Source organism: Arvicanthis niloticus, chromosome 1 (genome assembly GCF_011762505.2).
Source record: "Arvicanthis niloticus isolate mArvNil1 chromosome 1, mArvNil1.pat.X, whole genome shotgun sequence".
NCBI classification, from domain to species: domain Eukaryota; kingdom Metazoa; phylum Chordata; class Mammalia; order Rodentia; family Muridae; genus Arvicanthis; species Arvicanthis niloticus.
Window position 1 is genome coordinate 10703418 of NC_047658.1, and position 72089 is coordinate 10775506.

The following is a 72089-nucleotide window of genomic DNA, read 5'->3' on the forward strand; positions in this document are numbered from 1 at the left end:
TACTGCCAGATAGCCCCTCCCACACCCCAATTCCAGCACTGCTAAGAATGGTTCACTGTTTCTAAACTGTCTGCACAAACAATGTGGTTTGCTTGTGGTTACTGCTGGAAGTGTGGCGTTTGGGTGTAAGGCTGGCCGAGGGTGCTTCCATAGCCGGTCCTTCCCACCCCACCATGGAAGCCATGGGCACTGAGTCTTAAGCCTTGGCAGACAGCGTCCCTTCCACCGTTCCACTTCCTGATGGAGAATTGGGCACATCCTGAGGAACTCCACTTCCTAAGTCCCCTTCAACGGACACTCTGCTCCTGGGCCTCTGCCCTCTGCTTTGAATTCTTCCACAGGAACACACCATGGCCACAGGGATGATGATCTCGTGATGATCTCTTCCCAGCCAGAAGCCAAAGACAGCCCAAAGGCATCACAGAGCTCAGTGTGGTGGTGGTATACACCTGAACTCCGTACTTACAAGAGAAAGGCAAGCGGCTTAATTTCAATGCCAGCTTGAATCTGTCCCCAAAATAAAAATAAACACGTAATAAAAAATAAGGGAGGGGAGTGGAGGGAACTGGGTTTCACAAGAGGAGGGTGGTCATGGGTGGATATGACCCAAAGTGAAAAAGATCACGTCACACATCATCTTTTGAGATGGTCTTATTGTGTACCCCTGGGCTGTCCTGGAACTCATCATGTAGACCAGGCTGGCCTCAAACTCACAGAGATCTGCCTGCCTCTGTCTCCTGAGTGTTGGGATTAAAGGTGCATGTCACCATGCCTCTCCCAAAAGTTTTTGTTTGTACTTTGAAGCAGGAGACGACACAGGAATACCATACTATTTACTGAATGTGTTTCCAGGGCAAGACCTAGCTCACTGTTACCACCACAGGGAGAGATGACAGATGAAATGAATGACAGTATATGGAAGGTCAGACACAGAGTTAATCCTGAACCTGCACTCTCAGGGTGTTCTGGCTCTCTAGGGTTAGAAACCAGTGACTGAAGGAAGATAACTAACATGGAATACACACAGCTAGACTTCTCAAGTCCTCAAGTCTAAGTCAGGTTTCTCTTCCCATCTAGCCTTCTCTAGTTAAAGAATGGACTGCACTAGCAATATTTAATTACTAGAAGCTAGACATTACCCAGTGTGGCATTGTGTGTGTAATAGGTAGACTGGTCTGTTCACACATCTAGTCACTACAATGAGAATCAAGGGCCTGCAAGCCAGATGGTGATAATACAGGGGAGCCCCACACTTTGTAACCTCGGCACTCGAGAGAGGCAGATCGATCTGTGTAAGGTTTGAGGTCACTCTTGCTCGTCTACAGTGAGTTCTTGGCCAGCTAGGGCTACACAGCAAGAGGGAGACAGAGACACATACACACTGTCTGTGAGGGTGGCAAAATGGCTCAGTGGGTAAAGGTACTTGTTGCTCCCAAGCCTGATGACCCAAGTTTGACCCCTAGGACTGACATGGTGAAAGCAGGACAGTGAATCCATTCAGTTGTCCTCTGGCTCCATGTACAGGAAAACAAACAAACAAACAAACAAACAAACCACCCACTATGGCATATTCCTATTTATATGGATAGAAACAAGAAATCTGTGTTGGAAAGGATTAGGAATGAGCCTTAAAAAGGTAAGGTTCCTGGGAATGGGACAGATGGGCTGGAAACCTGCCAATACAGATTGTTGACTTCTGACATATGAAAGGACCAGTTCTGCTGATCCAAAGTTGCAGGATCTCCACAACATAGGGCAACAACAGGATAACTAGGAGACCTGGTAAGGATCCAGTATTGATGGTGTCACAGAAGCCAGAGATCTTGAATCAGACCACCGACTCATTGCAATGATCATTGGCAAATGAAGATGTGTGGACAGAGGGACACACTGTGACATACTACAGCTTCCATGATGTGTCCTATGCTTTGCGTGTGTTTTTTAGGGAGGCTGCAAGGGCACAAAGTGGATTTGAGGGGATAGGGAGATGAGCCAGGCTGGGGTGCAAGATGTGAAACTCACAGAGAGTAAAAAGTTTAAAAAAAAAAAAAAGTGAGCTTCACAGAGCTAACACACCTCTACGTGTTGATGTAGCATGCCATTTTCTCTTCTCCTCCTTTCTATAAGCTTGTCTTCTAGCTAGGTGTAGTGGAACATGCAGTACCAGCAACATGGGAAGCAGAGGCAGAGGAACTGCTGCAAGTTCAAAGTCAGCCTACAAGAGTTCCAGGCCAGCCAAGTTCACACAGTGACACCCTGTCTCAAAATACAAAAATCAGTACGGTTGGTGCATACCCACAATTGTAGGAGTTAGGAGGTAGAGGCAGGCTTTTTAAACTTCAAGGTCAGCTTTGGCTACACAGTACAGGTGCCTTCCAATATTTGGGATGCTAAGGCAGAAAGGCGGCATGTTTAAGGCTAGCCTGGACTTCATGAGGATTGTCTCCTAAACAAAATCCCCACAACTTATATAGCATGCACATCCTTTTTAACCTGTGATACCTTCAAGGAAAGGGAAATCTATTAATTCCATGTTATAAACCACCACCTGCAATGCTCCCTGTATTTAAGAGGGGACAAGGAAATATTATTAAATCCAGAGGAGTGGAGTGAGGGGAGCCATGGTCCAGCTAACCCATAGTTTGTACAATGCTTTTAGCATTTTTCCTGCTGGGATCTGCACTTTCAATGACAGGCCCTGGAGGCTGGCAGCAGAGGATTACCTGGATTAGGGGAGCACCAGGATTATAGAGGTGCCCTTCAGACACCTGGTAAACATGCTCTTCTTCTTCTTGGTTCTAGAACGGCTACAAAAGCCAGCAGCTGGAACTCATTATATCCTGCCTGGGCCCAGGCTCAACATAGCCTTGGCATTGTGCACTTCCAGACTGCCAGTCTTAGAAAAGTAACTTTCTGGGCTGAGTGGCTCTGGGCAGATTTATGCCCCTAAAGCACTAGTGACTGTGAGTCACTCTGAAAGCCTCCCTCCTGACTCAAAACATGCTCTTGCCTCCGACAGCCGTTCGGCTTCCCTGAAAGCCTAGGACTTAAAAGCGGTAACACAGCGTCAGCACATTTTAAGGCATTTCCTTAAAACCTCATCCTGCCCCAGAGTTAGATTTGGGTCTATTAGTGATAGGTTTATGACTTAATCTGAAAGTATCTTTTATCAGTAAGCCAAATTTATTAAATATGAACTGAGCTGAGATTTAGGAGACACTGGCTCAGGCTCACAGGTCTAGCCCTGAGCTGGTGAAACCTCAAAACCGAAAGGCCCTTTCCTAACTCTGGTCCTGGCAAACAGGACCACACCTCAAATCGGGCTGCTCCCACAGGAGCCTGTTTAGTGATCCAGTGAGTAGCACATCCACAGCTGGCCACATGGACACTCAGAACTGTAACTCCCTTTGTTGCCATCTATTCAGATATGTCCTCCAGGAAGTTGTCACCCTAAGGCTATGTGGCAAGATCCACTTACCACCCTGATTCAGGGGTATCAGTGTTAATTCCATGACTTTGATTCCTACCTCTTTGTGGTGCTGGGATCAAATCCACAGCTTTGTAGGTATTAGTCAAGTGTTCTGCCACTGAAGTACACACTGCCAGCTCTTTTCCAAGACAGGGTCTGTGTAGCCCTGGCTATCCTGGAACTCATTCTGTAGACCAGGCTGGCCTCTAACTCAGAGAGTCCACCTGCCTCTGCCTTCCAAACGCTGGGATTAAAGGTATTTGCCCCGACTCCTGGCTTTAAAGCTCACTGTAACCAGTAAACCAAGCAGTGCCACCTAGGCTACTGTAAGAGACACCTTGATTACCACATGCCATGACACACCCCAATGTCAGCAAACTTTTAAATATTAAGTATGGCCCAGGCACCCATAACACTAAAATGCAGACATGGCACCTGGAGGGACAACTAAAGAGCTTAAAATAATGCTTCTTAGAAAAAGAAGTTGTGCCAGACAGTGGTGGCGCACGCCTTTAATCCCAGCACTTGGGAGGCAGAGGCAGGCGGATTTCTGAGTTCGAGGCCAGCCTGGTCTACAGAGTGTGTTCCAGGATAGCCAGGACAACACAGAGAAACCCTGTCTCGAAAAACCAAAAAAAAAAAAAAAAAAAAAAAAAAAAAAAAAAAAGAAAAGAAAAGAAAAGAAAAAGAAGTTGCTTCTCCCTCACCATGTGCTGGAAATGCAGTGCCCCGCAGCAGCTTTTCTGATAAGATGACAAAATACGCTCACTTGCTATCTGCTAGAAACAAACTAAGTTTGCATCCAAAGCAGCGAACCCCAAAGGAAAGTAGAGCAAGGTTTGTTTTGCCAGGTGTGGTGGACAACATCTGTAATCCCAAGAAGGCAGAAGTACAATGGGCAGCAGAGACTCTAGTGAGAACCTGTTCTTTGTGCTTTGTTAAAGGTCAGTTTTGATGTGGATATATGGGATTTGGATTCAGAAGGGGCGTGTGTATGAGTGTGTGTGACACTTTTCTAGTGTGGCCTCTACCAAGGCTCTCAGAGGACCATCAGATGAGCCAATGTTGATGTAGGCTGATCAGTGTCCAGTGAGGCGTGTGATTCCTAGGCTGGACTAGAGAGCCTCTAAGGTGAACTACAGCACACTGGAGCCTGTCATAAAACTGATACTCAGCTGCGACAGGAAGTAGCTTGGTTGATGCAGACAGCTCACCTAGCATGCATGGGACCTTGGGTTCCATCCCTAGTGCTGCATTAACTGGGCGTAGTGGTGCAGGTCTTATGCTTCTGGGTGAGCTGCATCTGTAACCCACGTCTGGTATTTCCTACACCTATCTGCCCACAGTGGTGCACTCTGGATGGGGTGTTCCAGTGTAGTTTATGTGCGGCTAATCTTTTCTCCTCATGTCACAGATCTTAATTAGGGAGTGTCATATGCTCAGAGAGAAAGGGTCTTCTAGCTTTCTTTGATCATATACAAGAAGAAATAAATATTCCAAGTTGTTAGACAATGACTGAGCTGTGCCAGGGCAAACACTACCATCGCTGCATCTCACACTCAAGATGTTTTTCATTCTCTTCCCATGAAGAGAATGTCACTACCTATGAGAAAGAACTTTGAGAAGAGTTTTCATTGAACAGTTTTATTCTGTTTTAGGATAAAAGCCTTGCTATTGGAAGATGCACTGTGGGATCACCATGCTGCCAGTTATTATTGGGACAATGAATGCCCTAGTCAGTGACCCAGAGGACTGTGAAAAAATTGGAGGTCACTCTGCACGAGCTCGGAGAACTGGGTTGGGACATCTCAGCCTACAAGTATTACCACAGCACGTGCTCTGATGCTTAGCGTGCCTAGAAATGTGTTCAATCTTCTGATTTGTGGACCCTACAAAAGGGTTAGTTGTCCACATACAGGCGCACAGTAAACGACGCTTGTCAAGCTCTGGATCTCAACAATGAAACCAAATTACAAGACATTTTCTTGCTGATCTATACAAAAGATATAAAATTAAAAAATAATCAGCCATTCTTAAGTAGTCCAACTCTCCTAACAGTGCAGTTTTCCACGCCTTTATCACTACTAAATCTTTTAGTGAGAAAGTTAACAAAAACAATATAGTTAAAAATATTGAAATCTTTGGATCCCTTTATTCCATGGCCTTTATTAAAAACACAAAGTGGCCAGATCTTTTTTCACTATAGCTTAAATATCAAAAGATTTATTAGTAATTTACAGTTAGCAACAAACGTGTACAGAGAGTCATCGGTAGGCCACAGGCCCACATACTATGTTAGCGATGTTTTACAGGTGCCAGATGATTCTGAAACTCCATCTTTTTGACGTAAAACAGGAGTCAGTTTTACCACAACAGAATTCCAGGCATAGCAGGAGGAACAGGTCAAGTGATATATCAACGAGTTTTAATGTCTTAAAAAGGAGAAGGTTACTTATTTGAAAATACAGCGAGGTACATTCTCATTTATGATTATTTACATTCATACACTTAAAATATCTGTTATTTGAACAAATCCTGTGATTTGCTACAAAATGAAATCCATACACTATGCATGAATAATTTATGCTTTTTAGATAATGGAATAAAGTTATCAAATCTTCATTTGTGTTCCAAACATTACAAAGGAAATCAAAAACCTTAAGCCTGGAAAGCAAGGGGAAGAAAACCCACCCATATCCCTGCTCCTTAGCACACTGACTTCTGCAAGGACACGGATGTTTGCTGACTTTAAAACGTTTATTCTTTAAAAAATTAGTTGCTTTTTATACAGCTATACAAAGTTCTTAATGTTTCTTTGGCAATGGAATATAATGGAATTTTACAACTATATAAAAAAGTTACCTTTGCCTAAGAAACAGTATTTACCTGTGTGTACATAGTTGACTGACAAAATTCTCTACCATCCAGCACCCTAATTAAGTGTCGAAATAAGCTACCTCATATTATAGGATCTCCAAAAAAGAAAAGAAAAAGACTCACACACACACACATACGTACACGCACGCACGCACAAAACCTTCTGTGGCTCAAAACACAGTATCACGGCCTATCTGCAGGCAACTCGAAGTAATTGCCAAATACAATTAATTAGTGATAAGAAAAATCCTTTCAGTGATGAAAAAATACTTAGCAGTTCCATTTAGCGGGCTTTAGTTCAACTCTAAGCAAGGAAATCACAACCATCTCTACTCCACATATACTTATGCTTGTGTTTTAAGACGAACGAGCCTTCCTGCCCCAAAGCAACTGTAGTGTAGCTTTGAAATGAAGCAGAAAACAGACAAAACCCAGTGCTGGTGACAGATAGACAGCAACTTCACTTCTTCATTCTTCACAAAGACTGAAACCACCTTCCAGGACCATGAAGAGCTAGGAGTCACCTATTTTCAAAGACTTCTTTGTAGACTACGCGGCAACTTTGTTGTCTTTCTAAAAAAGAAAAAGAAGTATTAGTTCAGTTCCACGCCAAGGCTCTTTCTTAGTTTTCTCAAGTTTATTTAGGCTACCTTAATACACCCTTCCTATTATTTTCATGGAAAAAAGATCTGTTCCACTGGTTGTTGGTAAGCACTGCTCTAAGGTCCACGTCCAACTCTCTGCTTATTCACTGCATGTCCCAGTCATTGGAGGCTGCAGCAGTGGCTGGCCTGACATGCAAGCACGACACTCTGCAATATGGGGGGACCCCACTACATGTGGTTGCCCTAACAATTTAAACACAACAGTTACATGAACTTTCCCATGATCACTCATAAAACTCTTTTGAAACAAGTTTCATAAAATCTCTAAATTTTTGACATCTTTTACCAAGCAATACAATAATCCAGAAGGTAAAGTAGTATTTCTAAAATTGCATGCTAGGAGGAAGCAGTAATGGATTTGAAATATATTTTCAAAAAATAACTTTAAAATATATTTAATTTTTTTTTTTTTGCTTTTCTTATCTGTGTGTATGTCTGTGTTTTCATACAGAGGCCAGAAGAAGGTACTGGATCCCCTGAGCTGATCCAGGTGGGTATAAAAGTTCTGGAGTTGCAAGTGGGTATAAGAGTTCTGAGCAACCCAATATGGGTCCTGGAACCTACACTTGGGTCTTCTGAAAGAGCAGCAAGCACTCTGAATTGTTAAGCTATCTCTCTAGCTCCCCAAAATACTTCCTCCTAAAGAATTAAGATGTACGTTACACAGTAGCAGAGCCTTAGCCTAGCATGAAGAAGTCCTTGGCTTTATCTCCACCATCATATAAACAAGTTGTGGTGGCGCATGGCTCTAGTCACAGCACTATGGACATGAAGTCAAGAGAAAAATTCAGTCACTCTTAGTTACACAGCAGGCTCTAGGCCATTTTACGCCATATAAGATCAGATCTAAAAAAAAAAAGTCTTTGTAAGCTAATAAAAAAATAAAAACAAAACAAAACTTTTAAATTTGAAATAAGTTTAAAAAACAAATTTAACTGGGAAAATTAAACACTATAACCAGTAAGAAATGCAAACTCGCTCTGAAGGAGGTTCCAGTGAGATCAACCCTAAACTCAAGGATTACTTGTAGCCAGGGGCTTCTGTTTCCTCTCAGACAAGCAGTTACTACATAGTCCATTCCCTTTATCTTTTGTGTCTACATTTGTAGGAAACATGTAGAAATCTCTTTGTACTTATACTTTGTAGGGTCTAAGCAAGAGAGTATAGTAACTCTCTGCATGCTAGTCACATTGCATGAAGCCCAGCACACAGCACCTGTGTAGCATAGGTGAAGCTCCATGCTCAATCCCCAGCACCCACAAACAGGTAAGAGGATTATGATGGGTTCTATGTAAATACTTTTTTTTGTTTTTTTTTTTGGTTTTTGAGACAGGGTTTCTCTGTGTAGCCCTGACTGTCCTGGAACTCTGTAGACCAGGTTGGCCTTGAACTCAGAAATCCGCCCATCTCTGCCTCCCAAGTGCTGGGATTAAAGGCGAACGCCACCACTGCCCAGCTACAATGTTGTTTTTAAGGGACTTGAGCATGCATAGATTTTGGGATTCATGGGGATCTTGGAGCCACTCCCCTTATGGCGGCCATACCTATTTTTTCCCCCAAAGACAGGGTTTTTCTGTGTAACAGCCCTGGCTGACCTAGAATTCAGAGATTCTCCTGCCTCTGCTTCCCAAGTGTTGGGTCTAAAGGTGTGTACAACCATACCTAATTTTTACAGATGTATATCCCAGTTATGGTAGGTCAGCTACTTCCTGGTTAAAAGACTTCCTCTGAGGGCACAATACCAAATTACTATGTGTAGTATTACTTTAAACTGAAGCACACATGTCAAAGTACAAGCTGGTACACAAACAAGTAAACTAAGGATGACCCTCTGTCCCCACCAAACCAACCTTCATACCTCCCAAATTCTTTCTTTCTTTTCTTTTTTTACCTTTCAGAAAGCAGTATGACCAATCCAGACCTTTTAGGGTCCAAAAGCCGTGGTTTTCTGAAAGGTTAAAAAAAAGATAGGAGAAAGAGAGGGAGAGAAAGGGGTAAGGGAGGGAGGAGAAAATAAAAGGGGAAGGAAAGAGACTGAGTCATTTCAGATTCTTCCCCCACCTGCCCAAATTAAAAAAAAAAAAAAAAAAATATATATATCATTTGTCTCTCTGTGTGTGCACGCCTGTGAAAGCCAACTGCCTGGCGCTGGAGTTACAGGCAGTTATGACAACCAAACATGAGTCCTTAGCATTAAAAGTGTAGCAAGCACTTTTAATCACTGAGTCACCTCCAGTCCCCATTCCAAATTCTTCATTGTCTTAGAACCCTTTCTGACAGAATATAAGACTCAAATGTAGTCTCACCCACCACAGTCACTGAAACTACTTAACAGTAGCATATGAGAGAAGCTGACTACATTCTTATCCCAATCCAGACACCCCCTTTCTCACTAACACTCACAGAAGTCAGTGCTCAAACACTAAACCAGCTGATCTTTAGTAAGGCTGCCCAGAGCAGCAACTTTCACTCTGGGGGAGCAGCAGGACGTGATGCTTTAGAAATGAGTTCAGTGCTCAAGGGCAAAGCTTCTTGTTACAAAATGAGAATCACTGTAAATGTTTAAGGAGCTTAGTTGTGATGGCTAATCCTGACTGCCTATTTGACAGGATGGAGGCTGGGGTGGGATACCCACTTCAGCTGTACAGGCCCAGGGTCCTGGACTAAAAGGAGGAAAACGTGAGCAGCAGTGCCGGCTTTACTTCCCAGCTGCTGGTAGTGTGTGAGCAGCCTCCTCAAGCACCACTGCCATGTCTTCCCTCTCTGGGTGGGCTGTTCCCTGGAACCCTTCCTGCCAGGAATTTCATCCGTGGGCCGTCATATAGTTGGCAGGGACTTTCCAAATGAATGGATGTAGTGAGGTGGTCACATACTTCCACCGTATGTATGGTTTACCCAGAAAAGGGGCAAGGTCAGCCTAAGGACACAAAGTAGGTGGTACCCAAGAAATATATGGCAGAAGCAATGTTAAGACATAAAACAAGTTATAAAGCACAAGTAGACAAGCTCACAAAAGATGGAATGAAAGTATCTGAGCAAGAAAGCACATGTGGGTGACTGCGAGCATACTGGCATACACACAGCAGCTCTCTCTTACACTCTCTCTTGAGAAAACCGAGGACTGGGGTGTAGCTCAGTTGGAAGAGTGCTTGTCTAGCATTTGTGAGGCTCCAAGCTCTTTTCCTACCACACAAAATCTGGGTATGGTGGCCCACGGCTATAATTCTAGCACTTGAGAGGCAGAGGCAAAAGGATCCAGAAGTTCATGATCACCTTCAACTACACAGGAATTTGAGGCCAGCTCTGGCTACTGAGATTCTGACTCTGTGTAAGATAACCTCTACCAATCCCCTAAACATTCTAGGCAGCATTACGTTGAAGGAAAAAAAAAAAAAAAAAAAGGAAGAAGAAAGAAGTTGTAAGCAAAAAAAGAAATGAAAAAACAAAAACAAAAAAAACCCCACCAAAACCCCAAGATAGGAATATTCTGGGCACTAAAAAGGCACAAGGCTGCAGAGAGGGTGGACCCAATGGCGACAGGACTAGACACAACACTAGATTTCTGACTAGGAGAGAAAAACAGATAATAAAATGACATATAGGCTGTTTCAGACAAAAACCAAGAGTATTAAAGAAATTAAGGCTAGGCACAGTATCATACTGCTTTAGTTCCAGAGACAGGTCTGGTTTGAGGCCAGCCTGGTCTACATAATGAGTTTCAGGACATCCAGGGCTACACAGTAAGACCCTGTCTCGAAAGAAAGAAAGAAAGAAAGAAAGAAAGAAAGAAAGAGAGAGAGAGAGAGAGAGAGAGAGAGAGAGAGAGAGAGAGAGAGAGAGAGAAAGGAAGGAAGGAAGACAGGAAGACAGGAAGAAAGAAACGGGAAGGGAGGGAGGGAGGAAGACAGACGGACAGACAGACCTAAAGTCAGTGGCTAATCATCAGTGTCAAGCATTCCACAGAGGTTAACGCTTGAGGAGGAGCTACTGAGCTGTGATAGGGTCACTGGTAACTCTAAGACATCAGATAAGAAAAAGCAGTCCATGATGTGAGAAGCTCTGAGCTGAAGGGGTCTTGTAATTGCATGGCTGGGCACAATATCCCAGACATTAAAATCAACACAGCCGGTCCCAAAGCCGCAAATACCAATGTCCTTCTACACAGACCTTCAACAATGGTTGGTTATAAAAACCGGACAACAAAACTTCCATCAGCAAATTTTTGTAACGGTCTTTTGTTATTATCAGTAGATCTCTGTATAACAGGATTTTGCCATTTTCTATTTTCTTGACAATAAACTAGGATCCTTTAATAGGATAGCTCCAATGCCTGCCTTAACTGACTGGATAAACTATACACAAAAACACACTACATAGAGCCACAGAGTTCTCCACAGCTGTCGGTGAATGCTAATATACCAAATAGTTCTCCAGAGCATGCCTTACTAAGAAAACAGGAGCCAAGGAGTTCTCTGCAAACCTATATTAAGAGCAGTGAGTCAATAGCCAACCTGCTAGGCTCAACACTCAGTATTATCCCTCTCTGGTTCGGTGACCTTGGACAAGCTATTTAATATCTCTGTATCTGTTTCCTTTGTAAAAGTTAGATAATAATAGAACCCATCTCACAGAGTTGACACGAGGCTTAAAGGAGTTAGTGTGAAAAACATTCAGCAACAGGCTTGTTACTAACTACTATGCGAACACCAGTGCTTTCAGATGTACAGGTTTGTTTTTCTTCCTTTGGTGTTAAAGTGTAAAAATTCAGTAATACGAAATAAAGGCGATACTACAGTCATTTTTTTATTATACAGCTTTAGTGATCCTTAGTGTGCTTCCTATAAATTTTTTTTTTCTCTTTTAAAGAAAGACAGAAAAAAGGTAACACTAACTTAACTGCTAGCAGGTCATTCTTTTTTCTTGTGGAGAGGGGAGCACTTAAGAGACTTTACTGGTTCATGATATCTAAACTCATGGCTCTGATAAAAAGACAAAGCCCGACACCTTCAGGCAGCACTCCAGCTACTTCTTAGTCCAATATGATGACAAGTACTTAATATAGTATTCTTTTTCTTTGAGACAAGTCTTACTATGTAGCTCTGGCTATCTTGGAATTCACAGATCTTCCAGTGCTGGGATTAAACGCATGCATGCATCACCCACACTCAACTCTTTTCTATTCATTAGCCAAGAAATCACTGTTCTTTAAATTAAAATAAATAATCTAATCATGTATATTCTCCAAAAAGTTAAACTGAAAGTCATTCTAATGTTTTAAAAATAATCCTGCCAAAATAGATACAATTAAAATGTTCTGAATGTCATCCCCACAACATGCAGCTATACTTACCCTATATTCAAAATCTGCAAACTCCCTACCCCCACGAGCGCCTCTGAATCCAGCACGGAACCCTCGAGGGGCAGTGAAGGTTCCTCCTCGACCATTACCACGCCCTCTGCCACCACGGAAGCCAAGGCCTCCTCTGCCTCGGTAGCCCCCACGGCCACGGTTTGGACGAAGTGGGATTCCAAAAGTTTCAGCATTTAACCTCCTTTCTTCAGCCCAAGTTGGTCTCCTTTCTCTGTTATGTAAGAGCAGAGGAACGTTAGCATGCCAACTCAAAAAGTGCATCTTCCAGCAAATCTATGCAGCCCCAATTCCTGATAAATTTAATTGGTTTCTCAAGCTTAACTGAAGAAAAAAGAGCAGTCCATCTACTTTCCCAGCTCTCATGGCATGCAAACTCTGGACATTCCTGCAGTATGTTTTCACATGACACAGAGGCTAGTTTCTTAGAAATACAATTGATAAGTTGTATTGTACAATTGATAAAAAGATGCTAAAAGCTTTCATGAAGCTTTAATTGTGAAGATAATTAAGACTCAAAGGACTTGTGATTGATTTCATTCAACCCATAGAAAAGAGGGCAGAGCTGGTAGGGAAAGCCTTGGCTTAGAGAAGCTAGGAGATGGAAGTCCTACCTAGTGTCCTAGCTCAATCTCTGGACCTGATGAAATTAACCCAGCAAGTGCCTACACTGTCCCAGCAATCATGAAGCCTAGCAGTCAGGCCTCCCTATCCATGCTTACACTGAAGCCAGAAGTTGCCCCCAGGTGGCACTGAGTTACAGTCAAGACAAAGGTTATGTGATGTGGGCAGCAGACTTCTGCAGCTCTTAGCTTAATGTGCTAGGTCGTTTCTTTTTGACAATTAGAAATTTTCTGGATTTTCTTTTACTATGTCAGCGTTTTACTCTATGAGTCAATTCTGAAGAAGTATTTTCCATTTGTGTCTGGATTCATTGGAATTACAATGAAGACAGGTAACAGAAAGGTTTATGTTACACAAACGCTTGTTTAACTAATATCTAGGTGTGACTACATCTTTAAACAATAGTGTAAGTTTTTTTTTTCTTCAGGACAGGATCTCCCATAAGCCTAGGTTGGCCCTAGGTATAGCCAAAGGTGACCCTAAACACCTGATCCTCCTGACTCCACCTCCTACCCAAGTGCTGGGATTACAGGTAAAGTGTATGATTCTTTTTCTTTTTTGTGTTACTAAGGATAAAACCCAGGGCCTTGCATATGCTAGGCAAGTATTCCTCCATTGAACTACATCTCTAGGTTTTACTTTTTTAAAAAAGATCATAATTTACAACTTTTGGGCTGGTAAGACGATTCTGTGGATGAAGGCTCAAGCTTAATATCCGGGTTTCGTCCCTGGAAAACCACATGGTAGGAGGAGAGAATGAACTTTAAGTTGTCCTCTCACCTCCACACCTACTCCATACAGTGCTCGTGCTCGCACACGCTCGCGCACGCTCGCGCGCGCGCGCACACACACGCGCACACACACACACACACACACACACACACACACACACAAAGAATCAAAAACTGTTTTAGGAAATGAACTCTCTCTCTCCCTCTGCCCACCCCCTCCCCAACCTGTGAGAGCTGGAGAGATGGCTCAATAGTTAAGAGTACTGGCTGCTCTTTCAGAGGACCTAGGTTAAATCCTAAGCTCCTATATGGTAGCTCACAACCATCTCTGCCTCCAATTCCAAGGGGTCTGATGCCTTTTTCTGGCTTTGTGGGTACTACATACACATGGTATATATGGACATGCATGCAGACAAAACACCAAAACAATATACATAAAATAAAACTAAATAAATCTTATAAAACCCAGTACCTATTATCGTCACAAGAGATGTTGTCGAAGAAAGACTTGGTCTTGTCATAGTAGCAGTTGGGCCCGAGCGGGTCTTCCTCATCAGCATTCCCCTCGCTGTTTTGAGTGTCCACTCCAGAGTCTCCTTTGTCTTCACCATTTACAGGTTTCTCTTGTTTCTCAACTTTATCTTCTAAGGAAAAACATGCAAGTTAAGACTCTACACATCTAAGCTATAAACCATCTTTAACTCAAAGATCAAGTTAATCAATTTTGAGTAGAAAAATAAAAATTTACCTTTTAATTTAAGTTTATTATGAAACTCTCTGTCAATTTCCTCCTTGTTAAATTGTGCATTTGCACTTTCAAAGTCAAAGTCTTTCTCAAATTTCATTGGACCATCTCGACGAATACCAAATCTTCCCCTGCCACCTCGATGACCCCCACGTCCTCTTCTTGGAGCAGAAGGAACTCCAGGAACTGTGTTAATAAAAAATAGTTATAATAAACATTCAGTATGTATTACCAAGTTTAGAACAGTACTGTGGTCTTTGTATGAAACTATCTATAATATAAATGTTTAAAAGTCTCTATATGTACAGTATATATGTATTTTTATACAAATAAGAAATGGGGGTGGATTGGACAGAGGGTTTTATTAAGAACACTGGCTGTTCTTGCAGAGAACCTGGGTTTAATTCTCAGCATTCACATGGTGGCTCACACTCAAAACTCTAGTTCTACAGAGTGATTGATGCCTTCTTCCGACTCTGCTGAAACCAGGCACTCATGCTCTAAGCATTCAATCATGCAGGCAAAACATGTATTCACATAAAAAAAAAAAAAAAAAAAAAAAAAACCTTAAAAGGAGTTACAGTCAAGCCTGATGACCAAGTACAATATATATAGGTCTAGGACCTATATGGTGGAAAGAGAACTGACTCCCACAGTTGTCCTTTGACCTCTATAGCTATACTGTGTACACTGGCACATATACACAAATTAAAGCACTCCTACAAGTCATCTTCTGACCTCTACAGGAGCAATGTAGAACACACATGTGTACACACACACACACACACACACACAGAGAAAACAAAAAGAATTAAGTTGCTAAAAGTTAGTATATACATAAAAAAGCATAGAAGATTTTATGTAACTTCAATATAATTTTTATAGTTATATTTACGAAGAGCACAACAAATAGATGTATAACTGACAGATTTGGGGGCTTTTTCTATTGTATTAACCCAAGCTCTGTTTTTCTTTCTGCCCTGTTCCCTCTCACCCAAGTGCCAGTCCTCTGTGGAATAGGAAACAAGATGTACAATAATAATTTAAGTGAACACTAATTAGCACAGACAACAAGGTAGGAAATGCTTTTCTCACAATTCAGATAAGACAACAGAGACGCACCAGTCCTTACTGGCTCCAAGCACTTCCTGCTTTCACTGTTTCCCTCTACCTGGCTCCATGTATTCAAGTTTTTCTGAATCTATGCGTTATATCTAGCACATGTGTGACTAAGAATAAAACAACCCAGAATCTGGAGTAGTTCTTGGTGTGAGTTTAACTCAAAAACATGCAGAACACAAAGCAGGATTAATTTCACGAAGTCCAAATTGAATAGTTATATGAACTGTGTAACACACTGACAAAAATCAGAAGTGACTACAAGGTAAGAGGTTTGTGTTCACTGTTTGCTGAGGATGGCAAAGTTTGAGCATAAACTCGCACAGCAGTTTGTCCAGACATGCCTAAATAAGCAGGTCCTTAACACATTCAATTTTATTATTAAAAGTAGCTCAGTTACACGTCAGGAAACGGGGCCTGATCCACCTTAAAATTCCATAAAAAAAATACCTATGTGTGTAAAATCCAAGAAAATTCACTGTTCTGTTAGTGACCCTTAGTGGTGGAAGGGGGTAGTGAAGCTTTTAGTTTATCTTTTGTCTTAGTGATACTAGAGACCTAAGGCCTCCTTGATATTAGGCAAGCATTCTACCATTAAGTTTTATCTCTGACACAGGTGGTAAGCTTTGGAGGATACTGTTAAGATATGTTTGCTTATTATTTCACATATTATTAAACAATTTATTGTTTTTATTTATGTGTATGATGTGTATGTGCCTGCAGAGTCAGAAGAGGGTGCTAGATTCCCTTGATGTAGCTGGAGTTATGAAACGCACCAGGTGTGGTGCCAGGAACCAAACCCTGCTCCTCTGTAAGAGAAGCAAGAGCTTCTGACTGCGGAGGCATTTGTACAGCCCTTTAGATACCCTCTGCATGATAAAAATACAGCAATTACTGTGAGAAGAGGTTCACCTGTTTAAAATCTATCAAGTACTCCACAATACATACATACCTAAACCGTGGTGAAGGAAGAAGGCTCTTTTCAGCCCAGGCCACAAAGCACTCACAAACAAGTACAGAAAAAAGTAGACATTAAAAAAGCTCACCCCCCCCACACCTTTTTTTTTTTTAAATAAATAAACCTTTTAAAAAACTTTGTTTTATATATGTGAGGTTACTGTTGCTGTCTTCAGACATACCAGAAGAGGTGATTGGATTTTTTTATAGAAGGTTATGAGCCACCATGTGATTGCTGAAAATTAATCTCAGGAACTCTAGAAAAGCAGTCCATTGTTCTTAATTGTGTTTGCCTTTAATCCCAGCACTCAGGAGAAAGAGGCAGGGGGATTTCTGTGAGTTTGAGGCCAGCTTAGTCTACAAAGAGAGTTCTAGGACAGGCAGGGAGGGATACATAGAGTAACCCTGTTTCAAAACAAACAAACAAACCCCACCCCTAAAAGCATACTGAGATGTCTAACAATAAATACAGAGATTACTTTTTAATCATTATCTAAGTTATGTTTTTAACTTGGAAAACTTATAGATTTTGTTTTCCATTAGTAGGTTGGAAATTGACAAAAATACAATAAATATTGCCAAAAAAAGTAAAACCTTATTAAATCAATATGCATGAAAGAAAATGGAAATTTCTTAAATAAGTACTTTATTTAAAAAAGCAAAAAGGGGGGCTGGAGAGATGGCTCAGCGCTTAAGAGCACTGACGGTTCTTCCAGAAGTCCTGAGTTTAGTTCCCAGCAACCACATGGTGGCTCACAGCCATCTGTAATGAATGGGATCAGATGCCCTCTTCTAGTGTGTCTGAAGACAGCTACAGTGTGTATATATATATATATATATAACAATTCTTTAAAAAAAAAAAAAGGCAAAAACAGGTTGGAGGGATAGCTCAGAGGTTAAGAGCACTTATTGCTTTTAAGACACGACTCAGATTTGGTTCCCAACACCTACATTAGGTGGCTCACAACATCTGTAACTTCAGTTTCAGGAGATCCAATAAGCATGTGGCACACATATATGCATACAGGCAAAATATTCATACACATAAAATAAGTTAAAAAACAAGGCAAAAATTGTTGGTCTGTGTCTAGTGGTACCCTTGGGAGGCAGAATCAGGAGTTGGAGGCTAGCCCTGTCAACCCTGAGCATGAAGTAATTCCCAGGGTAGCCTGAGCTCCATAAGACTTTGCCTTAAAACAAAGAAACATTCATTTCATCAGATTTAGCAGCAAGCACCTTTATCTGATGAACTATCTTATTGGTCCCGTAAATGTTTTTTTCTAAAAAGATTTTATTTTGGGGGCTGGAAATTGCTCAGCAGTTAAGAGGACAGTGGCTGCCCTTCCAGAAAACCTAGGGTTCTCACCATCCCCAGGGCACTCCACAACTCTGTAACTCCATTTCCAAGTGATCCAACGTCCTCTTCTAGCCTCTGTGGGCACCAGGTATGCATGTGGTAATCACACATACAAGCAGGCAAATACTCAATATACTTAAAAAAAATTAAAAGGGCTGAGGAAGCATTCCTGGGGGTAAAGCTCTTGCCACACAACCACGAGGGCTGCAGTCCACATGCCTAGCACCCACGTAAATGCTGGGAGGATACACCTATGATACCAGCTCTCAGGAGGCAGAGACAGGGGATCCCTGGAGCAAGCTGGTTAGCTAAGCTTGCATAATTAGCAAGCTCAAGGTTCAAGTAAAAAATTCCCCTCATTATAAAGGATGAAGAGTGGCTGAGGATGACAGCTGGTGCCAACCTCTGGTCTCCATCTGCACATACCTATGTACAGATAAGCATGAAGACCCATGTTCTAAAGTCAGGTGGATGCTGACCAGTCATCCCAGTCAAGTTAATGATCTCCAGGTTCAGTGAGAGACTCTTAACTCAAAAAATGAAGTGGAGGAGAGCAAAAAAGACACCTAATACTGTCTTGTGACCTCAACCCCCATGTGCACACATATGCATTATGTACTCGCATGCACACATCCTTAAGAACATGTACATCCACCCCAAGCTCAAAAACAACTGTGTATCGGCAAGTAGAATCCTTTTCAGAAAAACAGTACTTTCAGAAAAATTAAATAAAATACAGATGTAAGAACAAAAAGAAAATGCCAAGCAGTGGTGGCACATGCCTTTAATCCCAGCACTTGGGAGGCAGAGACAGGCAGATTTCTGAGTTCGAGACCAGCGTAGTTTACAGAGTGTGTTCCAGGACAGCCAGTGCTCCACAGAGAAACCCTGTCTTGACAAACAAACAAACGAACAAATGAAAAGCAAAGCGAACTGTGGCGTCACAGTCCATTTTCCAGCTGTGTCCCTGCGGTACCATTTGAACTACTGCACACTAGCAGAACTAGAGAGCAGACACTGGCAGAGTTTAATTAACCAAATTATGGATCTTACTCAGATGTCACTAAGTTCTGATAAGCATCTTTTGGCGTGTATTTATGTAGAGTTTGCTACACGTACAGACTTATAACAAACCCACTCCACACCCCCCCATCAGTCCTTTGAGGGTCACGACTCCTACCTTTTTTTCTTTTTAGTAGCAAGTATACATTTTTGAAATGGTTTCTCCTATTGGGATTCATGGCACATGGCTTTTAGATCCAGGTAGCTGCTGGCTATGGTGGCACATATCTTTAAATCTCAGCACTTGGAAGGCAAAGTTCAAGACTGCCAGAGTTACACAGTGAGGACCTGTCACAACCAACCAACCGACAACAAAACCCCTCAAATCAAACAAATCCAAACCAATTACATCCAGGTAACTTACCTACTTGCCGCTTACTGTCATTTCTGACTTGCTCATTTTCTGGCCTTGGGACTTTGTGTACTTCCGCTATAAAAAGACACGTAAGTAACAAATCAATTCAGAGTATCTAAGAAAATTTTTTTGTAAAGTTAGAATGGGGGAGATGACAACACCTACAATACCCACCACACCCACCCACCCCCCACTTTGAATCAAATTTGAAAGACTGAACACTATTAAAACAAAGTTCAGCTTCAACCTGCTAGCACCATTCATATAAAGTAACACTCCTGATGTCATGAGGAGATGGAGAGTGATCACAGTGCAGAACAGGAAACAGCTCAGCTCTACCTCGCCTGTGCTCTTGGTTGTCTATCGCTTTCTGGCTGGTAGGTGGCAAAGGCCTGGCTGGTACAGGGCTCCTTCTCCCAACAGGTGCTGGAGCAGGTAAGTGGGCCGAGGCGGTCTGTACTGCTTGTTCCATGGTTGGACTTTTTCTCAAAGGGTCTAACTGAGGGCTTGATCGACCTAAAATGTAACCAAAAGATAATAAACTATCCTAACCTGGGATTCCAAAACCATCTAGACCTCATAAAAGTAAGTATAGAATTTTATTCTGCCAATTTAAATTCTTAGCATAAAACCGAATTCATTTTATTAAACCAGTGTTTACACCTGGTTATCTTTAGTGGGCTGTTATTACACTAACAAAACAAAACACCAAACAACAACAATAACAAAACCCCCAAAGTAACACTATTGCCATGACTTTATCTTCGTGTTTGTACCTAATATAGGAATATCAGCAGAGATCACAGTGTAGGCATGTCAAATGGAGGCTTTCTTCTTTTTTTAGAGACAGAATCTCATATAGGCCAGACCAGCCTTAAACTTCTGATCCTCCTGCCTCCAACACCTAAGTGCTAGGATTCCAGGTGTGCATGTCCATGTAAATGACTAAAGCAGGAAAGTCTGTTACAAGGATGTAAAGCATGGCAGGTGGATTTTTTTCAAAGTAAGATTTATTATTATTATTTTTAAAGATTTATTTATTTTATATATGTGAGTACACTTCAGACACATCAAAAGAGGGCATCAGACCCAATTACAGATGGTTGTGATCCACCATGTGGTTGCTGGGAATTGAACTCAGGACCTTTGAAGAGCAGTCAGTGCTGAGTCATCTCTCCAGCCCAGTAGATGATTTTGAGAAGCCTTACATGTTTGGGTAATTAAATGTCAGAATTTAAAGAGCAAGAAAGGAGGAAGAAGGAGGAGGAAGAGGAAGAGGAGGAGAAGGAGAGAGAGGGAGAGAGGGAGAGAGAGGGAGTGAGGGAGAGAGAGAGAGAGAGAGAGAGAGAGAGAGAGAGAGAGAGAGAGGGAGAGGCCTTCTGAGAATTGCAGAGTAGTTGCACCTCACTCCAAAGTCATCTCAAGGCTCTCTTGCCATGGGTTTGACTTACCAAATTCCATTTTTCACTCTGACGTAGGAATGACATAAAATACTCTACTTATGTTTTTTTTGCTCCTGTAACGTTTGCTCTAAATTTCTAAAGAAGCTCTTAGATTCTATGATATTGTACTAAAATAGGGAATTTTGCTTAAAAATTACCTTCATATTTAAAAGAGAAAATCCCCAGATATGCTACAGTGCAGGCTGTCACCTGGGGACTAGGATGAATGCTGGCCGATCCTGGTTGTGGAATACTCAGAACCCCAGGGGTGACTCCAAGTACTCCACGTGTGCAATAACAGTGTTTACATATTTCCAGACATTAATGGCAAGTTACTTTAGTGAAAAGTTTAGTTACCAAGGATCACTGAAAACATAAGGTACTATTAATAGAAACACTCTAAGTTTTCCTTCCTTATGGTTATAGTATTTTGGCTCACAAGCAACAGTTTATAATACTAAAGGGAGTATTCGGTGTTGATGAGATAGGAAATGGCTAAGCTGCTCAGGCCGGCACTGAACATCTGGACTCAAACGATCCTTCTGCCTCAGCTTCCAATGTAGTTGCCTATGCAGCAGAGGTACAGGCATATGCCATCGTGCTCCATTTCGAAAAGTTTTCCCCCCCTTTAAACCAAGTCCTCGTTAAACAGATCAAGCTGGTCTTGAGCCCACAATATTTCTGCCTCAGCTTTTCATACACTGGGATTACAGGTGGAATCACAAGCAGCTTGAAGTGTTAAGATTGAGAAAAGCTGATTGCTGCAGTTCATTTTATAATATTCTACCAAATGACCTTTCAAATTTATAAAATTTCTTTTTATCATTTCTTTTCTGAGAAGAAAGTCTGTGCCTCTGAAGTAGTACAGCAGTCAACACAGGGGGCATACAAAGCAAGTTACTGACTCATTGGCTGCAAATTACATTTCCTTTTTCCTAACAACTTACTAATCACGGTGTTAATTCTGCTACAAATAACAAAATATGGTGTATATGATTAGTAATAAATCCAGAAATAACTTCAGAAAATGCAAAGGAATCTCCTTGAGTGAAGATCACATTCTTATCATAGAGTTAAAAGAAAATCTAATGTATTTTGTGTGAAATTCAGAAACTTTTTTTTTTTTTTGGTCAGTGCCTCATTATGTAGCCCTGGCTAGACTGGAACACAGCCTCTGCATCCGAAGTGCTTGGGTTAAAGGTGTGTAGCACTACCCCAGCTTTATTATTTTTTGGAAAAAGATGTATTTTATTTTTATTCCATAATGTGTTTATGTTGTACACCTAAATGTGAGTGCCTGAGAAGGCCAGAAGGGGTCAGCTGCCCCGGAGGGCTGAGCTGTCTTCTTTTCTTCTTCTTCTTTTTTTTTTAAATGTGAATATTCTGTTGCTCTCTTCAGACACACCAGAAGAGGGCATCAGATCCCATTACAGATGGCTGTGAGCCACCATGTGGTTGCTGGGACTTGAACTCAGGACCTCTGGAAGAGCAGTCAGTGCTCTTAACCACTGAGCCATCTTTATATAGGTACTTTGCAAGAGCACCAAGAGCTCTTGCTGAGCCACCTGTCCAGCCTCTGAAACTCAAACATTTTAGTTGGTGAAATTTAAATGAATTATTAGGCTTTCTGTGTCACAGACTTATATAATTACCCAATCAAAATTTAACAAAAATACTTCTGTTTTCAAGTCTTCAGTATGAGTGAAAGAATCTTGCCTTACTTTTCTTAAACTATGAGTTATCGTCACAGAAACAACCAACGTTTCTCCACTATAATTTAATTTAGAAATCTTTTTTGTTTTGTTTGAGACAGAGTTTCTCCATGTAGTCTTGGCTGTCCTGGGCTATGTAGATCAGGCTAGCCTCAAACTCAAGAGACACCCACCCCCTTTGCCTCCTAAGCAGTGGGACTAAAGGTATGCATCACCTCTACCCAAAATATTAATCATCTACTTAATCCTACCCCTTTTCTCCATTGCAGCTGTGCTGAGGATCTAACCCAGGTCATCACACAGCTGGGAGTGCTATGACTGGACTATAGCACCAGCTACCACATCTTATTACTTTTATAGCAGAGCTGTTTCTAACACTGTACTTTTTAGTCATCTCTAAACAAATTCTTACAGTTATTATACCAAGCAGGTAACCTTGTTACTTTTATTTTTCAAGTATGTTCTGATGTATGTTCAGGTTTATTTATTTTTTAAAATTTATTTTGTATTTTTATGTATATAATGTTTTGCCTGCTTGTATATATGTACCATGCACATGCAGTGTCCACAGAAGATAGAAGAGGGAGCTGGACCCCTGACGTTGGAGTTATGCATTCTTGTAAACCTCCATATGGTATTGGGAATTAAAACCTGGCCCTCTGAAAAAAAGCAGCAAATGTTCTTAACTGCTCGCCCAAGCTACTTCTCAAATTTCTATTTATTATTTATATTCTCTCTCTCTCTCTCTCTCTCTCTCTCTCTCTCTCTCTCTCTCTCTCTCTCTCTCTCTCTCTCTGTGTGTGTGTGTGGTGTGTTGTGTGTTTCTGGGATCTATGTCAAGACATCAGGCTTGGTGGCAAGTCTTTACCCACTGAGTCACCTTACCAGCAATCCAACTTTAATTTTTCTGCTGCATTAAAAAAAAATCCTTTTACTTCCATTTTTATTTTAAATATAATCACTTTTCTGGTTTATTAAATTCTACTATTCCCATTTAAATTTAAACAACATGAGAAGACTTCTCAGTACTGATTCTTATCCATGAACAAGGTATGTTTCTCTTATTACATGAAACTTCTCTCGTAGAAGATTGTTACATTTCTTAACATTTTACACAATGATGATTTCTCATCACTGAGAGCTGTTTTTTTTTTCCTTCGAGACAGGGTTTCTCTGTGTAGCCCGGGCTGTCCTGGAACTCACTCTGTAGACCAGGCTGGCCTCGAACTCAGAAATCCACCTGCCTCTGCCTCCCAAGTGCTGGGATTAAAGGGAGAGCTGTTTCTTTTATCTCCATTATAGCATATAGACTGTATTAAGACAACTATTGACTTAAAATTTTTACTTGTATGTTAGAGTGTTTACCTGTCTGTATGTAAGTAAGCAAAGCCCTCAGAGGCCAGAAGAGGGCATGAGAGTCCCCTGAAAATGGTTATAGATGGTTGTGAGGCACAATGGAGATGTTGGTAACTGAACCTAGGTCTTCTGCAAGAGGATGTTTTAAAATGAGAAGCATTGAATAGGTATTTATATTTATAATATTAGTAAAAATTCTTGTTAAATTTAATATTAAGTCTGATATTGGCTATTAATTAAGAAAGCATGTTCTAAGGAAGACACTAGTGCCAAGAGCACTGCATAGATCAAAGGAAATGTTTTTTTTTTTTTTTTTTAAAAGACAAGGCGTGGAGGTTTGAATAGGTTTGCGCCCCCCCCCGCCCCCACTCATGTGTTAAAATTCCTGGCCAGAGGGAGTAAGTAGCACTATTAGGAGGTGTGGTTTTGTTGAAGGAAGTATGTCACTGTGGGGGCAGGCTTTGAGGTCTTATATGCTTAAGCTGTGCCCAGTGTGGCACATAGCCTCCTGCTGCCTGCAGATTAAGATGCAAAACTCTCAGCTCCTTCTCCAGTACCTGACTGCCTGCATAATGTGTCCTGCCATGGTGATAATGGACTAAACTTCTGAAACTGTAAACCAGCCCAAATTAAACATTTTCCTTTATAAGAGTTGTTATGGTCATGCTGTCTCTTCATAACAATAAAATCCCAACTAAGGCCTAGGGTTTCAATATGTAGTCCTGGCTGTCCTGGAACTCACAGAGACCTGTCTGCTTCTATCTGCAGACTGATAGGATTAAAGGCATGAGCTACCACACTCAGCAAAATTTGTATTTTTACAGGAAATCTGGTGATTACAAGGAAAAGTCCCATTTCATAATTCAGAAAATAAGGTCTTTTTTTTTTTTTTTTTAAAGAACAAGTATATATTTATATTAGCCTAGAAAAGTCTGAAAAAAATACACACCAAAATGTAAATATTCTTAGTTATGGGAAGCAAGATTATGGTTTTGTTTCATTCTTTATGCTTCTATTTCCAAGTCATTTACAGAAAATATTTAAGATATTTAAAACAATATATACACCAAATATATTTAAATTTTTACTTTTAATTATTTTTGTATGTGAGGGTATGTCTCAGTGCCCATGGAAACGAGAGATTATCAGTTTAGATCCCACTGGAGCTAGAATCATGGGCAGTTTTGAGCTGTCCCATGTGGGTGCTGGGAACTGAATTCAGATCCTTAGCAAGGCTAATTAAATCCTCTTAACTGGAGTCATTTTTCCAGCTCCACAATCAATAAGTCAGCTTCAAGGACAACCCTAGCTACAATGACTTTAAGGCACAACAACAAAACATAAAGAACTACCCTTATTAGCACTGGCCTGATTCTGATGCTTGTCTGCTTTGCCCTGCAATTATTCCACCATTATGAAGTGGATCTATACGGCAATACTGAACACTGATGGTAGCAGTGGACACAGCACAAACAGAGCTGCATGATTAAAGATTATGAGACTGGTAGAAAAACAGACTTTTTCAAAATGAAAACAGGATCCTTTAAGCTTATTAAACTGTTAAAATGTCTAGGCTCCAGGGTATCCTCCACTCCAGATCTCAATCATGACCTGCATTTTCAGAAGCAATACAAGATGGTTCTTTTGTAGTGATCACAGAGACAGATGGTTTTACACCCTGTGTGGTGTTAGGTAAGATTCAAAAGCACACATATCAACAGTTTATTTTTTTGGATGGTTTATCAAATTAACCTACATTTCAACCTTCTGTGGCAAATCTAGGACTAATTGGATAAACTTTATGTTTTAAATATAATCAATTTTCTGGTTTATTAAATTCTACTATTCCCATTTAAATTTAAACAACATGAGAAGACTTCTCAGTACTGATTCTTATCCATTTATGTTTTTGTTTAAACATTTTTAAACAAATGTTTAAAAATGCCTATTATCTCAGTTTCAATGTGTAAAAATTAAAAAAAAAAAAATAGTAGAAACCATCACCAAAAACATTTATTGTAATATAGTAACTAGGAAAAATAAAATCCTGAACCAGCCAGGTATGTTGGCACACACCTGTAATCCAACCACTCTGAAGGCTGAGCCAGGAATATACTAATAACATACTGAGCTAGCCTAAGATAAGCAATGAAACCCCTGTCTCAAAAATTTAAAGAGGCAAACACCAACGATACATGCTGTTTATAAATCTTCAGAGCAAGGCAAAAAGAATTATAGACGTTTGGCAACTACTCAACGGGCAGAGCAGCTTACCTTGGGCTAGTTGTGGTTTTACAGATCTTGTGTCTTGTGTGAAGGCCGAACCAACTGCATTGCTCTGGGATAAGGTACCACTATTTGATGCTTCTGTTCCAAAGGATGTCAAGGAGTTCCCAGCTTGAAAAGATTTTAAAAAGATCAGCATTTTCCTGATTGTCTTGGTACCCAATCTGCACTTTATAAAAAATAATCCTGAGCTAGAGAAATGGCTCAGAGGTTAAGAGCACTGGCTGTTCTTCGAGAGGTCCTGAGTTCAATTCCCAGCAACTACATAGTAGCTCACAGCCATCTGTAATGGGATCTAATGCCCTCTTTAGCATGCAGGTGTACATGCAGATAGAGCACTTATACATTAAATAAATACATCTAAAAAAAAAAAAAAAAAGAAAAAGAAAGAAAGAAAGAAAAAGAAAAGGTTCAAGGGCTGGAGAGATGGTTCAGTGGTTAAGAGCACTGGCTTTTCTTCCAGAGGTCCTGAGTTCAATTCCCAGCAACCACATGGTGGCTCATATCTATATCATCTATAATGACATCTGGTGTCCTCTTCTGGCCTGCAGGCATACATGAAAGCAGAATGCTGCATACATAACAAATAAACAAATAAACAAATAAATAAATAAATAAATAAATAAATAAATCTTAACATGAATAATCCTTAAAATTATACAAAACAATTTGGGAATTTGATGACAATGTAGGGTAAAAAAAAAAAAAAAAAAAAGGGGGACTATGTAGTCCTATAGCCTCTAAGCAAACAGCTTTTGGAACACATGCAGCAGTGTTTTAGGAACTTGCAAAAATAAGGTCACAACCAAATGGTGAATAGCAGAAACAATCCATTAGACAAATATTAATTTCAGTTATTGTACCAACAGGTGAACCTGCAGACCCTTCTGCTAGAGCTTTCCAGCATTTAAGTCAACAGACAACAGACTGCAATACTTCCTGCTCTGAAGAAACTGTGCCATGCACTCTGCCCACAGCAGATACAGAGTGGGGATCATAAATAACAAAATGATTAAAAGAATACAGTTGTCTGGGATACTTGTTCCACCGATCTTCTCTAAGTTTGTGCAATACTTTGAGTGGTTGAGCCTTTATATACAGCACTCTCCTAATATTCGATCTAGGAAGGTTGTTCCTGAATTTGAACAACCTTTTTCTCATCTTTCACTTGTATACCACTCTATGATAGTAGTTAAAATAAGCTCTTATAAAATACAAGTATAATTACCCCATTATAGTGTTTGGGACCCTCTTTATTTTATTTTTGGGAACCTCTTTATAAACTACTACCTCCGTTTATAAAACCTTGTTTTCCTGCCCCCTTATATCACTTTGTGTATTTGAACCCATGTAAACTGTAAAGTGTTTATACTTTGCTCTGGCAATGCAATCTGCTCATTTCCAGAGTGGTCAACTCCAGTTTTTCAATTACTTTAACCACTTCAGCCATGCTATTGAAGACACTTTGCTGTTCCCCACAACTTTCATAATTTGCTAAACTCTACTCGTTAAACCTCCTAAAACTGGACCATCAGAACGTAGCAGTCTCACACATGGTGCATTCTCACCCACCCTGCACATTCCAGTCAGGAGTCTGTGTTGGTCAGCTTTGGAAAAGACCAAATGTCACCCCCATAGCCCTGGAAAAGTAAGGTGGTTTTTTTTTTTTGTTTTTTTTTTTTTTTTTTTTGAGACAGGGTTTCTCTATAGCCCTGGCTGCCCTGGAACTCACTCTGTAGACCAGGCTGTCCTCGAACTCAGAAATCCGCCTGCCTCTGCCTCCCAAGTGCTGGGATTAAAGGCGTGCACCACCAACCACTGCCTGGTTAGTAGTGAGCATTTTTAAAGACCCTACTTGTGTTGCTAGGCAAGGTGAACATAAAGGTGTGCGCTCTGACAACCTCACTATCTGCTGGAGTGCCAATTCAATGGTAGCAAACTACCTTGCAATCTTCTCATCATGCCTCCTGCGCCTTGACTCAATTCTACTACTGATTCATGTCTGTAACCCTCCTTAAACAATAAATACTATCATTTGCTATGTAGGCCAGGCTAGCCTCAAATTCAAAGTCTTCCTGACTCAGCTTTCAGGTACTGGGGTAATAGGCATGAGCCTCCCAATTGCTTTTTATTCATGGCTTAAGAAGGGTCAATTAAGGTTTGTATTCTTTATGGAGATACTCAGCTGCTACAGTACTATCTGTTAAAATGGTGATTTTCTTTCCACTGAGATGTACTGGTACCTTTATGGAAAAAAATCAGTATTTGGGTGGATCTTCTATTCTCTATTTTTTATTATTCATATTTGTCTATCTTTATGCTAATAATTCACAGCTCTTGATATTCTGTGTAATATTGAAATTCTTGAAATTGAGTGGTATAGACTTCAAACTTCTATTTTAAAAAGACTGATGTGGGGATGGAGAGATGGCTTAGCAGTTAAGAACACTGACTGCTCTTCTAGAGGTCCTGAGTTCAGTTCCCAGCAACCACATGGTGGCTCACAACCATCTGTAATGGGATACGATACCCTCTTCTGAAGAAGTGTACTCATATACATAAAATAAATAATTCTTTTTTTTTTGTTTTTTTTTTTTGTTTTTGTTTTTTTTCGAGACAGGGTTTCTCTGTGTAGCCCTGGCTGTCCTCGAACTCAGAGATCCCTTTGCCTCTGCCTCCCAAGTGCCGGGATTAAAGGCATGTGCCACCACTGCCCGGCAAAATAAATAAAAAAAAAAGATTGATGGGATTTTTGACTTGAATCTTGAATCTGTGAATCAATTCAGGAGAGTGTGGCACCTGAAATATTTTGACTCTCAAGCCATAAGCATGGATTAACTGTTCATGTGGAGCTTTTGTCTCTCAGCAGTTCTGTGGTTCTCTGTGGAGCAGGGTGACCTCAACTTCAGCATTTATTGCATTCTGGGTCAGACAATGCTTTGTGTTATTAGAGTTGTCCCAATACCCTAACCTCTCTATCCACCACTTATCAATACAGCCCTACTTTTAAAAGCCAAACGCATTCCTGGCCCTTCATTGTCAATGTCCTCTGGAGAATGTGGGCAGTTTGGTTCATTCTAGTGTGGTGTCCTCCACATCTTTTACTCCTGGCTATGTGGCATTCCTTACTGCCCTACTGCTATAAGCAGTGCTGTATTACATATTTCAATACTCTGTTCAGATTAGGCGCCAGCAAATGTGTTCTGCAGGTGGTCTTTGTGAAGTCATGTTTGATCTGTTATGGATCAACTAGTTTGCACTACTTCAGATTATTTATTCATTCAAATTACCTTTATAATTCTAAACTTATTTTTTGTAGCTTATGTAACTTGTCTGTGGCCCTTGAGAGAATCAATGATTTCTACTTGCAGAGAATCAATATTCACCAACTGTTAGGACTCTAAAAGTTAACATACATTTAGGATTGCATTTTATTTATTTTGTTTTTTGAGACAGAGTCTCACTACATAGTTCGGGCTGACCTGGAACTAAGTAGACCAGGCTGAACTCAATCTTACAGATACCTGTCTGTCTTTCCCTTCTAGGTGCTGTGATTAAAGGTGCACCGCCATGTCCAGCCATTATTTAGGTTGTTATAGAATTCTAATTAACTGACCTCTACATCAATATGAAGACTGACAGCAGTTGTGATGTTCATGTGCTTTGTTATTAGTATGTATGACTTAATCTATACAAGGGACTGGAGAGATGGCCCAGCAGTTAGGAGTACATATTACTCCTATAGAAAACCTGAGTTCCGCTCCCAGCCCTCATGTCAGGTGGCTCACAAATATCTGTAACTCCAGTTCTAGAGGACTTGATCCTTTTCTGAACATCCCCACCCTTTCCAAATAGAATAAATCTTTAAAATATTATGTAACACTGGAGACCTAAGAGAACCATCAAACAGCTGGTTGATTTAACCAACTAAAATGCAAGCATCTGTCTATTTGGTCAATATTCTGTCATTCTGTCTGTAAGAGTACTGAACTTCAGCATACCATGGCATACCAGCAAACCTGTGTTAAATTATTCTTGTTGAGTTTATCAACTGAGGTAAACAAACTGATAGCAAAGAAAGGGTACCTCAGTGTTTTATTTATTTTTGAAGGCAGCTATCCACAAACCTTTCACGTCTAGATCCTCTGCCTCAGTGTTAGAGAGATGGCTCAGCAGTGGAACGTTATTGCTTATGCAGAGGCCCTGGGGTTGGTTCCCAGCACCCACAGTCCTAGGGAATGTGATACTTCTCATGATGGCATAGGTTTCCTGCACATTTGTGCATACATAAATGCACTGAAGCAGACAGGAAGATACACACACACACAAACACACTTAAATAAATGTAAAAATCAATCAATCAATCAATCAATCAATCAATCGACCCTCTGCCTGCTTCTACCTCAGTGCTAGGCACTCAAGTATGTACCAACCCACTCAGTTAATGTGGTGCCAGCATCAGACCCAGGGCCTCCTGCACTCTCACAAGGCAAGCACTCCCATAACTGTGCTGCATCCCGAGACTCTTGCTTTGTACTACTTTTTTTTTTTTTTTTTTTTTAAATTGGGCACAGGGTAAAACATCCTTTATACATGTTTATGGGACCTCTGCATTTTTTTCTTTTTCGGGAGTGGCAAGGGGTGGGGGAAAGGGAGGGAAATAGGGTTTCTTTGTGTAGCCCTGGCTGTCTTAGAACTGGCTCTAGGCTATCCTAGAACTGAGAAATCTGCTTGCCGGAATTAAATGTGTGTGTCACTATGCCAGGGCTGTATTTTTTTTGTTGTTGTTGTTGTTTGTTTTTTGAGACAGGGTTTCTCTGTGTAGCCCGGGCTGTCCTGGAACTCACTCTGTAGACCAGGCTGGCCTCAGAAATCCACCTGCCTCTGCCTCCCAAGTGCCGGGATTAAAAGTGTGTGCCACTACTGCCCGGCGTTTTTTTTTTTTTTTTTTTTTTTTTTTAAATAAGTATGCATGTTGTGTGTATGAGGCACTTGTACGTATGTATGAGGCACTTGTGTGTGTGTGTATATATACATACATACATACATGCAAGTATGTGTGTGTCAAGGCCAGAGGTCAACATTGGGTATCTTCCTTAGTTGTTCCTCATCTTCTTTTTTGAACTGAAATCACCAATTCATCTAGACTGGCTGGCAGCAAGCTCCAGGAATTCATTCATCTCTGTCCCTGGCCTCTCTACCCCTCTCAACTGCTGTACCCAGCTTTTATGTAAGTAATAGAGATCTGAACTCATTGGCTAACTCATAGTCCTTAATAGCTAAGTTAACTCTCCAGCCTTGGACATTGTGTTTTTTGCAGTGAATTCCAAACTCTTAATTGTGAACTGCTGATGTCCACTATTTTTAGAAGCTCTCATTATAGAAGCAAATTAAATAATGTAACAGTGAAATCAATGGCAAATAAAACTATTATGAAGGAATAGTAATACTAATAAATAGCTCCAAATTTAAGATGGTTGACTACAATTAGTCTACTTTATAGTAATTAGCAAGCATGGAGATTTAGTAGAAGTTATTCTTTAAGTTATTTCCTAGGCTAGTTAGCCACATGCAAGTAAGCCAAAGCTCTTGGTCAGCCAGGTGGCTGGAGGAGCAGACAGTCCCCATGTTACCATGCGGTGTGCAGCCAGGCTAGTGGCTAATAAGATACTTCAGATTCCCACACTTCTATCATGCCTGCAAATGTCATCTGTATTTATACATGAGATTCTGCACTTCATGAAAAGTGGGTTTGGGGCTAGACTAATTTTTTTAAGCTGTGGACTAATGTATTACTCTAAGTTATTAACATGTTTGGTGAGTTAGGAGGACTAAATGCCTATCTGTTTGTTCCTTTATCTATTAAATGTTTAGATGTATGTGCACACATATGTGCAAGAACCCTAGGGGGCCTCAAGAGAACACTGGATCGCCTGAACTGGAGTTACAAATGGGGAGCTGGGTATCAAACCTGGATCTTGTGTAAGAGCATTATGTATGCTTAATGGCTAAACTATCTCTCCAGTTCCTTAAATGTATTTTGACACACACCTACTACAATGTATGTTTTCAAGACAAGGTTCCATTTTTATATTTTAGACAAGCCTCAAGCTTGCTGTTTCTGAGGAAGACCTCGAACTTCTAATCCTCCTGTATTCATTTCCCAAGTGCTAGGATTATAGACATGCTGCCCAGTTTACAACATTATAACATAAGTACTTATAATCTTAAAATGACATTTTCAAAAGTTTTGGCAAGTTTTCTATACCTTTTTAGTTAAGAAATTGAGACAAAAAGAAAAAAGAAAAAGAAAAAATATCACCACATACCAACACCAACAGCACCAAACTGCTGCCCAACTAATGTACTTGGACTGAACTGACTGTATGCTGGCATCCTGCCAAAAGGTCCATAGGAACCCACTGACTGGAATGAAGAAGATGACGAACCTAGTGAAGACTGAAAGAAAAACCACAGGTTATTCTTCTAAGTTCAAAGCTACATGTATATAACAAAAATCAGATATTTTTTAAGCTTTTTAAAAACATGCTTAGTTTAACAGTTAGACAAAGAGGCAATTATAATGACTTACAGTATATGCCTAAAGTATTATAATAGTTAACAACCTTACTTCAATATTTGTCTACTTGTGAGACGCCATCGTGGGTACTCGGGCTTGAACTCGGATCTCTGTAAGAGCAGCCAGTGTTCTTAACCATTGAGCTAACTCTGTCTCAATATGTCTACTTATACAAATCACACTTAATGTTATTTACAATTTTTTAAATGATAAATTCCTCTTCTGAGTTTAGTTTTATAACAGATTTAGAATATAAATGAACAGCAGCTTCAGTTCATAAAGAAACTGCTTATAGAAAAATTACTTGCTGGGTTTAGAGGTGTCAGCACTCAGGAGGCAGAAGCAGGTAGACCTCTGAGTTTGGAGCCAGCTGGGTTGGCTCCAACACATGATGAATTCCAATATGAACAGAGATGTGTAACAAAAGACCTGGTCTCAAAAACAAAAACAAACAAACAAACAAACAGACACCTTTCGGTAATAATGGGTTGTAGTCTGATATCAACATAAAAAGCACTCTCATTTATAAATCTCCTTTCATTATTTCACACATTATTTGTTTAGTGTGTACTATTTATGCTATTTATGCATTCATGTATAGGTCAGAGGACAACCTGCCAGAGGTAGTTCTCTTCTTCCACTATGAGGGTTCTGAGGACTGAATTCAGTCATTAGACTTGGTTCTAAGTTCCCTTACCCAGTGGGCCATCTTTCCAGAGCATTTTTGTTTTCAATAACCTGAGGCCCTCTACCATGGACATGTTTTCCCTGCTTCTTGGCCATCATGAGGAGAGCACCCTCATTCCTGTTGCCTGACAGTGTGCCTACTCTCAGACCTCAAACAATAGACCTAACAAAGTGACTAAAGGTTCTGAAATCATAAGCCAAGTTAAAAACCTTTCCTCCTTTTACTATATTTTTCAGGGTAATGAAATGATCAACTAGCTGCAGCATTGGCGAGAGCAGGCCTTGCACCTTGCCTGGGCAGCACAGTAAAGCTATCCTGGGTGGTGCAGGTGTGGGTGAGCTGGCCCTGGGGTTATGAGACCAGGAGAGCTGGCTCTGTCCCTTGTTGGCTGTAGCATTGGGTGGCCTAACTGGGGCAATGCTGAAAAGTCTGCCTTGGTGGTGTGGGAGAGGGAGAGCTGGTGAGCTGACCAATTCAGTCACCTCCCAGGCCCAGATCCAGGGCTTTAAGTTGGGCCACCCCAAATCTACTCCATCTATAAATTGCTGGGGTGTGTGAAAAGTCCAGTCCTGCAGCTCCAAAGCTGTAGAATCTCCATGACACAGGGCAATAACAGGACACCCAAGAGGAGTCCCGATAAAAATTCAGTACTAATAGTGTGTATCAGAAGCCAGAAGCCTTAAAACAGACTCATTGCAATGTTCATTTGCAAGTAAAGATGTGTTGACAAAAGGGCATATTTTGTGACACAATATAGCTTCCATGACAAGATGATTACTATTTTTTTATTATTATTATATCTTACTTTATTTTTTTTGAGCAGGAGAGGTTGCAAGGACAGAAGGAGGATATGAATGGGATTGAATGGGATTGGGGTGCATAATGTGACATTCATAAAGAATCAATAAAAAGTTAAAAGAGAGAATGGTTAATTTTTAACTTGTCATTTTAAAGAATTTACGTTAAAACCCTTCTATGCTTGTGATATCTTATTATATACCATTGCATATTGTATAATGCATGCTACAATTTAGCACCCCCTCCATTTAACCTATTTTATCCCAGAGTAGCTATTATCACTCTGGTTTGTAATATGCACCATTATTTGCTTAGTGTAAAGATATGGGTCCTGATTCTGGAATCTTACTACTTGAATTCATTGAAACTGTGGTTCCTCTTCAATTTTCTCACTTAAAAAAGTCAACGAGAATTGAATATCAAGCTGAAAGAGTACCAGGAGGACCAACTTTTAAGTGTAGTGTCTGTGCTTTGTATTAAAAAGTCTTATACAGTTAACTTTCAATAAATGTTAGTTTAGCCATTGTAACAACATAGTAGTGTTGAAACTAGAAATTATAAAATTTATTTAAAATTTTCAGCTACTTATCAGTTTCAACTTAAGATCCCCAAAGAAACCTATAGAACATTATTGAAGTAATTTTATGTATGCAAGTAACTTTTAATTAGGAAGTTATATGAAGATTCAGGAAAGGCAAAAGCCAAGCCTAACGAGGTGTAACTGTACCTCTGAAAGGCAATTTGCTTCAGTTACCTGAACAATAGCTGGGTCCTGAGGCAAAGAACATTGTGGTTTGGGTGGTTCACAAACAGTGAGGTCTTTAATATCACTCCCCCGGAATATAATATATTCAAAGACTTCATCTCGAGGAGGTATTGGACGATCTGTTGGCCTGTCTTCTGTACCGAAGGATCGAACTGGTAAGAAAATAGAAGACATGAGATGTATGTTTGCTACATTGTATTTATGCAGGGCCTGAGGATTTTGTTACAAATACCAAGCATCAGTTCTCAAACACCATAAAAAAGTATTTATTACCATATAGCCAAACATTTTTAAAAGAGTAAAATAGAACACATTTTGCTCAAAGCAAAACGGTAGTCCACTTAAAGAGTATCATGAGGCTGTGTTCTTACAATTTTACCTCTATTTTTGGTGGCTGTTGCTGTTTGTAATAAGGTAAGAAAATATCCTTTTTTTCATTGCTATTTATTTTTAGTGTTTTCATTCAGCAAAATAAAGACCTGATAACTTATATCACAGTTCTTGGTTGGGAAGGGGTGACAACAACCAATTTTCTAGTATACAAAACCCAAAGTTTAAGTTTTGAGGCAAGGAGAAACCAATGAAGGTAACATTTCCCTTGGTAAACAGTAAGTCTTCCAGAAGCTAAGTTTCCACAGGCAAGATTAAAATGCCTGTCACCTAAAATAGCTGCACTCAATTAACTCTCAGCATTTAACACTGAAGATGGAATTAATCAAAGTTAAACTGTGTTTTACATGCAATAGAGTAAGCTGGGCATAAAAGAACTCCATTGAATTACTCTCTGAGAACAGTGTTCAGAATCTGCACTCGAAGCTACTCCCAAGTCTCTTATACTAGCTTTATGATTACTATCTTAAAAAACTACTGTCAGCATCCATGTGATGCTGACAAATAAGAAAATAAAAATAAGAAAACTTAAAAGATCATAAACTGTCCATGGCAAGAATGCATGGAAGCCAGAGATGGATCTGCAGCTAATTTTTCATAAAAGTGATCCACAGATATAGAGAATGAATGTTATTTTAGTTTAATAATGTCTCATTTCTTTATTCTAAAAATTCCTAATACATATGATGATGTGTCAAGAAAGACTATGGCATAATTATTAGGTTTGCAGAATGCCCTCCTCTAAAATGTAAAGAAATGAAAGTCAAAGAGGAAAGCTCAAAACACACACACACCAAAAAACAAAACAAAACAAAACAACAACAACAACAAAAAAAACAAAACAAAAAAAAACAAACAAACAGACAAACAAAAAACCAAAAATGCTTAAACAAGCAGCTACTCTCACCTATAATCCCAGCAGTTGGGAGGCTATAAATAGCAGGACTGCCTATAAATTCCAGGTTGGCCAAGATTATAATGAGACCCTCTCTCAAAAGGCTTAAAACAATAACAACACAAATAAGAACAACAACAAAAACAAACCACAACAAACAAACTAAACAACCAGGCATGGTGGTATATTCCATATTCCTTTAATCTATGTTCAGGGGAGCAGCCTTAGATACAGTGAAGGAGACATAGTCTCAAAATGACAATCACCTAGATACAGACTTAGTCTAAACTGAAAGAACAAGGGTAAAATGCTCAGCTAGTGTCCTTTGCCTACTCTTCCTCCAAAGAAAATCTCACTAGCAGACCCAAATAGGTAGATGGAGGCTAGGACACAGGTATGATAAGAAACAGATACAGATAGCCGGGCAGCATACACTCTTTAACCCATCTGTTCATGGCCAAATGATATGCCAGTAGGCAGGAAGCACGGTGCATGTCATCCCCCATAAAGTAATAAAAGTAAAAAGGTTTATTAGACTTTGACCTTTAAACAAAAGATTTGTTTTATTTTAAAGTATGTGTATTTGTATGTGTTTATGCATAAATATGTGTATATGAGTACAAATGTACATGGGGGAGAGCAGAGGGCATCAGATGCCTTGGAGATGAAGTTACAGGTGGTTGTAAACTACCGGATATGGAGTGCAGACACGAAACTTGGGTCCTCTGCAGAAGCTGTACTTGCTTTTAACCACTGGGCTATCGCTCTATGAAGGGATGAAGAACAGAAAGCAGAATCCATCTTCATCACCACCACAATGAATAATATCCCAGGTCTAACAACTTGCATTAGCTTGTTCTGAAGTACAGTGGGTAAGTCAAAGGCCCTTCTATAAAATCAGAGGGCTCAATCAGGCCTCCCTTCAACCTGTATTCAGACGAATCCACGGTGAATTACAGAAACAAACAAACAAACAAAAAAATTAAAAACAACAACAACAAAACCCCAAACTTCTTTCCTTGTTTATAAAGGGAACACATACTGAAGGTATTGGGGGCGGGGGTGAATGTAGCAGGACAGATAACAGAGCTGATTCTATTACAGATAAAAAGTTCTAGAGTAACAACACAGAAATACTAAAACCCAAAACACTTGAGGTTTTACATAGTGATATAATAACAATAACACCCCGAGTCTGTTTGTTACAAGGATCTGCCAGTTAAGAGACCTCAAAATATTTCTAAATAGCACAGGATAGCCAAAGGAAACTGATATAAGCATATCTGAGGGAAAAAAAATCCCCAATATTGTCTTCAGGTTGGGTGTGATGGTTACCCCAGCACTCTGAAAACTGAGACAAGATTCGAAATGTGAGGTCAGTGAGAGTTTTACACAGTGAGACCATGCTTCAAAAAGCAACCTCCCCATTGTCATTCTACTATCTTCTAAATACATACTCTTCAAGATTTGAACCATACTTTTGCCAACTAGGCAAAACTTTTCAGAAAGAGTGCCTTTATTGTGATCAACAAATAGCTAATATGCTATTTCTCTACACACTGATGTCTTATAGGAAAATAGAAGGATAAAGCTTGATAAGTACAAAGCTAAGTTTAAGCCTGCATCTCCTCTTCTTCAACCTCTTAAAACTGCAACTGATCTCAACAGCACAGCTTCCCGATTCAGACTATCAGCCTTTACAAAATGCTGTCAGTATGAACTTCCTAAATTAGATCTTGATAAGTCATTATTGGTGAAGACTTTTTAAGGCTCCCTATAGCATACCAGGAAAATCATTAGCCTATCATTCAAATGATAAAGGAAGCAGATGTGGACATGGAAGCCAAGAACAATGGGTAAGCTAGAACTCGAGCCTTATGCAGCTGTAGATTGCTCTTATGTATGAGGACAAATTAGAATTAACAGAGCTTGAGACTATATCAGAGGGAAACCCAGGAAAACCATGGGTTTACAGTAACTTAACAGGGAGCAGCTTAACAGCGAGCAATAACTAGTAGAGGTCTGAGCCTTTCCTTCCCCAATTTTAATATAACTACTCTACACAAAGACTGTACTGGAAGTGGCTATTCCTCTCATAAAGAATTACAAGAATGAGAAAAATCATTTCTTTTAATGAGGATTAAAGAAATCACATGAAGATCAAAGAGCAGCTTTGACTGCAACATCTGAACTGAGATTCCAAGATGATTCTGGAGTAAAGGGGTGAACTCCTTGGGGCAGAGATACATGTTATGAAATGAAAAAAAAAAAGGGGGGGGGGGGAAATAAGCAACGTAATGAACAAAAGGGTAAAGATCATAGTAAGACTTGTTTCCCAGTGATGTGACTTGAGGTTTTATGTGCTTTAGCACAGTACATGGACAACAGGGACTACAATGGGCCAGATGGGTAAGAGGTGACAGGGTCTTGGATAGGATGGCTACTGTAGACATGCAGTCAATCAAAAGGTATCTCAATAGGTTATGTCTTGAATATGAAATGTAGTGGCTGCCAGATGATGAGCTTTGGGGAAGTGATTGGATCTTGAGGGCTCTGACATAAACAATGGATGAATCCCTCCATGGAGTCACAATGTGACAACACTACTGGGAAATCTGAAAAGCAAGTAGGATCTCATTGGAAGAGAGATCCCTAAGAACATGCCCTGCAAAGACCTATTTTGTTCCCTGTCTCTTCTCTATCTGCTTCCTTTCTAGGCCTCAAGCAAAGGGGCAAGCTGACCATAGACTGAGACTTCTAAATCATCTTCTTTTAAATAAAAAGGTTTCACCAACATGTAACCTCAGGAGAGGGGGGAAATTTTAGGTGCTGTTTTATTACACTCATTGTTTATTCAAAGACAGGAAAGCTAACTCTCTTAGATGCTGTCTCCTAGCTTCAAGTACTTACAAAGCTATGCTCACACCTTTACTTTAATCCCAGCACTAAGCAGAGACAAGATAGATTTCTGAGTTCAAGGACAGACTGGATTATGCAGCAAGTACCCACCCAGCCAGAACTACACAGAAGAAAAAAAAATATTTAAAACTAAGTATCTGTAAAGCAGAGATCTACAATAAAAATCAACAACCAAAAAAGAAGCAAACATTTTCCTGATCTAAAGAAAGGCTAATTTCCTTGGATCAACAAGGAGATGTAGTACAAGATACACTGTGGAAAGAAAGTCCCAACAGCTCAAATAGGAAGTTGCCAGAGAGCTCACCAATAATATGGATTTTTTTTTTTTTTTTTTGAGACAGTATCCACCACTGACTGGACTTCAGCTTGTGGTGATCCTTTAGGCTCTGCTTCTCCAGTGCTAGAGAGACAGGGAGGACTACCAAGTACACCTAATATAATGTTCTCTACACAGAAATGAAAACCAGAAAGGTACCAAACTTACTTGAAAAAGTAAATGCTAGAAAAAAAGAACAATGTTTAAAAGTATATGGGAAGAGGGGTACCTAGAGAGACAGCTTGGTGTTATGATGCTTGCCTAACTTGTGAGGCCCTAAGTCCTATTCCCAGCACTGGGGGACTAGGTGGAACAAAGAGACCAAGAGAGTTGGTAAGGCAAGCTACTATACATGTAGAAACAGTAATATGACATAGGCAGACATATACCTCAAGAGTCCACTCCCTCCTCTTTTGAAAAAATTTCTGCTAAACAAATTTTTAGGCATAGAGAAGATAGGTTTTACTTCTCTGTGTCTCAAAAAAAAAAAACCTATAAAAATCTATGAACTCTCTTCTTGAATGTTATACACAAACAAGATTCATTTATAACTTCAGGGAACCAAAGATCCTGTGAAATCCACTCAATAACTCCATGTTAATAATCTATTAGCCTGGTCTACAGAGTGAGTTCCAGGATAACCAGTGATAACAGAGAAATCCTGTCTCGGAAAAACAAACAAACAAACAAACAAAAACCAAAAACAAAAGAATCCATTAGATAGGACTTGAAAGGGCTGGAGAGCTCAGTGGTTAAGAGCACTTGTTGCGGGGTTCCTAGCACATGGTGACTCGTGACCATCTATAACTCCAGTTCCAGAGGACCTAATACTTTCTGACTTTAGTACCAGGCATATGTGTGATGCACATACATACATGCAGGTAAAACTGGCAATAAGCTGGGGACTCCAGGCTAAGTATTTGAATTGTGGCTTTCTAAAATACAGTTCTGAATTAGAAAACCAATCAGTATAATTTATATATTAAAATCAAAGGAATTGTAGCTCTGTGGTAGTGGTAGAGTTCAAGGAGAATGCATATGGCAGACAAGACACAAAGAAACTTTAGGTTGATGGAACTGCTGCAAAACCAGATTCCAGTTCTTCCTATTCTACCGAGGTGGGAGAAGTCTCAGCTGTACACCCCTGCCACCACAGTGACACGTCATGTCCTCTTTCCCTGATGACTATAAGTTAATAAACCCTTCTAAAAAAGAAAAGATGTAACAGCTGCATGACTCTTACTGCTTTGTATACTTAAAATGGGTGAATTTTATGGCATGGAAACTATATACAATAATTTTGTTAAAAAAGAAAAGAAAATTTATAGCTCCTGAATAGCTCTTAATACAACTTAATTGTAGTTGGGTATGGAGGTTATACCTATAATCCCAGCATTCAGGAAGAAGCTGATTAAGGCAGGTTCAAAACCAGCCTGGTCTGCAGAGTTCCCAGCCAGTCAGGGCTTTATTATGAGACCCTTACTTTAAAAAACAAAAGACAAAAAGGACACACCCATTAATTCCTACTAACCCAAAGCATAACTTAGGAGGAATACACTGAGCACGGTTTTCTCAGCATCCAGGGCTGTCTATCTTCACTACCATCCATCTGCTCTCAAATGTGCCTCTCTGGAACCAGCTTTACTATTTATTTTATTGTCTCTAGAGAACAAGAAAGTAACCAGTTACATAAATGAAGAAGGAACTTGCTGGTCTGGGCACTGTCTGAAGAAACTGGGCTAACCCTTTAGTTTTTAGCTCTATTGACACCCTCAATTACTCTAGTTTACTCTGTATCTGCCAATGCCAATTCTGAGCCTTTGGGGGGCCTTTTAGGAGTACAGATCAAGTTACTTCTTGGCTTTACCTTCCACCTACTTAGCTTACAGGCTCAATTCTACTAAAAATTTGTTCTTTAAACTCATTTACTTCCTGTTTGTCCTCCGAAATCTTGTTAATACTAATACTCTACTCCAAATCTACTTGGTCTTTTGTGGATTTATGGCTTTAAAAAAAAAAGTTATTTAGCCTTTCTGGTGGTAACAACCTCCCTATGAGAACATGCCTCTCCCAAAGGATCTCCTTCATCCCTCTCCAGAGGAGAAGAGAAAACACAAGAAAAAGGGCCTGGTGCAGAGCCCCAATTCCTACTTTATGGATGTGAAATGCCCAAGATGTTATAAAATCACCACAGTCTTTAGCCATGCACAAACGGTAGTCTTATGTGTTGGTTGCTCCACTGTCCTGTCAGCCTACAGGTGGAAAAGCAAGGCTGACAGAAGGATGCTCCTTCAGGAGGAAGCAGCACTGAAAGCCCCTGATTGAAGATGAGTTGGAACCTTTCCAATAAACGCATTTTGGATTTTAAAAAATTATTTATTTATTTAATGTATGTGAGTACACTCTCACTCTCTTCAAACACACCAGAAGGCACTGGATCCCATTACAGGTAGTTGTGAGCCACCACCATGTGGTTACTGAGAATTGAACTCATGACCTCCGGAAGTGCTCTTAAACTGCTGAGCCACCCCTCCAGCCATGGATTTATGGCTTTAATAAAAGAGTTCATCTTGTGCATTTTTTGACAGAAATTAACAGGAAGGAAAAGTAAAACAAACCAAGTCTAATTTGATGTCCTTCCCCAGCATTTTTTACCTTGACTCGTTTTTTCTTCTTTCTTTCCTTTCTTTTTGAGACAGGGTCTCTCTATATAGTCCTGGAACTTGCTATGTACACCCTGCTGGCCTTGAACTCAGAAATCTGCCTGCCTCAGCCTCTCCAGGGCTGGGATTAATGGCGTCTGCCACACCTGGCCTTATATTGACTGTAATTCAGTTGAGCAGTCTTTCTTGTGGTTGGTATTATATTTTAATCTCCCAATGATATAACCAAGGAAACTAGAAGTGCAATTAGGGAAGAAAACAATAGGGAAAGCTGAAAAGATCAAAGTGTTCAAGTAGAAGGTGGAGGTATGGTTTGTCCTTACTGACTAGCAGGCATGTTATGTGTGTATACACATGTGCTACATACTGCACGAAGTCAGAGGACAACCTGCAGAAGCTGGTTCTCTCCTTCACATGGGTCACAGGTTACACTTATTCAATTCAGGTGGGTGCCTTTAAGCACTTAACCACCTCACTGGCTCTATTGTTTATTCTCAAGCTGATACATAAGAACACAGAAATTGTATATATCAATGGGGTACTATGTACTGTTTTGTTACATGGATCCTAATTGTGAAATGTTTAAGTTAGGTTAAACATAGCAACCTTTTCACTTTTATTTCTTTATTGTCAAACTTCCAAAGTTTTTGTTTCCAGTCTTTTGAAATTTATAGCACATTACTGTTATCTGTTGCACACTGCCTGTTACTCTTTGCTAAGTTAAAAAAGAAAGCAAGTTAACAGACTGAAAGTAAAAATGGGGTACAAATGTTGAAGGTCTGAAGAAAAGAGCAGGAACACAGGAGCCTCCCAGAAAGAGTAGAGGATGGAAATACAGCATGACTCCTGCTAAGACTGCTGAGGTGTGTGAATCCAAGTAAATGCAGAATGAAGATGGTTATATAACGAGAGCTGTGACTTCTGCAAGCTCGTATGTACAGGAGTACAAGAGAGGTGTAGGGGGTGTGGAATGAGGGGGGTACAATTTTCTGACTGGAATGACTGATCTTGGAACGTAAACAGGATAAAGACAGTGAAGCGATGAGAAGGAGGGGCATTGAAAGACTATCAGATCAAGACACTGTAGTAAAGAGCCGAATGGATGATAAAAGTTGGGGTTTTAGCCACTAAGCACTTAAAAATGCTTTGCTATTTCATTAAGTAGCTGATTACTTTTTATGCAACACTTCATGTAATTATTGGGATGAGTAAAAGGTATTCTGTATGACAATCAACCTATTGGATCACATGCTCTTCCAGAAACACATAACTAGAATAAGCCCGACCAACTCACACTTTTATCTACACAAAAATATGTTAATATAATCATGTTTCAAAATATCTGAAGTATTACTTTATAGCATTATGAAAGAAAATAAGGGCAAAGTGTTCCTGGAAAAGAATTAAATTCAAGTTAAACTACCTGTACTTACTGCTGTTATTACTGCAGCAATGAGTTAAATACAGCTCTTGCTGTTACTGAGTCAATAAGGTTTCTTTGCTCTCATTTTTCTCCTCTATTATTTTCTTCTGATGTACACTTTTTTCAGTATTCTCATACAGAAAGTCATGGCTCACCTTACCCACCTTGTAAGAAAAATAGCACTTGAGTTCAGACTTTTAGAAGTACCCCACATTTTTGGAGCTTGTATAACGGCAACAACAAAGATGAGTTGAAGCCTTAGCTTAGATAGCTTCACTAAATAGGGCAAATAAAAGAACTGAGCTTTAAATTTTATAAGTTCTTTGCTGTTTGAGGTAGCAAATTTTTGAGTTGTTAGATTTAGATTTTTCCTATCATGCAAGTTGCTGCCAAGCATGGTGGTGCATTTAATCTCAGCACCAGTGAGACAGAGGCAGTGGTGGATATCATGAACTTGAGGCTAGCCTACATAAAAAGACCCAGTCTCAAAAGATCAGTAAAATACCGCACAGGAACTTCCGATGCTCTCCTGTTTATTCCACTGGGACAACAAACAATCAGGAAGATAAGCTAAGACAGTTGACAAGACTCAGCAGATGATGAAAGACTGTGAACAGTTTACCACTTTTGTATCTGACACAAATTCCTTAAAGTTTAAGGGCAACTCATTTAAAAGTTACTGACTTGCCATTCATTTTTCCCATTCTTTTTCCATCAGGCAGCCTGAATGATTCCCCAGGACAGCTAACTAAACATACAAAATTTTTTTCATTTATGTACAAATTTCTCTCATTTTAGCACATCAGACTTATTAAATGTATTCATCCATATGTGAAGTGCAAACATACCAGAACTATTCCACAAATTATTTGTGCCTATCCCTTACTTTATAATTTTCCTCAACATCGGAATCCCATTCTTCTAAGTGAAAACTTAAGTTACAGAGTAAAAGTTTAGCTTCCTAATAATGTCTATTTTGTTATAAAACTTCTTTTATATATCCACTCATGGAAATTCACTAATACTCTCATTTAGGGGATCATATGTTTTAATTAAAAACAATCATGTATATGGACGCTCTGCCTGTATGTTATGTGTACCACACATAAGCAGTCCCTTGGAAGCCAGAAGATGGAGTCAAATCCCCAGAGACTGGAGTTACAGATGGCTGTGAACTGCCATGTGACTGCTGAGATGAGAACCCAGGTCCTCTGGGAGAACAGTCAGTGCTCTTACACTCGGAACCATCTCTCCAGTCCCAGACATTTTAATTTTAAAAGAATAACACAGGACTACAAACTGGAGGAACTGCTAAAAGCAGCTGCTGAAAACACATGACCCAGATTATCCACAAACACACTTAAAAGGCGGCTGTCAATGTCATTTCAGATTGCCCTTTAAGACTTCTGACATTTACTTAGGTTGTTAGGATCAAAGGCCATGAAGCTTATCTGGGCTTCACCTTCTAGAAGGGAGTTAATTTGTAAAAACTCCAGCAGAATACAGGAGAAACCAACCATTACCAGTGCCGCCCCATCAGGCTTTCACTTTGTGGGCTGATACAATTTATTGCCCAAACTGGAACATTAAAAGAGCAATGTGTTTAATAATGACATTAAAACAAGCATAAACGATGACTTTCTATCAGGCAAAATTATAGGTATGGTTACCCTAATTCTATACCATACAAAAGGTAACTATCCAAAATATCAAAAGAAATATAGCTCCAGGCATATGTAAACTACATGTCATACCCATGTAAAAGACCTAAACCATAATACAAACCATAAAAGCCAAGTGACTCCTTTACTTAAAAAGATAAAGTATTTCCATAGTACTGGATTAAGGAAAAGTATGTTATTAACAGAAATAAAGAAAAAGAAAAGAAACACCACCCACCTAGTCCTAAAAGAAAAGCCTAATAGACATGCCTAAAATAAAGATCTATATACAATAAGAAACCACTACGCAGGAAAAGACACTTGCAATAAATACATCCAAAGGATGCATTATTAGAACTCAAAATTCCAGAAAATGATGTGGAAAATAAGTGGTAATTTCAAAGGCACTTAAGGAAAGATGATCAAATGACTTAGATAGGGAAATATCTCCAAAACTCATCAGCTGACAGAGAAATAGGGACTAAAACCACATTCAAGAGGCTGAAGTAGTTAAGAGCATATCTGACTCTCAGCACCCACATTAGGTGGCTGGGAACCACTTGTAACTCCTGCTCCAGAAGGATCCACACCTCTGCTCTCTGTGGGCACCTGCACTTAAGTGAACATATCTCTCCCCCCACCCACCCAATTAGTAACAAAAATAAATAAATAAAAACCACACTGAACTACCTACCCATCAAACTGGCAAGAATTAAAATATATGGCATTCAGTACTATTGCCAGTGAGACGTATTGAACTAGAATTCTTACTGCTGAAAATAAACACTCATAAGCACCTACTAGAGAAAATTACTTTGCATTATTTAGTAAAGACACAATACTCCCTATGTTCCTGCAACTCAAATTCTATGTGCCACCGCCAAAAATGATTTTTACCACATCAGTGCATTCAAACATTAATTTTCCTAAAAGCATTGCTCTCAATAGCCCCAAACTGTAAACAAGCTAAGTGTTAACTGTCAAATAGCCAAACCTGTGGAAGTTAAAAGCTAATATATATATATATAATATATATATATATATATATTATATATATATCACACACACACACATACACACACTATCTATACAAAGTTCTAATTGTTGTTCTCATAGAAGCTGAACCATTTCTCTAGCTCTTTGATAACTTAAAAAAATTATATTGGGGGCTGGGGAATGCTCAGGGTTAAGAGTAGTAGTTGCTCTTTCAGTACTCACTACCATTTGTAATTATAGTCCCAGAGGATCTGAGGCCCTTTCCAGGCCTCCATGGGCACCAGACACATATGTGGTGCAGACATACATGCAAGCAAAAAATCCATACAAATAAAATAAAAATAAAAGTTAAAAAAATTAAAGTTATTTTGTATGCATCTGTGAAGGTCAGAAGACAATTTGTTAAAGTTGGCTCTCTCTTTCCACCATATGGATCATAAGAACTGAACTCAAGCTGTCAGGCTTGGTGGCAGACACCTTTAGTCATCCCTCTAGTTCCCAACTTCTAATTTTGAAAAATGAAGTGTGAAGTACTGGACATTAAGGGGAAAAAAGTATATATCAATACATGGATTAAATAACAATGTTATAAATTAAATGATCATAATTTATTGTGAACAAGTAAGATGCCCAACATTTTACTCTAATAAAATATTTTGTTGGAAGATAGGTTATTTAATATTCAAAATCTTAAAAAATTGGCTGTGATGGCTCAAGTCTGTAATCATGGAGATGGAAGCAGTATAATTTCACATTCAAGGCCTGAGTAGGGCATACAGTGAGACCCCCCTACCTCAAAAAGTCCAGAAGTCTGGGCATGGGCTTACACCTGTAGTACCAGTATTTGAAGGGCAGAGGCAAAGGGACCATTGACAATTTAAGGCCAGTCTGAGTTATATAGTGAGTTCTAGGACTGCCTGGGTTACAGGCAAACCAAATGACCAAAAAACCAAATGACCAACAGACCAATCCAGGAGAAACAGAAGAAAAAAAACAAATCTCAAACAAACATTAGCTCAGCTATTAAATTAAGAGTATATGCTACTTGGCCGGGCGGTGGTGGCGCACGCCTTTAATCCCAGCACTTGGGAGGCAGAGGCAGGCGGATTTCTGAGTTCGAGGCCAGCCTGGTCTACAGAGTGAGTTCCAGGACAGCCCAGGCTACACAGAGAAACCCTGTCTCGAAAAACAAACAAACAAAAAAAGAGTATATGCTACTCTTCCACCAGAGGACCAAGTTAGATTCCCAATACCTGATGACAGGTGGGTCACAATTGCTGCATCTCTGGCTGGGCTGCGGGGTGTGTGGATCCCAGCACCTGTGGCTTCTGCCAGTACCTGTACTCACATGCATTCAGCACCATACAGACCACACACACATAATAAAAAATATTTTTAAAACAGTTACTAAACCTGGCTCATGCATTATAATCCTAGCACATAGGTGGTGGCTACAGGACTATGAATTCAAAGTGGAAGCTGGCAGATCAATACTTCAAAGTCATCCTTGACTACCTATCCAGTCTGAAGCCAGTCCAAACTACATGAGACCATGCAAATAATAATCCCCAAACCTCTACAAACATACTTCAACGAGAAATACTGTTCTCAACCAGTGTGTAGAACATCTGGTGAGAGCACCAAGAACCTTAGAGAACTTATCCAAGCTTTAATAAAGTCATTAAAACTAACACTGTGAAGCAAAACCTTCATCTGTAAGAAACGATTTAAAAGGCAAGCAAAGCTAAGTTGTTTAAGAACACCACAGTCAACTCTCGTTTGTTTTTGAGGCAGCGTCTCTCTCTGAAGTTTTGGAACTCCCTAAATTGATGAGGCTTGCCTGGAACTCAGAACCACCTGTCACTAACCTGAATGTTGGCACCAAGGCCTGTACCACCAAGCCCACCTTCACATCATTAGTCAAGGCTTCAGTAATTACTAAGGAAAATCATACAAACTTAAGTACAGTGAGCGTCTACAAAGATGAAAACAGGTTCTTTAACAGGCAATGTGTTACAACACTCCATAAGGCAAAGAGAAAGTTATGGGGTAGTCCCTGGCTTCTCAGTTTTTGTCTTTTTTGAGAGGGTTTCACGGGTACCAGGCAGATCTTGAATGCCTGACCTCCTGCCTCCACCTCCCTGGTGAAATCCCAAACAAGCACTACCCACACCCGGTTTTTCTCACTAGGGAGCCAACCGGGTTTTATGCATTTAAGCAAGCACTCTATCAACTGAGATGACCTAGCTTTGTGGCTTTAGCAGCCCTGACAGTCCCTAGTTCAAGAAGCTTTTAGCATATCTGGGACTACAGGGGAGTGTCACAGGCCTCATATGCTCTTGAAAAAAAAAGCAGACACCTTGACTTTTTCAGTGTTTGAGTCAAGGATTTGTTTTTAAAGTAAATTGCCAAACGTTACATAAGTATTATCACAATGCAACTGTGGAAAACATCACCCTACTCTTTTTACTGTACCTTTTTTTAAAGCCTTGTTTTTGTGGTTCTGGGGAGGGAACCCAGATCTCCCACTTGCTAGATTGAAGAGCTGTCAATCAGGCCACAACCCTAAACCGTATTAGGTATAATTCAACAACCTAAAAAAAAAAGTTTTCTTACCCAGGTCAATTTGGCCCCAAACTGAAACTGTTAAAAGGAACAACTATTAAAAAATGAGTCATTAAAAATTGTTGAGTAAGCCGGGCGTTGGTGGCACACGCCTTTAATCCCAGCACTTGGGAGGCAGAGGCAGAGGCAGGCGGATTTCTGAGTTCGAGGCCAGCCTGGTCTACAGAGTGAGTTCCAGGACAGCCAGGGCTACAGAGAAACCCTGTCTCGAAAAACCAGCAACAACAACAAAAAAAAATGTTGGGTAATGTAGAGACTCTTCCATTTAGCTAAGGATCTGACACCTTAAGATTTAGAATCTTGCTATTCCGGGGACCTCTTTTCCTAGCGTACGAAGTTCTTAACAATTCCAGTAGGTGTGGTGGGAAAATAGACCTCCCTGGTATGGTAACTGTTATAAGACTTCCTCTTAGATCAAAAGCTCAAGTTTATTTTCTGCCTTCCTGGCACAGCAAAGGTCTAGCACGCGTGAACGGAAACAAAACCCACAAACTGACTGTATCTACGGTACAGACGATGGGGCAGGTAGGGGTGATCCCCTTCAACACAACTTCCTCTCCCCGTGGAACGCAAGTACAGCGGAGTCGGTCGGCGCCCGGATAGTACTCGATCTGAACCACTCGATCTGAACCGTGTACAAGAGTCCCGGATCATCAAACTTGAACTTTCCTTTCTACCGGGGTTCCAGAAAAGAGGCCCACGGGGACAAGCAAGCATTTTTAACGTGCACCCTTTGGTTGCATAAGAATTCCGGCTTAACAGGTAACAATCACAGAGGAGACAAACGGGATGCGACCAGCTCGACGGGTACCAAATGGCCTTTTCGAGATCCCAAGTCTGCGGGCGCAAACCCAAAGTTTGGAGCACACTCCTTAGGAGTTCACTCGAGAACCGTCGCCACCAACCCAGGCGAAGAACGCCGAGAAAATGGGTGCCCGGGGAATCAACACATCCGCATTCAACTCTAGGTAGGCGTCAAAATTCTTCGACTCCTCCGGCTTTGTTCGGCGCTTCAGAAGACGGAACGACCGAATTTCGGTCTTGGAAGACACGAACCCGGGTGTGTTCTCCGGCTGGTTCCCGGGACTTTAGGATCGCCCCGCCCCGGGCGCCGCGCACTCGTTCCCCGGATGGAAGGCGCGGAGCTTCGGGGGGAAGGAAGAAGCCCGGGGAGCCCGGGGAGGCCGCAGCCCGGCCCTGGTCGCTCGGGGGCCGGGAGCGAGGGAGCGGCCTCCCCTGAGGACCGCTGAGGGTGAAGCGCGCGAGGGCGGCGGAGCGCCCGGCCCGCGCCCCCTAACCCCGAGGCCCGCCCCGCCGTACCTTTGGCGAGGGCTACAGTGGAGTTCTCGGTGTCGATGGTGTAGAGGATGCCCTCGTAGCGGATCTCCGCCTTGGAGATGAGGCTGATCTTGCTGCCGATGTAAGGGGTGCCCCCGCTCATGGCGCCGCCGCCGTCGCCCGCCGCTCGCACTCAGGCAGATCCCGCGCTGCGCTCGCCGCTCCGCACGCCCGCCCGCTCGCTCCGTCGGCGCCTCACAGCAGCCGCCTCAGAACCAACATGGCGGCTGCGCCGGCTCCGCTTACCCTCCCCCAGCCTCCCGCCCTCAAACCGCGGCGCGGCGGCGGCGGCGGCGGCAGCGGCGGCGGCGCAGGGCATGCCGGGAGGGCGAGGCAGCGTGTTCTCTCGCGAGACTCGGTGAGCTCACGGACGGCTCCTGGTTTTTTTTCCCCCCCGGCGGCCCGAAGCCGGGCTGATGAGATTGCTTGCTGACTTGCGCTCCGGGAGGAGTTTCGGAGAGATGGAAGTTTTTCACGTAACCTAGACGTCGCGTGAAGGCTAATCGAGGGCTCATCCCGCCTGGTGATGCTGACTGCGGCCGCTGCCATTTCCAGGCGGGCTGTACTTTGTTACGAGCCCAGAGTCTTTCTAAGCGGTCGTCTCCTAGCTCCTGACCAGCAGCCGGTTTCCGCGGGTCACGGAGCTCTCACAGTCAATGCCAGAGCAGCCATCTTCGCCTAAGATGTTTCACACCCTAAGAACTGCTGCTCCAGGAGGCGCTGGGACTCGGTCCCCCCAGACTCTTTTCCCTTTCTGCTGAGTCCATCCCTTTTAATACGGCTCGATCCGGGCTTCTAGCTATCAAGATACTCTTGGTCACTAACTATGCAAGAAACACTAGTCGAAGTGTTTCTCTGCAGCTTTGATCACTTAATGTCAAGTCCACTTTCTTCGTAACAATCGTCTCTCCGATCGGATGCTAAATTGGCATCTTAAAACTTTGCATTCAGAGGTGTAACTAACTGTACTCGGTTTTGCTTCAAACTCGTCCCTCTAGCTTGTTCTCTGAGGTAACTATGAACCGGGACCATTTACTTAATTGCTGAGACCCCAGGCGTGGATTGTCTTCTTTACCTCCATAACTGTAAATCTTGTCTGTTTAGTCTGGATCATCTCCATCCGTACAGCTTTATAAGACGCCTCAGTTACTGTGGCCAGAGTTGTTGGTAGTATCTCCCTAAGAATTCTTTAGACTTCTCTTACCCCTACTAGGTTTTTCTTAACACAGCAGTCAGGGAGAATCGTGTTCAAGTAGAAAGAGATAGTGGACTCTTGTTCAAATCAAGTCAGATAACATCCCTCTACTCAGTACTCTCCACAGATTACATGTTACACAAAGTGAAGACCAAACTTCCTAGTTTGGCTTATAAAGGCATGCATGATTTAGCTTGTTACACAGCTCCGGACTGTTCCAAGCCTCCCTTCTTACAAACCCGCCCTAAGAGATGAATTATTTACAATACTACGATAGATCTCCCTTTATTCCCCTCATCTTGGCTTGCTCCCTCCCTACCCCCCATAGCATTTCTCTCTCCTAGTATGTCTATTTAGTTATAGGTGTTTGTCTACCTTGGCTAGAATGCAAATATTTTGAGGAAGGGTTTTTTGTTTTTAGTCACTGTTTGCATCATCATCCTTGGGGCCAAGTGTAGCAACCGGCCCAGGACAGCTGCTCTGTAGACGTTTGCTGCAAGAATGAACAACTGGGATAAGAGCCGAGCACAGGCAGCAAAGTAGGATGTCTGGTGAGCTGCGCGAATGCAAGGGGATTATCCGGGCGTTCTGGGAAAGCAATGATTAGCTGTGCGGTGTCTGGTGCACAGTGGCTTCAAGGGAGTCCCTGCTTCAGCCTAAAGTCATTTACCTCAGTATGCAAATTTACATTTGGACTCTCCTTCCCTTTGTAGGTCTCAGACCAAAGTGGCCTTCTCTTGCTTCCATAGTGAGCACATTGTTTCCCCTGTCAGTTTCTACAAACTGATGATATCCAACACTCAAATTTACATCTCTCACATCTCCTGGCTGCACACATACCTCATCACTGCCATCTCTGTTGGTTTTTCTTCCTTTGTTTTAGTGGTGGTGGAACTCGGGGCCTCATGCATATTAGATAAGTGTTTCAATATGAGCTGTAACCCCCTGTCCTAATTACATAGTACATTTAATTGCCAATTTGATAACTTCTCCATTACTGTATTTACCACCCCCACCCCCAATAAACTGCCTTTATCCATGGTTCCTAGGATCTTCAGTGGCCCAAGGTTTGTGTCTGCTTCTGTTTGAATGTGTTTCCCAAGAATTCATGTAAAATTTAATCCCCACTGGGTCAATATTGAAAAGTGGTTTTGTGTGTATGTGTGTTTATGTGGATACACATAGGTGCCATAGCACCCACGTAGAGGTGAGAGGACAACTTGCTGGAAGAAATCAGTTCTGTCCTTCATCACGTGGATCCTGGGAATCAAACTCAAGTCATCAAGCTTGGCAGCAGGTAGCTTTTACCCATTACAGCCATCTTGCCAATTGACAAACAGAACTTTTTGTTGTTTGCTTGTTTTAAGGCTAGGTCTCACTTTATTGCTCTGGCCTAGAACTGTAGACCACATAGGCCTTGGACTCACAAAGATCTGCCTGCCTTTGCCTCCCAAGAGCTGGGACTAAAGGGGCTTTTGTCTTAATAAGTATTTGGGAAAGGAGATAACATGCATACACACTGTGCTGACTAGTTTTATGTCAGCTTGATACAAGCTAGAGAAAGGAAGGAACATCAATAGGGAAAATGCTTTCATATGATCTGTCAGACGTTTTCTTAATTAGTGATTGATGGGAGAAGACACAGCCCATTGTGGGTGGAGCCATCTCTGTGCTGGTTGTTCTAGGTTCTATAAGAAAACAGCAAGCTAGTAAGCAGCACCCCTCCATGGCATCTGCATCAGCTTCTTCTGCGTCCAGTTCTGGTCCTGACTTCCCTCAGTGATGGTATTACCTAGAAGTGTAAGTGAAATAAATCCTGACCTCCCCAAGTTGCTTTTTGGTCATGGTGTTTTATCACAGCAATAGTAACCCTAACTAGGAAACACACAAAATCTTTTTTGTTGTTGTTTTGAGACACAGTCTCTCTATATAGTCCTGGCTGTCCTGGAATTTGCTATGTAGACCAGGGTGGTCTTGAACTCAGAGGGATCATCTATGTGTCTCTGCCTCCTGAGTACGAGAAAAGGCATTTGGCACCACACCCAACTAGGCTATAATTATGTAATTGTACTTCTAAATATAAAGTCCACATTTTTTTTAACTGGTGTGTGTGTGTGTGTGTGTGTGTGGTGCTGTGCTGGTCATTGAACCCGTGGCCTTATATGTACATGCTAGATAAGTACCACTGAGCTAATTTCCAAACCCTTGATTTCAATTAGTCTTTCTTGTACTGATCGTTTAAAAAAATTTTTTTCTTTTAATTTATTTATGTGGGTGTTTGGTATGTATGTATGTATGTATGTATGTATGTATGTACATACACATATATGTTATGTATGAAGTATGTACAGTGCCTGTGGAGGCCAGAAGGGGGTGTTAGATCCCCTGGGACTGGATTTACAGACTTATGACCCACCATGTGGTTGCTGGCAGCTGAGCCAGGTCCTCTGGAAGAGCAGCCAGTGCCCTTCACTGGTGAATCATCTCTCCAGGCCCCTCTTGTACTTATTTTAACCAGCTATTCATCCTGGGAGGTATAGTCTTTTTCAGTTTTAGAGTATGCACTTAGGTTATTTAAATGTAGCCAGGCATATACCACACTGGCAGTTTCAGCACTTGGGAGGTAGGAGAATTGTGAGTTCCAGGCCTGAGCTACAAAGTGAGACCCTGCTCTCTCAAGAAGACAAAACAAAACAAAACAAAACACCAAAATTGTTTTTTCCTCCTAAAAAACCTACATCTTTTTGCTTATGTTGTTTATCTAATGCTCCAGTTCATTAACACATAATAAATACATGTAAAGTCATTGTTAATTCTAATATTGCAATCATATAACTTACATTTTTCCTTTACAACTTATGCTAGATACATTATTTAAAAGAACTAAAGTGACTAGAGTCAATATTTTTACCAGAGAGGACAAGCCTATTCCTTTCCTAGTCGATAGGGTGAGACCGGTTGTGTGGCTTTTCCTGGAAGAGATGAATGGAAGCCTAATCCTGCCAGGCAAGAGTGTTGTCCACAGACAAATGTAGCTCATGAACCATTGGGTCTGTTTGGTTTACTTACAGGATCACAGGTGACCAAAGGTAACAACATCACTGAATCACATTGAACCCAGCTCCCAGAAGTTGCATCACCAGTGCTCCCTACCTAAGCTATAGGCAACTACTCAGAAGACACTCCTCTCAACAATTACTGGCTGTGATACGTTGGGGAAAGGCCTGGTGAATCTCCTTGCTTTCTGAGCTTCCTGAGATTAATGTGTGCTTAGTTTTGGGAATCTTCTGAGCCCTCTCTCTTCCACAAAGGAAATAGTTATGCAACAGAAGTTGATTACTTAGGTCTAATTGGGAGTTGAACTGAGAAGGTGTTAGCAGGTGGTGATGCAACACCTAATCTAATCTGCTAATCTGCTAATCTGCTTTTGGAAGCAGAAAAATCGGAGGCCAGGTCTAGCCTGGGCTATACAGTGAGACTACCTAAAATGAAAAAATAAAATTTGGGTGGGCAGGTGGCCGAGTAGTTAAGAGCCTTCTGTTCACAGCACCCATGTGATGGCTAACAACATTCTACAACTCAAGAGGGCACCAGACATGCATGTGGTGTACAGACATACATGCAGGCAAAACATTCATACACATAAAATACATCTAGAAATTCTTTTTAAGCCTTAAAAAAAAAAAGACTACGTAAAAGGAACTATTTCCAGCTTTAAAGATTGTGTCTTAACTCATGGGATCAAAATAAGTGGTGAGCAATATTTCTTACTACTGTTCTATGTTTGGTTTTTGAAAATAAATGTTTTGCCCCCAATCCAAGCATTTCAATTCCTTTCTTGTGTGCACTGTTAACTGCAAATTTCAATTGCCAGTTGAGTAGTTGTGTGTGGTGTTTTTTTGTTCCTATGTGGCAGACACCCATGGCTTTCTCATTCACCCCATCTGGGCCTCCAGTGTGGTGTAATTATCCTGAAAAGACAGGATGTGTGCAAGCTTGGCTTGATTACTCTAATGGCACACAGTGTTTTTGCAAACCTCTCAATTCCTGAATAATTATCATTATCATATTTATGTGTTTAGCCAAAAGCTTAATTGGAAGATTCCAGAATGAAACAATGCTACACAAGGAAAAAGAAAACCTCTCAGTCATTTCTCTTTGAAAAAAAATTTTTTTCAGATTGAAATACCACTGATAAATGCATGAGATTAAACCATCACATCATGCAGAAGCAACCGTAATGCATGGCAACCATTCCCAGCCTCTTCCCAGCTGCCTTCCCACGGAGACAAGCATGCTTAACTCTTTCTGGTGTCTCTGTCATTGTCTAGATAACGTACATGCTATGCTCATATCACCAGCTCCTCTTCCTTTTCAAGACATTTCTATTTATGTGCGGTACATATTTACATATGGACTTGCACATGTGTACAGGTGCCCCAGGAGGGCAGAAGAGGGCACTGGATCTCCTGATGCTACAATAACAGGATGTAGTGGCAAACTGCCTTCTGTGGGTACTGCTGGGACCAAACTCTACTTTCCTTTGTCCACCTCTGGTGACCATATTGGAACACATATGAGAATAAGATCATAAATAACTCATTTGGGCGCCCTGTGTTTGTAGTATGCTTCATTTCACGATAACTAGTATAGGACAAATTTGTATTAGTACTTTGTTTTTTTTTTTTTAAGTTATCACCATTATTTTATTTATGTGTATGTGTATCTGTACTAATGGATGCCACTTGTGTGCATGTCTGTGGGAGTCAGATATAAGACATTCAGTTCCCTAGAGCCGCAGTTCCAGGTTTTAAGGGGCCCAAAGTTTGTGCTAGGAACTGAACTTCTGAACTGCAGCAAGTGCTCTTAACTGCTGAGCCAGCTCTTTAACCCTTCCATTCTTGGTTTTGTTTTTCATTTGTTTTTCTCTTTCGGATTTTTTGTTTTTGATTTTTTTCTTGAGCCAAAGCTTCTCTATGTAGCCCTGGCTGGCCTGGAGCTCACTAAGTAGGTCAGAGTGGCCTTGAACACACAGAGATCTGCCTGCTTCTGCCTCTACACCCAGTCTCCTGTTCTTTTTTTTTAAGACTGGATCTCAGCATGGAGTTCTGGAACTCCAGATCCCCCTGCCTCAGCCTCTTAAGCATTGGAATTACAGTCCTAAATCAGTATTTTCAAGGGGTAACACATTAGGCTGTCGCAATGCTGTCTATATGAGAACAATAGCAAGAGAAATCGGACTACAGCCATGTGCCACTTTAGAATACTGGGCTTTCTGGATCTAGTGACAGCTCAGTGCAGAGGAATGTGAACAAAGCCAAGTCCTTTGTTATGAAATGTCAGAAACCAGGGCACATTTGACCTGGAAAGGATCAAATATTTTTTTTTGTATTTGCTCCTGTGTCTGCATGCTTCCTCTGCAAGGGATGAGGGCAGGAAGTGTGTGAAAGCAAGCACCGGGTACACACATGGTTTAAGGAGGTCCTCATGCCTAAGGCACAGTTCCCAGGGAGCGAGCTCTGCTACAACACACCACTGCTGTCTGGACAGGGACATCCACAGCACGTGTGTGTATTAGTGATAGCTCTCCAGAGAAACACATCAATAGGATATATATAGATTTATAAGAAGAGGTTTAGTTAGCAATTGGCTCACGCGATTATTGAGGTCAAGGGATCTCACCATCTGCTGTCTGTAAAGCTGGAGAGCCAGTAAAGCATGTAGTATAATTTATCCCGAAGCTGCAGACCTCAGGATGTCAAAGTGGGGGAGTGGAAACTGGGGTTGAATATTGTTCTAGTTTCTGTGATAAAAAAAACGCTCTGACTGAAAGTACCAGAGAAGGAAAGGGTTTATTTGGCTTTAATTTCATATTACAATCCATCATTAAGACAAGTCAGGGCAGGAACCTGGAAGGAACTAGGAAGAAATACTGCCTGCCGGCTTATTCTCAGGTTCACGCTTAGCTACCTTTCTTACACAGGAGGACTTGCCTAGGTATGGTGCTGCCCACAATGGGCCGGCTACTCCTGCATCCATTAATAATCAGCCCCCTACAGATAATATCCACAGGCTAATCTGTGTAGGCAATTCTCAACTGAGGCATTCTTTTGAGATGACTCTAGTCTGTATCAAGTTGATAGTTAAACTAATTAGGATAGGTCTGTTCTGAGAAGACGAGAGGATGCCTTACCCTGATTTGGGGATGGGGTAAGTAGAAAAGATTGGGAGGATGGAGAGAGGAGAGAGAATATGAGGTGCTAGCAAGAGAGACTTTTTCCTAGGGGGAGACAACACACACATCTACTTACCCAAAAATGGAAATCGCAGCAGATCATTGTAATGGTTACACCAAAGTCCAAGTTGGTAAACTTTCAAGTTGTATTAAGGTTACCGACAGCAGCGTGGATGACTCAGAAAAACCCACCACAACATGAGTTGCCTACCCAGCAACCAACCCACAGGCAACTAGTTCACAGTCCATAGTAGTCTCTGCAGCTCAGCTGTCACCAACCCTGTACCTGCTCAGGTATTCATTCCTTTTCTAAAGCTAGGGAAGGACTTCAATAATCTTCCAAATTTTGACTTTCCCAGACATGGCCTTTTCTTTACCTCTTAAGACTCTTTGAGTCTATCCCTGCCTCCTGAGGAGTGTCACATAACACATGCCATGCCTGTAAACCAAGCCCTGGAGGAGGCTGAGGGAGAAGGCTCTCAAACTCAAGGCCGGCCTGGCTACAGAATGAGACCCTGTATCAAAGCAAGAAGAAAATGTATACCTCCATGTATATGTAGGAGAAAAATGTCACAGCCAAACTCATTCTTTTATATAAGTACTAGTCACAGATAAAAAAATAAAAATCCCTGAAGCACAACACGAAGTACCTAAGGAAATCAACTTATGATTTGCCTCATGGGTTCAGAGAACTCAGTCCATGACTGAGTGGCTCCTTTGCTTGGGCCTGGCAAGGCAGCTCATCTAGGTACAAGTGGGTGGTGAAGAGATACCTTGTGCCCGAGAAGGGAACGAGAGGAAAAAGATGGGGACAGGGTTCCACCATGCTCTTGAAAGGATGTTTCCAGTGACCCAAAAGTCCTCCTGACTAGGCCTCACCTCCTACAGACTCCACTAGTTCCCAAAAATGGCTCCTTGGGAAGGGGGTTAGCATTTACCACATTGACCTCTGTGAGATGCTTAATTTGCAAACAAACTAGCACTTGCCTTTCTATGCTGTGAGGCTTCGGTGGATTGGCTAATGGTTGCTTGCATTGACAATAAGCTACTCTTTATTCAGTGCACTGGTCCAATGCAAATTTCCTTCCAACCCCCCTCTGACCAAAATGTCCAGAAATAGCGTTTTATTCGAATCTGAGCATGCCTTACAGTCCAGGCCACACCTAAAGTCCTAAAGTTAATTGTTATGACCTGTCAAAGGAGATGCAAGTCAAACAGCAGTAGAATCACAGCCTAAAGGAAAGCCTGCATGCTGGGAGATCAAGGTCACCATTAGTCTTGTACAAGCATTTTACAAGTAGTAAAATTTACGACACTAACTGGGTTGCAAATTCCTCGAACTGGAGTTATTAATGACTGCGAATTGCCATGTGGGTGCTGAGGACCAAACGTGGGTCCTCTGCAAGAGTAGTAGGTGCTCTTAATGACTTGAGTCATCTTTCCGGCCCCCTCAACTCTTTTGTTTTGTTTTTCAAGACAGGGTTTCTCTGTATACCTCTGGCTGTCCTGGAACTCACTCTGTAGACCAGGCTGGCTTCGAACTCAGAAATCCGCCTGCCTCTGCCTCCCAAGTGCTGGGATTAAAGGCGTGTGCCACCACCGCCCGGCTCCCTCAACTCTTTTTTATGACAGTCTTTCGTTAGAAGAGTAATCAATAGGCAGACAATGGTAGTGCACGCTGTTGATACCAGCATAGGGGAGGCAGAGGCAGGCAGATCTCTGAGTTTGAGCCTAGCTTGGTTTAAAAAGTTTTAGGATAGCCAGGGCTATATAGAGAAATCCTGTCTTGAACACCCTTCCCCCAAAGTAATCAGTGACTGATTCCAATGTACGTACTTTTTGGGTACAAACCCCTATACTTTTGTCTGTTTCATCTCTTGACTGTTCTCTGCATTGGCTGCACATGGTAATCTATGCTTGTGAGTCTAGTACTCAGTAGACTGATGTAGGAAGACTACAAGTTCAGACACAGCTTGGACTGGTCTTTCAGATCATGACTGCCCTGCCCCCCCACCCCCAATCTTGATTACATGTTCTCGAGTTATTGAAAATACAAATTGTATGCCAATAGAGACAATTAAATATCAAATAGAACAGTAGAATGATCAGTATATTTTTGCAAAACACGTTTATGAAATTTGTCTTAAGAGATTCAGAGTTTCAAAAATGCAAATTTGGGGGCTGGAGAGCTGACTCAGGAGACTGGTTGCTCTTCTAGAGGACCCAGGTCCAGTTCACACCCTTTATAACTCTAGTCCAAGGGGTCCGATGCACTCTCTGGCCTCCTCTGGTACCAGACATGCAGTTAGCACGAATGTGTACATGTATGTAAAACACTCATACACATTAAAACAATAACAAAACCAAGGGCTGGAGAGATGGCTCTGAAGTTAAGAGAACTGGCTGCTCTTCCAGAGGTCCTGAGATCAATTGCCAGTAACCACATGGTGGCTCACAACCATCTGTAATGAGATCTTGTACCCTCTTCTCGTGTGCAGGCATACATGCAGGCAGAACACTGTATACATAATAAATAAATCTTTGAAAAACAAAACAAAAAGCCCAAAACATTTTTGGCTGGAGAGATGGCTCAGCAGCTGAATGCTCGCTGCTGTCTTGCAGAGTTCAGCGACCAGCACTCATGAATGAGGGCTTAGAATAGCCTGGCACTCCTGCTCTAGGGGATTTGGTGCCCTCTTTCAGTGGTTGTGGGCAACTGCATGCACATGAATATTAATCCCACACAAACCTACGTAATATATACATAATTAAAAATAAAATGAATCTTTTAAATAAATAAATGATGTTGGCACCATAGTGTTATTATTTGATTTTCTGGAAGTTCAGAGTGTGTTGTAACTAAGCATATGTGGGTATGATGGCAACCTGCTATAAATTCTCCAACTGTTTTGGGTAAGGGGACTGTATTTTAAAGTCCTATTCTGATCAGATAACAGATACAGGGGTAACTGGGTTGGTGGGGATAGTGGTAGTGATGGCAGCTGTGAAGGCCTGGGGAACTATTGCCTGTTGAACCAGCCATCTTGTGCTGTTATAAGGAAACGTTCTTATGCCTGAGTTGATTGCATATTCTGTTCTGTTCTGTGCTTTGGTGTTCTTGAAAACCAATCACAATAGAGGTCAGTTAGAACTGCTTTGTAGAGTTAGCTACAATAAGCTTGGTCTGAACTAACCGCCTGGCAGTACTACCTGCACCTGTGTATGAACTTTTAGGGTTTTTGCCTTTATCTGCTGCCCCTAGAACCCCAACACAAGAGAGACATCTGCACCAATATAAGAAGCCATTTGGAATAAAACTTCCATTTTGAGTAAGGGGTCAAGTAAAGTTTTGGAGACCTCCCTGGGAATTAACTTCCTACTTGGCAGAAGTCGTATACATGGGTAACTGACATCCTGGTTGGCAAGTTAAGACATGGATGTTAGGCAAGGCAAGTCCCCCACCACAATTAAATACCCCAATCAATGGAACAGGATAAGTACACAACAAAGACATGTTCCTAAGGAAGTCGCCTATCCCTAAAATCCTGATTGGTGGAATAACTTGGCAGATATTTGTGGATTTTAGGCTTAAAAACCCTGTGCTATTCTGGTTGGGAGTCACAGTTTAGCTCCTGAGTCCAAACTGCCTTTCTGATTGATCAGTCTTGAGGTATGCATTCAGTAACTCAGCCCTGCTTAACTGAGATCAGTGACTGAGTGATTTGTGCAGGGATTCCCAGACCTCAACAGTGGCTATGTTCAATGAATGAGAGACACCAATAACTCTCCAAAGATTTTAATTCTCTTGCAAGAGAAATGAGGTCTGATATCCCCCCTGCCCCCATCCCCACTTCCCCACCCTTTGTTTTGAGGGAGTCGTGTACGTGAGTGCAGCTCGATAAGTTACAAAGAAAAGATATTCTAGAGAGAGACTGTGGAAAGACTGAAGAATCACTAGAAGTTTGGGGACTTCCTGTTCTGTTCTTTAGAGGCGCAGCACTAAGAATGGCTTGGTACTAAGCTGAGTGGACAGGACAAGCAAAGAGAAGGGTGGGGGCGTTGCCAGGTTCTGCTCTGGTCCTCCCAGGGGCCATGCAGATAGGAGGCAGCTTGCAGACTCTTGTGTCTTTGAACACCTGTGTGAACGAGGAGTATGGCATGATGGTGTCTCATCTCAGTGTTCTGACACAGGCAGTCCCTGAGGTATACAGCAAGGATAAAGTTCAGATGGAGACCACACACTATGTCTGACTGTATACGGGCTGGAGAGCTGATGGCTCGGCCGTTAAAAGCACTGCCTGCCCTTCCTGTTTTGATGCCCAGCTCCCACAAAGAAACTCACAACTGTCTGTAACTCCAGTTCCAGGAGCTCCTGTGCTCTCTTCTGACCTACTAGGACACCAGGCTTGTACATGTAGGTAATGGAGCCATACACAGAAAAAAAAAAAAAAAAAAAAAAAAAAAAAAGAGCGTCAGTTGATAAATATGTTATATCCCCGTCACTTGTGTTAACTATACTTCAAATTGATCTGGAAAGCTGGGTTCAAAGGTCGACTTCTCAGATCCTTTGAGTTCCATTTCAGAACCTGGTGAGCTGAAGGGAGACCACCAGGCCAAGCTTTGTCCTCTTCCCTCTCAAGCTCCTTCCACAGTCACAAACACTCCAGCTACTAAACCTGTCTTTAAAGCAGCCACCTCTTGGTCACACAAAATCCTAGAGAAAGACATATTCCAGTGGTAACATTGTAGCTCTCAGGATAAAAGACATGGGTGAGGCTCACAGAGTCTAGAACTGAGTTTGGCACTTTAGGCATAGAATTCTATACTTGCTTTGGCTTTTGCTGAACAGGCGTGAGAAGTTGGGAGGGTTGTAGTTTAAGGCCAGTCTAAACAATACAATGATACCCTGTTTTTTAAAGAACCCATTCAACAAACAAACAAACAAACAAAAACAAAGCAAATAGGGGGTTGAAGAGATGACTTAGGGGTTAAGAGCACTGGCTGATTTTCCAGAAAAAACGGGGTTCATTTCTCGGTACCTTCATGGTGGCTCACAATTATCTATAAGTCTTCTAGGCTATCCATACCTTAAAAACATATATATATCATATGTGTCATCAAACTCTGGTGTAGCAAACACTATACTGGTAAATTGTCATGTGCTGTCTGAGTTCACTGAGAAACTCACTCTGGAAGCAGGGCTCTGTCCTCACACCCTCCTCTACAGTTCCATGTGTGTTTGTGACAGGGAGGGAAGAGATCAGCAAACCCCAAAGGAGGAAAAATATACCACCTCCTTGAGAAGAGCCAAAGGTCACAGTCTAACTCTGTTGCAGTAACCGAGTATGGGGCAGTTTACAGAACTGAAGGTTTATTTAACTCACGCTCCTGCAGTGTGAAAAGTCTAAGAACAGGGAATTGACGGGCACTTGCATGTGGGGAAGGCCTTCCTGCTGGACTGTGGCACGGCAGAGGGCATCACACTGAGGGCAGGTGCAGGCACAAGGTGAGCCACACTGGCTTTCTTAGCAGATCCACTGTGGACATAGCCCCTGAGCCTGTAAGACACACATGCACTGATATGCTCCCGGAGCAGGGCCTTCCCCATCTAACCACTGTTTAAAAGTCCCACTTGGCTCTTGCTTTGGTTTTTGTTTTGTTTTGAGGCTATTCAGCTCTGTAGCCCAGGCTGTGCTTGAGCCAGTCAGGCCTTGAACTCAGAGATCCTCCTGCCTTTGTCTCCTGAGGGCTGGGATTAAAGGCAGGCTCCACCATTGGTGTATCCTCCTCCATCATGCTCCGCTTCTGGCCTGATCTCTTACTAATTCACACTGGGGAGTAGATGTTTCACTTTTGTTTTTTATGTTTAATTTATTTTATGGTGTGTGTGTGTGTGTGTGTGTGTGTGTGTGTGTGTATACACACGTACATGTGTGGGTGTGCTCATGCTGCAGACTGCATGGGGCGGTCTGAGAACAAGTAGCAGGGGTAGATTCTCTTCTTCCCCTGTGTGGATTCCAGGGATCAAACCCAGGAGCCTTTACCCTATTAACCATATCTACAACCCTATTCCTAAATTTAAAAAATATTTACTTTTAAGTGTGTGTGTTGTGTGACACATGTATAGTGCCCTTGAAATCCAAGAGAAGTTGTTAGATCACCTGGACCTGGAGCGTTAAATGAGTTAGACAATGTGAGTGCTGGAAGCCGAACCCGGGTTCTTTGAAAAGGCAGCAAGTCCTCTCTCCAGACCCATATCCTAAAAAAATATTTTAACACAGAGTTTCAGTAACCTAGGCTGGCCTTTTCTGTTTGGATTTTTTTTTTTTTTTTGAGACAGGGTCTCTATGTTGTCCTGGCACTCACTATGTAGTCCAGGCTGGCTCTATAACTCACAGAGATCTACCAGCCTCTGCTTTCCAAATGCCAGGATTAAAGGTGTTTACTTCCACGCCTGACTTCCAGGCTTGCCTTGAGCTCTGCATGTCCAGTTCGCATGTTGTATAAGAGATGGAACTTGATCTCTTTATTTCTATCCCCCTGGTGCTGGGATTGCAGGGGAGTAACCCCCAAGTGCTGGGATTGCAGAGGAGTGATTCCCCAAGTGCTGGGATTGCAGGGGAGTAACCTCCAAGTGCTGGGATTGCAGGGGAGTGACCCCCAAGTGCTGGGATTGCAGGGCAGTGATTGCCCAAGTGCTGGGATTGCAGGGGAGTAACCCCCCAAGTGCTGGGATTGCAGGGGAGTAACCCCCAAGTGCTGGGATTGCAGGGCAGTGACCCCCAAGTGCTGGGATTGCAGGGGAGTGACCCAGTGAGTTTGTGTGCGGTTCTTCAAATGGCCATGCTCACTCATCCACATCGACCCTGGGCTGCCTTCATACCGCAGTGGCGTATGAAGTGGTGGTGACAGAAACCTTTGAGAAGAATGTTTGCCCGACCTCAGATGTAGAAGGTCAAACGGAATGGACAGGCTCCAGAGGGTTTGCAGTCCTTGGCAGCACACTTGAGAGCAGTGCAGGGGAGCCTCAGGGCACAGGCCCTGTACCTGAATCTGACTGTCATCTTTTCTTGTCTGACCGACAGAAGAAAATCTGAAGTGACAGAAGTGAAGTGATTTGTTTTGGCATATGGTTTCTGTAGCTTTAGATTTTTCAAAAACCTACTTTTAATAAGTGTTTTTAAATGCTTTAACTTCCCTTCTAGCAGACTATCTACAAGAGGTAGGTTTTCAGGATATGGGGGAAGTGGACCTGTTTAGAAAGGTTCTTTGGAGCGAATCCCATCTGTGTTGACAGGAAATCAGCAGTTCAGTTCACAGGATTCAGCAATGGCAGCTCGATCCACTTGCAAATACTTCACAAATATACCGGCAGTCCAGTTCAGTAGTGTCGGGACAGCAAACAAGAAGCATTGCAGAGCTGGCTATGCAAGCAAGCCTCTTTCACGGTCAGTTGAGTCCTCCAAACATCACATGTCCTCCATGGGTCTAGCCTCAGCATGTGAGTCTATCAGCTGACATCACTCTGACAATCAGCCTGAGCCGAGGAAGCAACAAGAAACTGCCAGAACATCCCCAGAAGTTGTTTGGTGTATTTCTCTCTATGGAGTCATGTAAGGCAAACCAATACACACATTTTGTTAGTGAAGAATTCTTTATCACTTGTCCTGTCATGTGCTTGCCTTAGCAAAACATCCTTTTCTGTGTCAGTGAAAAATTCCTTCACACGTCTGCCTTAGCAAAACACCATCCGACACAACTGACTTTCCAAAGAAACCATAAGTTTCCAGTTTAGGTTTCAGAGAGTTCTTCGTAGTCTTTGGCACCACCGATGTTGGGCAGAAGGTCACGGCATGGCTTGAGGAGTATGTGGCAGGGACTGTTCACTACAGGGCAAACAGGAAGCAGAGGGGAAAGGATGGCAACCTTCAGAGGCACACTGTTAGGGATCAAGTTCTTCCAGCGAGGCTTTGCATCCCAGACTTCCTGCTGTGTTCCTAGACAGCACTACAGCGATGTCACAGACTTAAGCAGGAGGACTGTGAGGTTGAGGCCAGCCTGCTCTTCAAAGTGAATCTAGGACTACTACACAGGGCTACACAGAGAAACCCTGTCTCAAAAACCCATTATGTATATTATACAAAATTATAATATATAATACAATATTATAGATATGTTTATTGCTTATTTATATAATACAATAAAACATATAATGCAATATAATACATATTATATGAACACACATATTATATATATGAATAATATATGAATAATAATTAATATAATATAATAATAATAATTAATAATGTATATGAATAATGCTTTTCTTCTTTGTCCTTCCCCTTTCACCTATGGTGCCACCAATGCATTACCTAGAATTCGGCATTCTTCTAAATGCTCCAGAGACAAAGGAAAAGGAATATACTGCAGAAAAGAAAAATGAGGGTAGAAGTCATTTTTGGGCACAGTGTCCACCAATAGTGACTTTAGGCTTCTTTAAACTCACAGGACCTGGGGCCTGAAGGCACAGGCCTATAATCCCAGCTAATCTGGAGGGTAAGGCAGGGGAATCACAAATTCAAGACCCTCAAAATAAGATCTCCAGTGAAGGTTGGGTAGGGGGCTTAGTGACAGAGCAGTGCTAGACTCACCCCAGCACTTCTGTAAATAAAATAAATAAATAAATAAATAAATAAATAAATGCACATTTTAGCTCGGAGATGACCAGACCAGGAGGACCTAGGGCAAGGATCAGCTCACAAAAATTATACAAAATTATAATATATAATACAATATTATATATTGTATTATATATATATAATATAGGAAGGGCCAACTCCTTCCTATATTCCCAGAAGCAAGCATCTTTGTTGTTGGTCACTCAGAGGGTTCAAGAAAGCAAGCAAAAACTCCACTGGGGCCAGGTATGGCCATGCACACCTTTATTCCCAGCACTGGGAGGCAGAGGGAAGCTGATCTCTGTGAGTTCCGGGCCATCATGTACTCAGGTGACCTCATGTGAACATTTTCCCCATTTTAACAGGTCAGTAAAGGCTAGAGCCTGTGACTGGGCAGTGGAGGGGAAAGGTGGGCCTGGAGGTTTGAGAGTGGGGCCAGGTAGAAAGGCAGAAGAGGACGAGGGGGAAGGAGGATGGAAGACGAGACGGAGGAAGCCACGATGGACCATAAGAAACCATAAGCAGCAAGGGGTTTCATAGCTGGGGAATAAGTTAGTAATAGTGTTAGATCTGCCCAGTGTAGGCATATGGCTTATAATTATAATAACTGGGTTGTGTGTTTTTTATATGGGCTCATTTGGGTTGGAAACTCCAGCAACAAATTGGCAGCCAATGTAGGGCTTAGGACTGAACTAACCTGAGATAAAAGTCCAACCTGAGATAAAAGTCCTTCCTTCCTTCCTTCCTTCCTTCCTTCCTTCCTTCCTTCCTTCCTTCCTTCCTCTCTCTCTCTCTCTCTCTCTCTCTCTCTCTCTCTCTCTCTCTCTCTCTTTCTTTCTGTATTTCGAGACAGGGTTTCTCTGTATAGCCTGAGCTGTCCTGGAATTCACTCTGCAGACCAGGCTGGCCTCGAACTCAGAAATCTGTCTGCCTCTGCCTCCCAAGTGCTGGGATCAAAGGCGTGGGCCACCACTGCCCGGTGGGTTTTAGTAATTCTTAAAAATTGTTTATCTATCTATCTATCTATCTATCTATCTATCTATCTATCATTTAAGTGTTGTTTTGCTTGCATGTATGACTGTGTCAGGGTGTTGAATCCCTGGAACTGAAGTTACAGACAATTGTGAGTTGCCATGTGGGTACTGGGAATTGAACTTGGATCTTCCGGAAAATCAGCCAGTGCACCTAACCACTGAGCCACCTCTCCAGCCCCACGGTTTTTATTAATCTTAAGGAATAACTCAAGACCTTTAAAATAACCAATTATAAGCTGGAGATAGTGGTACACACTTGTAATTCTACCCTCTGGAGGCTGGGGCAGGGAGATTGAAGTTTAAGGTCAGTCTGGAGACCTTGTGCCAACAAGCTAAAAAAACTAACCAAAGAATTTAGCAATTAAGCAATGCTCGCATTCCTGTTGGTTTCCACGAGATGGCAGCAGAGGACAGTGGTTTGACTGCAGTGTAGGGTTAAAAATAGAGAGGTCATTATTGTGTGTGCCACAGCGCCTGTGGTCAGAAGTCAGAGGACAGCCTCAGAGAGCTTTCTCTCTCCTGGCATGTGGATCATAAAGCTCTAACTCGGGCTTTTAAGCTTGGTGGCAAATGCCTTTACCTGCTGAGCCGTTTCACCCGTTCTATCCTGTAGTTTGTTTTGAGACAGGGTCTCTCTACGTAGCCCTGGCTGTCCTGAAACACACTATATAGATCAGACCCTCCTGTGCCTCTGAGAGCTGCAATTAAAGGCATGCTCATCACGCCTGGCTGCTCTGCTTTCTGAGGCTCAGGCTGGGGCCTGGAACTCTCTTGCTCCTCTTGCTTCAGCTTCCTGAATACTGGGATTCCAGGGGTGCAACTACCACACCCAGTTTCTTTAACGTTTCTACAAAGGGAACTTCCTTTAACCCTTCATCTGTGATTCCAGATCCATCTCAGTAGCTCTGGGAGTAGCCATGACTGACTGTGTTTTGTGCTTTGGCCCGCGCTCTAACGATCTCACACGAATCCGTGAGGCTGAGAGTCCGGACGTAATTGGAGTCCATGTGGAAGTCACACTGCTTTTTTAGCTAGAATCCAGTCACAGACATGGGGTCTCTGAGTCTATTCAATCACCTTTGCACTCACCTAGAACCCATCTCAGGTATACATTAATCAGTCCTGGAAGCCCACCTGCACCTGGGTTTCTATTTAGATCCCTTTGGTGGACACTGAGCGATTTCTGTTCAGCACGTGTTTGTTTTGATTCCAATCTGTGTCTGCCTTCTACACAGCGACTAAGGGCTGATTTATCTCCTCATGCAATACAGACTTCTCCATATCAGAAGAAAGGTAGGTAGTCTCTCAAGCTTTTCTTAAAAAAAAAAATTTTTTTTTTTTTTTAAGTGTCTCACTATGCAGCTCAGGCCAGCTTTGAACTCATGTTCCTCCTGCCTCTAGTTCTTTTACTTTCTTTTGAGACAGCATCTCACTACACAAACCAGACTGCTCTCCAACTCACAAAGATTAGCCTGTCTCTGCCTTCTGAATACTGGGACTAAAGGCATGTGCCACCATACTCAGCCTGACCCTAGCTCTTCAATCCTGGTATTACAGATGCTATTACCTTGCCCAACTCAGTCCACCGACCACATTGAATCAAGGGGTCTGGAAGAGCTAGGGCATTGCTCCCTGCTCTGCAGTGCCCATGGTAGAGTCTTCTAGGATCCTACCACACAAGAATCCCAGTCCCACTGGCATCTTTGGGAGCTGGGACAGGACCCACACAGGCAGCCAGAGGTCAATAGTCCTAGCAGTGGGAAGCCTTGTAGAAGTGCACAAATGGCTCAGATTATGGAGACAAGATCTGTGAGGGGCAGGTGTGAGAGGCACCTAGTTGCCCCCTGGCTAACAGTTTCTTTGATAAGGATTCAGCATGCAGGCCTGGCTTCCAGATCCCCAAGGGGGACTGGCAGTTAGAGAAGGAGCCCAAAGCTACAGTGATTCCTTGCCTAGATAAAAGTTAACAACTAGGGGGCCATTTTCATTAGAAACAATGTTGTTTAGCAGTGTAGTTGACACGTACCTTCTTATCTGTTTCCAGGAAAGGATAGTTAGAAAAATAAAGGGCATGTCCTCAAGAAAAAGGGAAAAAATTTGATGCTTCATCCAGAAACCTAGACATGGAAAGAGACAATGAGCACCTGTCTGACTGAGTTAAGGAGTTTGCAAGATGAGTGGTTATACTGTTTGTTCAGGTTGGGTTTCTTGAAACAAATTTTCTGTGTTGTACATCAGGCTGACCTTAAATTCCTGACATTGCCTGGCCTTGAGAGTTCCAGGATTAATAAGCATGAGCCACTATATTTGACTCGGGTTTTTTGTTTTTGTGAGACAGACTCTCATGGAATTCAGGCTAGACTTAAACTCTACTCTGTAGACTGGCGTGGAGTCCCTGATTCTCTTACCTCTAACTTCTAAATTCCTCCTTTTCCTCTTTTTCTTCCTCTTCCTCCTCTTCCTCCTCCTCAGTACTTCAGGGTGTGGCAGCATACACTTTTAAGCCAAGCATTCCAGAGATAGGCGGATCTCTGTGAGTTTGGGGCTAGCTCAGTCTACTTGGTCTACATAGTGGGTTCCAGGACAACCAGGGCTATGCAGAGAAACCCAGTCTCAAAAAAAAAAAAATTTTTTTTTTTTTTTTTTTGTTTTTACTCTGTTGGCCAGATTGACCTTGAATTTGCAGCAATCCTCCTGCCTCAGCTAGGATTACAGATGTGAGCTACTGTGCCTGGCTGTAAACTAACGTACAGTAAGTAGAAACAGCCCCATAGTTACTTAAGGGATCCATGCAGATAGGGTAGACTGTGGCAGGGGTTTGTGTGTGGGGGGGGGAGTGCAAGTGGAAAAGAACATTTGAGCATGGTGGATGTCCACCATTATCTTGACTATGGCGATAGTTTTAGGGCTGCATGCACACACAAGTAAAAAACTTCATGCTTTAAGTATGTGCGAACTTTTAAATCTTTTTCTTCTTTTTATCTTTCTCTTTCTTTCTTTCCTTCTTTCTTTCTTTCTTGGCAGGGTCTCTAACACAAACTGTCCTTGAACTCACTATGTAGTAAGAATCGCCTTAAAATTGTGATCTTCTGCCTCGACCTCCTGAGCACAGAAAGTGCAAGCTGTTAAACGTCCATCTCTCCATAAAGCCGTTTAAGACTAAAACAGGGATGAAGGAACACTGAAGCCATATGCATGATGGGAATGACCCAAGTTTCACTGTTTAGTAAAAGCACATAGTTCTGCTGGGTGCAATGTACAAAGGAGAAAGAATGGTGGCTGGCAGCCTGCAATCGGCTTGCAGCACATTTTGGATTTGCGATTTTTAACAAAGTTCCTTAACTTCCCACTTTCACCGTCTCAATTTCGGAGGGGATTGAATAACATAATAATCATCGCAGCGTCGGCAGGGAGTGAAGGGACACTGTTGAGCATTGAGCTGCAGGGAATCATTCTAGGATCCCACAGAGGTAGGTGGAGGGAGGGCAGAAGAGGGCCCCATGGATGGCCGGGAGGCACAGAGGGCCCGGACAGAAGTGAAATCCAGGACTTGTGAAGCCGGAGGCAGCGGCTCAATAGGTCATCCACATGACCACCAAAGGCCCCAGTAGAGCTACGTCCGGGACACCAATTGCACACACGCAAGAGATGCACGAGGTGGAGCTGGATTCTAGATTTGTGGACGTTGCCAGGCAACAAGCCTTTCCTCTTCACCGTGCCTCTTGCTGTAGGTTCTTGCCTAGCCTAGCGGAGGATTCAAAGCTATAGCGTTCCCTTGGCTAAGCAAGACTGGGTGATCGCTGGGCCCCAGGGTTATTTGCTCTGGCTTTTTGCAGGGCGTCGCTGGTACAGGTTGGGACAATTCTTCCCTGATCCTCCGCTCACTTAAGGACTGAGCCTCCAGTCCCATCCCTTAGGGACTTCACCTAGGATGCCCTTCCTGCGTGGAGGTGTGGGCTTCAGGCTGAGTTGCAAAAACAGATGCAACACTGGAGTGGTTTGTTTCTAGGTGAATTTTCTGTTTAAAGTGATTGTTTCTTCCTGCCTAACACACACTTTAAAAACCATTTCTGCTTTCCAGGGGAGAGGCACAGTGTGGTGCTGCAGAGATAGCCTGAGTTCGGTTCCCAGCACCGGCTGCAGAGGGATCAGACTCCTCTGGCCTCAGGAGCACCTGCACTCACCTGTGCATATCTACATACAAACACTTCCACATACCCATAGTTCAAAATAATAATAATAATAATAATATATATATATATATATATATTTAAAAAATTCCTGCTGAGTGTGATAGCACACACCTATAATCCCAGCACTTTGGAGATAGAGGCAAAAAAGACCAGTTCTGAGTTATCTTTGCCTACATAAAAGATCCAGGCCAGCGGGGGCTACATGGGAGCCATTTTTTTCAAGCTATGACCAGTGTTGTAGTCAGTCTCCTTCTGCTGCTTGTGGATTAAAAGATGCAGAACTCTTCAGCTCTGTCTCCAGCACCATGTCTGCCTGCATGCTGCCATGCTTCTTGCTATGACGGTATAATAGACTAAATTTCTGAAACTGTAAGCCAGCACCAGTCAAATGTTTTCTTTTATAAGAGTTGCCCTGGTCAGGGTATCTCTTCACAGCAATAGAAAAACCCAAGACAGAGGTTGAACCTAGGGTCTTGTGTAGGGCAGACAAAGGCTCTACCACTGAACTATGTATCTCCAAGGCCAAGCCCTAATTGCCTGGCCTTGAACTGACTCTGTAGCCCACACAGGG

The 72089-nt window shown here is 41.7% G+C and overlaps 1 protein-coding gene and 1 pseudogene across 7 annotated transcripts; one reads left to right on the top strand and one right to left on the bottom strand.

Moving 5' to 3' along the window:
* Positions 1 to 5601: 5601 nt before the first annotated feature.
* Positions 5602 to 50513, bottom strand: Lsm14a (LSM14A mRNA processing body assembly factor). Of its 7 annotated transcripts, XM_034496398.2 has the most exons (11): positions 50166 to 50490; positions 34946 to 35109; positions 32455 to 32584; positions 26114 to 26236; positions 19669 to 19845; positions 19339 to 19404; positions 14483 to 14665; positions 14207 to 14378; positions 12362 to 12593; positions 8903 to 8959; positions 5602 to 6919 (listed from the first exon to the last, which is right to left on the bottom strand). In XM_034496398.2, exons 1-10 carry the CDS (start codon positions 50284 to 50286, stop codon positions 8936 to 8938), a joined length of 1392 nt encoding a protein of 463 aa, XP_034352289.1. In that variant the 5' UTR covers positions 50287 to 50490; the 3' UTR covers positions 5602 to 6919; positions 8903 to 8935. The 7 variants fall into 7 exon arrangements, with proteins under 7 accessions (XP_034352289.1, XP_034352296.1, XP_076788221.1 ...); XM_034496405.2 differs by lacking the exon at positions 8903 to 8959 and having other exon boundaries at positions 50166 to 50513; XM_076932106.1 differs by lacking the exons at positions 8903 to 8959; positions 50166 to 50490 and adding an exon at positions 49343 to 49651 and having other exon boundaries at positions 6176 to 6919.
* On the top strand, positions 41539 to 41788 carry LOC117704311 (small ribosomal subunit protein eS27 pseudogene; annotated as a pseudogene).
* Positions 50514 to 72089: the final 21576 nt, after the last annotated feature.

Coding starts and splice junctions, on each gene's coding strand:
- Lsm14a (XM_076932106.1), bottom strand. CDS start 49,562: ATGCTTGCTTGTCCCCGTGGGCCTCTTTTCTGGAACCCCGGTAGAAAG. Junction 26,237..32,454: donor GTTTGGTGCTGTTGGTGTTG/GTATGTGGTGAT, acceptor AATCTTTTCAAG/CTGGGAACTCCTTGACATCC. Junction 19,846..26,113: donor AAAACCACAACTAGCCCAAG/GTAAGCTGCTCT, acceptor GTTACATTTTAG/GTCGATCAAGCCCTCAGTTA.